General features: G+C 48.9%; 1 protein-coding gene and 3 long non-coding RNA genes across 4 annotated transcripts; 3 read left to right on the top strand and 1 right to left on the bottom strand.

Annotated features, from left to right (window-relative positions):
* The first annotated feature begins 13,228 nt into the window (after positions 1-13,228).
* On the top strand, positions 13,229-15,722 carry LOC122374490. The gene is made up of 3 exons (XR_006255231.1): positions 13,229-14,620; positions 14,900-15,075; positions 15,474-15,722. It is a non-coding gene; the product is annotated as an uncharacterized LOC122374490 (long non-coding RNA).
* A 12,094-nt stretch (positions 15,723-27,816) lies between these two features.
* On the top strand, positions 27,817-30,310 carry LOC122374489. Its single transcript, XR_006255230.1, has 3 exons — positions 27,817-29,208; positions 29,488-29,663; positions 30,062-30,310. It is a non-coding gene; the product is annotated as an uncharacterized LOC122374489 (long non-coding RNA).
* Positions 30,311-38,616: 8,306 nt separating this feature from the next.
* Positions 38,617-39,691, bottom strand: LOC122374492. The gene is made up of 2 exons (XR_006255232.1): positions 39,533-39,691; positions 38,617-38,920 (listed from the first exon to the last, which is right to left on the bottom strand). It is a non-coding gene; the product is annotated as an uncharacterized LOC122374492 (long non-coding RNA).
* Positions 39,692-52,288: 12,597 nt separating this feature from the next.
* Positions 52,289-63,220, top strand: LOC122374491. Its single transcript, XM_043353289.1, has 2 exons — positions 52,289-52,549; positions 61,104-63,220. The coding sequence occupies exons 1-2, from the start codon at positions 52,379-52,381 to the stop codon at positions 63,039-63,041; spliced, it is 2,109 nt and encodes a 702-aa protein (XP_043209224.1). The 5' UTR covers positions 52,289-52,378; the 3' UTR covers positions 63,042-63,220.
* The last annotated feature ends 8,869 nt before the right edge of the window (positions 63,221-72,089 follow it).

Genomic DNA, 72,089 nt, shown 5'->3' with positions numbered 1-72,089 from the left:
TACCGAAAGCTCTGTATTTTGTATTGTGTTTTTGAATATAGTAATTGTCTTTTTTCACATATGTATATATCTGTCATGGATAACACACAGAGAGGTTGGAGAACATAAACTCATCGGAACAGTGTAATTCGCGGAAAGTTGTCGGTAACAATGCAGCATAGTGCTATAGTTCAGTGTAGCAAATACCCGCTGCCTTTGGTGTTGATCGTTTGCATAGCTGGCTAATCTGCGTGATGGATCTTACTTCAGAACGTCGTGTGCTGGATCACAGACTTCTCTGTATATAGAGAAGTCTGCGGCAGCGGGCTGGTTCTTTCATGTGTATCATTGACCTGATCCGGTTTACTTGACCGGTGGCTTTGAATGAACATGGACATTGGACAATAGTTAGGTGTTATTCAATGCTCCTGTCATTATCGGTTACCGGTTAGGAGCTTCTCCGATAGCAAAAGTTTGTTATGTAAAGCCAAAATGTATTTCGAAATCAACTCATTCGATGCACAACTTGTAGACATCGGAACATTGGTGCGCGGTGAGTATGGCAGAGGCCGGCACCGTCATCACTCATCAGCAGGCGTCATCGGCTGTCGTCATCAGGCGTCATCGTCAGGCGTCATCATCGGCAGACGTCCTCTCAGGTCCCGGGCGATGGGCTGTCATCAGCGGCGGTGGGGAGGAGTGTACTTGGGGATCGGTCGGCACTCGTTGTTGCACTTGCCGCGGCAGCACTCCTGGTACGGAGGACACTGCTTGTAGGGCACTCCGCACTCGTCCTGCGAGCTGTACGGGCAGTACGGGTCAGGCGTGGTGTAGGGACACTGCGGAATGCCTCCGGAGCCCTCTGCGCAGGCCAGCAGCGCGGCCAGCAGACCAACCAGCACGAGCAGCTTCATTGTCCGAGTGTGACGGGTGGGAGACCGGGGTCCAGAGTGCCGCTGCCGAGACGGGCCCGCTCTTATATACCCACCCTTTGGCGTGCAGAAATAATAAAAGAAAACAACTCTGAAAAGACCGCAAGCGGGGCTCAGACAAAGCCGAATTTCATTACTGGAAAAGAAGGTCACGTTGTTGTAAGCACGTTGACTATGGTAGTTACCTAGATTAGGTAACGGGATTTGTTTATCTTCGTATGCCTTGTTGGAGCCAGACACGGCCGGAAAGAGGCGTGAGTTGGCTCTCGTTCTTTGCTAAACCATGTGAAAATATGAACTATTTATAGATTGTTTTTGTTTCCTGCACAGATTTGATCACGTTTTTTAGTGTGTCAGATTGATAGCCAGACATGGTACTTTCTGATGTAATTCATTGGAAATGGGTCAAACTTGCATAATGAGTAACCACAGCATCTTCGCTGGTCCTACATACTCGTACAACCTTGGATGAGAGATAAAAAGATCATCGATGTTCCAGCGAGAATTTTTATTTTTTGGCGATGATTGAGGCAACATAAATGTGGACCCTGCACGTGCGCACGTGCAAAGTAAGGTCCTAAATGAGTTATGGGGCTGTCTATTTAATTTGTCATTATAATTTGCCAGCCTTAAGTGGAATCGGCAGAGCAGTTCTTGAGACACTTTAACCTTTGGTTGAATAATTTGTTACCTATGTTGTTTGAACAGTGACTCGTACCGTATCGCCATCTTCGGCATATACCCATATTCGTCAAGAGTATAGTTTAATTCACGATTGTAAGGATGGATTTATCTGATGCAGAAGACCGCTTGTCGATCGGTCGAGCGGTTGTCGAGATAATGAAAAGCGTCACGGACCGGGGTGAAATCCTTTTATGTAGGTCGATTTGTGTCGTAACTTAGAGAAAATGGCATTCATTGAAGTTGTGTAACGCAATTTTCGTTAACACTCGCCCTGGCAGGGGGGAGGGGGTTGATGCAACCCCCCTAAGGTTTTTCAAAGATAGCATAAAGCGCCGCCAAATTTGGCACAGCCTATGGGACAACCTTTTTACATATGACCTGAAAATTTCAGGTCGAGTGACGTTGGGTCAGGTCACCAGGTCATAAAAGCCGGTACAAGGTCATGGTCAAATTTCAATTTTATTTATGTACCTGTCCAACTCACCGTTCTGGACTGATTTCCTTCAAACTTGCAGGATGTGCTACGTTCGCCGAGTTGTATAACTTATAGTTCGTTTTTTTATGTCACTGACCTGAGGTCAGTTAGAGGTCATTGCGTCGTAATGTAAAGCCTAAGGGAAAATATTCAATTTCGAAAATACTGGAGATATCCGCTTCGTTCTATCACTTTTGTGCTTTGAAACCACAGTACTTAACAGCACGTCACTTGGTGCTTCTTTGTTTTGTGTACTTAACCATGGGTCAGGTCAAATGAGGTCAACTGAGGTCAAATAACGTTTTTGCCAATAACTTGGCACGTAATGACGCTAGAGCTTAATAAATGGTGACATTGTGTTGCTGGTGATCAGCCAAATCAAATGATATGCGATATGATGCAATTTGGTTAACTGGAACTTAATTAATCAATTAAAGTTTACTTAATAATCAAGAAAAAATTAAGTACATTTAAGCAAGCCAAAAAGTATATCATTCGACGTGCCTTGACGTGCTGAGTTCACTGGTGCTTTTCTTTTTGCTCTATCTTAATTAGATCAAAAGTTATAAGGGAAAAACGTTTGACCTGTTTTAGCGAAATTTTACATTCATACCCCAAAAAACCTAAATATTGACCTAGAGCAACCAAATTTGCAGAGGGGCGAGAACTCCAGGGGGCCCACCTACCTACCAAATTTGGTGTTTCTAGATGCCATAGGAGCCAATCGCGAGGGGGTCGCATTGAATCCCCCCCCCTGCCAGGCCGTGTTATGAAAAATGCTCTGCCAGGGCGAGGGTTAAAAATCGGGAAGCCCTACACCTTGTCCATTATGAGAAATAGCTTCATTCGATTCGTCGTGAACAACTGCATCATATTTACCTATAGGTATTAAGAACTAACCTTAAAATTTGACCCCACTTTACCTGACCTTGACCTGACCTCGACGTGAACTTCATTTCCATTTGGTCCACATCACCAAGAGCATGCCCTGATTGGTGCAAAAGTCTCCAGGGAGCAACATGTATGCCGCTCAGAGTTAGCCCTCGCCGGCCGAGGGGGGGGGGGCGGGTGCCGCCCCCCCATAGGGTTTTTTCGCGATAGCTCCGAACACGCTGGCGATAGAGAGCTGAAACTTGGCATACCTGACCTTTGATCCAAGCCGCATCTTTTGACACCAACCGCATTTTTGGGTCAGGTCAGGTCACTGACCTACGACGTCATAAGTGAACCTCTGCACGGTCTTCAGATGTTGCAACTTCGCAACGCCCTCACTGCCAGAGGAGATGTCACAGGGAAATGAAACTTGCAGGATCTAGTATCCATTATGAGTCCCACAATTTGTATATCTCGGATTTTTCCTAAAGGTCATATGAGGTCAGGTCATTTTCGTGACCTCACCATTATAAGTCAATGGGGAAAAATGAAAACTGCTATTCTGGCGCCGGGAACGATCTCCAACTATCTCAAGCACACAGAATCGTGATTTGATGCACTTCTTGCAAGGTTAGATGCGTCACTTTTGCAATGTTGACCTTGCGTGACGTCATTTATGACGTCATCAAGGTCATATTAGTTTTTCGTCAATAACTCTTGATCAAATTGAGCTAGCGAGTCGGGAAAGCCACCAATGGACTCAGGAAGACCTGCCGAATCGAATGATATGCGACATGACCTCTTTCGACCAACTTCGTGACCTGGGGGTGCTGACCTGACCTTGACCTGAGGTCAACACCCCAAGTTGACCTGACCCGGACAAAAAGTATATCATTCGACGTGCCTGAGCGAGACAAACACGATGCTGCCAAAATCGGCGCTCTGCGGCCGTTTTTTGCGAAGTTATTCACCAAAAACTGAACCGTACCTTGGGGCACTTGACCTGACCTCAGAGGTCACCGGTTGACCTAGGACCTTAAAATCGGGTACCAATCTCTGCGTCTCGTAACGGCGCACACGCTCGTTTTTTCCGCGACGCGCTAGCTCCACCAGGGGCGAAACGGCGAGGGGGGGGGGGTCGTACCCGCCCCCCCCCTCGGCCGGCGCGTATGTAGAAAACCAATAGGTCCGGCGAGGGTTAGTATTGCGTCGTGAAAACGGCTGCTTTATCTAGAGACATGTCGACCACTTGGTTACAATCCATCACAGTTCAATCGGCACGTTCAACAATGTATTGATAAGCCCATGTATATCTTGTAACTTCAAAAAACTCTATTTGTTGGCAAGAAAGCCACCATGTCCGCCATTTTCCTTCAAGCATTGTAACCGATTGTAGTGCTATTTCTTTGTTGCTGTTCGTATGGTGTTCCAGGACTGGTTTTGCTCTAATCCACCTCCGCTTGGTATATAAGAGCGGGCCCGTCTCGGCAGCGGCACTCTGGACCCCGGTCTCCCACCCGTCACACTCGGACAATGAAGCTGCTCGTGCTGGTTGGTCTGCTGGCCGCGCTGCTGGCCTGCGCAGAGGGCTCCGGAGGCATTCCGCAGTGTCCCTACACCACGCCCGACCCGTACTGCCCGTACAGCTCGCAGGACGAGTGCGGAGTGCCCTACAAGCAGTGTCCTCCGTACCAGGAGTGCTGCCGCGGCAAGTGCAACAACGAGTGCCGACCGATCCCCAAGTACACTCCTCCCCACGGCCGCTGATGACAGCCCATCGCCCGGGACCCGAGAGGACGCCTGCCGATGATGACGCCTGCCGATGACGCCTGATGACGACAGCCGATGACGCCTGCTGATGAGTGATGACGGTGCCGGCCTCTGCCATACTCACCGCGCACCAATATTGTAATTCAACGGCCACTCGTACCTTACATGAGTTGATTTCGAAATACATTTTTCCCTGCGTAATCAACGTGTTGCGTTGGTGGGAGCTGACGGTTAACTCTGCAAGTGATGTCTACATGCACTACATCACGAAAATTTTAGTATGTTCGTTAGTCGTTACTGCTTGCTATTCAAAAACGCTGGTGGACTCAAAAAGGTTGAATAGCCCTTACGAAAAAATCGTGGAAACTCGCCACATCTGCGGTACCTAATCCTTGCAGAACGTGCCGGTCGCTACTTTGGTATTTTATGTAATGGCTATGAAGGCAACTAGTGTACTCAGATAAGTAAAAGAAATTGACCTTTTCATCGACATGAAAAATGCAAAAAGCCGAATAAAGTATTTAAAAAAAAACGGTGAGCTTTCGGCCACTGGCCTTTATCAAACCAACGTTACAGCAAACATTAGCCGCGTTTACATAGGGCTAGTTGCCAGATAGTGGAATCCGATACCGAGACATTAATTTCACTAACGAGACATTTCAGGCAAATTCCGCTAGTTCTGAAGAACTATCCAGCCTGCTGGCCGGGTAGGTCGTCAGAACCAGCGGAATGTGCCTGAAATGTCTCGTTAGTGGAATAAATGTCTCGGTATTGGAATTCCACTATCTGGCAACTAGCCCTATGTAAACCCGGCTATTGCCTGTTTGCTACGCGTGTTACAGCAAACCAACCAGCAAGCCTTTATCAAGCCAACGTTACGCGGGTTGCTGTAACGTTGGTTTGATGACGCCGCGCCTGCTGCGCTCCGAGCCGTGCCCTGAGGCTGTGTCGGGTCGGACCGGCCGGCAGTGGCCGCTGCGGCCGCTGGAGAGGCGAGGGGAGCGGGTGTATGGTGGCCGGGCCGGGCGGTGGGTGGCTGGGACAGTGGAGTCGGAGCGTGTGCTGGTCGGTGACGCTGGTGGATCACGGAAGACGGTGATGGACGCTGGTGGATAACGGGAGACGGTGAGGGACGCTGGTGGATGACGGGAGATAGAATGCAGCATAGGATTGATGGTTCATACGCTTTATGCACTTTAGAGGTGTCTTATGAGCAATTTTATTCGCGTACGTGCGGTATGCATGTATAACTTGGAAATGTTACCGGTATATCGCTTACGTCCATCTGTGTCCTGTCTTGCTCCCAGTGGCGTAGCCAGAAATCAGCGAAAGGGGGGGCCATGGTGCTCGAGGGGGCGACTTTTCCGTTGAGAGGGGCGCCATTGTGAGCTAGTGACAGGGGGTCAGTCTAAAATGTAACGTCATATATTCATGCATGATTTACTAGGTGTTGCAAAATACGAGTATAAGAACCAGGTTTCGCTGATTTTTTATAAAATCCAATTATTGCAATTTGCAGCCCGGTGTTTTTTTATCAAAAGCCTTGATCTTTATGCATATTTAGCACGATATAGGAAACGAGCTCAGGCTACTGACATGCTATCTCAAAACACACACCCATGCGAATTCGAAACGGTAAAATATACGTTGGTCGATAGGCACAATCTTTATTCTTTGGAAAAAACATACAAGTTCACTCACTGATCCAAAGTGACCTGTGAACTGCAGCCTCTGGTCGACCGGGGTGGCCGTGCTTAGGATCTCAGACACTCATGACTGCATGAGTGCCAGATGAGTGAGGCGTGAGACTGTCCCATATAGTGGCACGAAGGTGCGAAGGTCTTCGGCCGGCGTAGTATAGAAGACGACTTTTGATGATGTGAGTGTGCATGGTCGACTAAGCGCCGTAGAAACCTGCTGATCTCACCGAACATTCGCCTTGCGTAATCCTCATACCAAATATCTACATTGAGATGGCCAGGTTAATTTTGCGACCTCTCTATTATCTATTAGTTAACGCGCGCCGTGCTGGTGGCCTGTGCTTTCCGTGTCGTGCTGGGGGGGGGGGGGGGGGCGTTTTCAAGTCCCTCCTCTAACTCGGCTCCTGGGCCACGTAGCGACACGCAGCAAGGGGAAATCGAAAGAGCGTCAAAAATAATGACGGAAAGACTTCGTTTCAATTTTTAGGTCAGGTCAAAGGCCAGGTCACCAAAGGTCATCAAGGTAAAATTTAGTCCATTTCAACAATTTTGGAAACTGCCAACGGCTAACTCGGGAAACAATAGAGCTACAGCGCCGCGGAACGTGTTCCTCTCGTCGAGACGCGTCGAATGAACTATACGTTGACCTTGAAAGGTCATTTTGAAAATTTGACCGCACGTCAAGGTCATGACCTGACCGGAATGGGTCATGCTGAATATCAGTCGATCCGTATCGTCGAGCTGACCACATCTGACGTGTTTTCACCGCTCTAGCACGTCTCTATCAAAAGTTGTAGCCACAAAAACTGCTGGTGACCGTTTATGACCTGAGATGACCTCAAGGGCACACAAAAGGTTAACAGGTGCATTTTTACGATTCAGTGTGTTATGTTTACCTATGAACCGATGTTTGGAGGGTTTTAAGCGACATTCATCCAAAAGAGGCGCATTTCAATTTCTCCCACTGTCTTGAGGTCCCAAAATTGACCTGACCTTAGGTCACAGAAATAAAAAGTCCGAGATGAGCATTTTATACTATTGTTAGTCTTATCAGTCTCTGAAAGTTTCAAAAGTGATCGCTCAGTCGTTGTAGCTATAGCGGGCCTTTAAACTTTTTTTTAGGTAAGGCCACTTGACGTGTCCTGGTGACCTGACCTTGAACGACCCTGATCTGAAATTTTCACAAGCTGTGTAGAAAAGATGTATGAACAGGTGTACCAAGAATAGGGGCGCTGCGCGACGCCGCTTTTGAGATATTCGCGAAAAAAACCTAAGGGGGCGGACCCCCCCCCCTCCAGCACGGCGCAGATTAATGGGAGACAATTGAAATGCCCTTCTTCTGAACGAAAACAACCTCAAACATCGGGATTCAGGTAAATATGACACATTTAATTGGTAAATGTCACTCGTGATGTGACCACTTTTAATGTTACTGAGGTCATCTCCGGTCATGAAAGGTCTCCATTAGATTTCGGACAATAACTTTTGATAGAGATATGATAGACCAATGAAACACCCTATATAATTATTTTCCTTCTCGAAAATATGGATCGACTAATATGCAGTATGACCTTTCCCGGTTAGGTGATGACCTTTACCTTAGGTCAAATTCTCAAATGCCCTTTTAATGTCAAATTCTAGTTCATTTGACTCGTCTGTCTCGAAAAATGGAACACGATGCTGGATAAACTAATCTCGTGCAGGTCTGAGCCAAGAGGTATTACAGATAAACGTCTTCCGCGAAAAGTATATTTTGAGGCTAAAACGTTTACCTTAGGTCAAATCTGATATAATCAATAAGAGAGAGCATAAAGAGAGCTATCGAATATGCGCTTTGCTGCGGCGCTGTAGCTCAATCTCTTTCTGAATCCTGACATGCGCCGCTTTGTCGAAAAATGTCAACATCGGCGAAATTTGATTTTCGGTTGTCGCTGGTGACCTGACCTTCGACCAGTTCGACCTAACCTTAAAAATGATCTAAGTAATGATCTAAGCCTGGCTGCTGCATCTTGAAAAGGGCCCTTGGTGTCGATGAGAAAGCCCCATTGTCCAATAATTGCCTAGCGTCAGTGGTTTCGGGGGGCGGGGCGACCGAAGTCTCCATTCAGTTTCACGTCAGTGACTACTGGAGGGCGTCAACGACCTCGGATAGGGCGAATGTGATCTTCAGAAGGGCACCGGGTGCTCTAGAGGGGTGCAATGCTTGGATGGGGTCACTGCTACCTTCAGTAGGGCTTCGGACGCTCTGGAGGGGCGCCATTGATCTCGGATGGTCCGACTGGGATTTTCAGAGGAGCATCAGTGGTTTCAGAGAGGCGCCATTGATCAAGGATGGGCCGACTGAAGTCCCGGTTCAGGTAGGCGCCAGTGGCTCTTGAGGGGCGCCAGCGACCTCGGATTGATGGGGCGACTGTGATCTTTAGAACGGCGTTGAGGAGCGCCATTGGGCATGGATGGGGCCACTGTGGCCTTCAGCAGGGCGCCGGAGGGAGGCTCTGGAGGGGCTTGAGCTTGGGTGGGCCGACTGTAGTCTCCAGGGGCGTTGTCTCGGATGGGGCGAATGTGATTTTCAGAGGGGTGCCGGGTAGTCTAGAAGGGCGCCATTGGTTTCAGAGGGTTGCCATCGATCTTAAGATGGGGCAGCTGTAACCTTCGTTTAGATGGGCGCGATCTTCAGAAGCGCGCCGGACGCTCTGGAGGGGCGCCATTGGGCTTGAATGGGGCGACTTAAGTCTCAAGCGGGACGACTTCAGTCTCAAGGGGGGTTGGGCGCTAGTGGCTCTTGAGGGCGCTATTGATCTCGGATAGGGCGACTGTGATCTTGAGAAGAATGCGGGTGCTTTAGAGGAGCGCCAGTGGTTTCAGGGCGCGCCATTGATCTTGGATGGGTCGATTGGGGCAGCTGTGAACTTCAGAGGGGCGCCGGGTGCTCTAGAGGGGCGTCATCAAGCTTTAATGGGGCGACTGTTCCGTTCAGGTGGGTGCCAGCGGCTCTTCAGGGGCGCCATCGACCCCGGGGGCTCGGAATATTCTGGTATCCGGAGGGGCGACCTTCAACATTTGGGGGCTCAGGTCGTATTTGGGGGTGCCCTGGAGAACATTTAGGTGTCCAGGCACCCCCAAAGAGATATAGAGTTCGATCCCTGCCTGCACATCACTTTTTAATTCATGTTCTCTCTGTAAAACGGCATCAGCCTAGTCGGCGCTAATTGGGGCGCCATTTGGGCGGCTGGGCGGAAAGGGGGGGCCATGGCCCCCCCCCCCTGTATACGCCACTGCTTGCTCCTGTGATGTTCGTTGCGGCGTTCTCGTTGCTCGTGTCAACTATCATGTTCAGTTACTGACAGTCGTGCCTTCTTCTTCCAGGACTTAACTGGCGTCGGTCCAGCGGTGGTGGACGGGGGACCGCCATCGTCACCGCCGTCCTGACTGCAACAAAACAACAGCGGCGGACCGAGACAGCAGAGCGACACCGGGCGGCCACTTCGGAACGGAACGGTGAGAGGGAAAGCAAAACAAAATTTTGCATGTGTAGCATTTTCTTTACTTTAACTATTGTTCCATGATAAAAACAGAGGAGTCCGCAGGTCATGAATTTCAACAGAAACGGCAACGTAAACCGTTTGAATTTTGATCATAATGTGATTAGAATAAGTCTGGTTGTCTGTAATGTGATATTAGTGTCGTTTTAAACGCGTCTTAACTGTCATTATCAGCGATGCTCCTTGAACCATTTCATAAATCATCCAATGGCACGTTCATTGGATTTGACATCGGGTATAATTACGGAGCGAGCGAAGCGAGCGGAGTCTTACGTAGAATAACGGAAATTTCTAAGTATGAGCGGCCGGCCGGCCGGCCGGCCGTGGTCACGATTCTGCGACACTTATATCTCAGCAACCACTTGACCGATTTACATGCGGTAATTTTTGTAGGGTAGCTTCATTCCTTCTACTAAGTATTGTACGATTCCCGATGCATGTTGGTGACCCCTTATGCACGTGCCACGCTCAAAACGAAGAGGTGTCACTTTTGTAATTGTTGCAATATCTCGGTAACTACTTGGCCGATTGCGCTGAAAGTTGGCATGTAGGTAGGCACCCACTAGGCAATGCATATCCATGTGCCAGAGTTGGGGTGCTGCTGCACGTGCGCACGTGCAGGGGTCGATTCCAGATCTCGAGAACGGCTGGACCGATGGCGCTCAAATTTGGCACATGGTTAGGGACCGGTTAGTAGGGTGCCGTGCAAAAGTCAGTTGGGACCCATTTTGCACGTGCGCACGTGCAGGGTGCGGCTTCCAGATCTCGAGAACGACGGGGCCGATTCTGCTCAAATTTGGCACATCGCTAGAGACCGGTTAGTAGGGTGCCGTGCCCAAGTCGGCTGGAGGTACCTAGTCGAAATTTCGCACGTGCAAGGCTCATCATCTCGCTCGCTCCGTTAGTCGCCCCAAAAGGCGTTATAATGGTGTAAATCATTTCCATTTTATATCCGCTCGCCGCCATCTTTTCCTCTCTTCTCCAACAGAATCCGTGTGATTCAGACTCTGTGGACCACCGTCCGCTGTCTGCCCGGTCTGCGACACACCGGGCCATCGGACTACAGTATACTACCGGTCGTCAAACTACAATGCTACAAGTCCTCGGCCTACAGTACTACCGGCCCTCGGACTGTAGAATTACCAGGTCCTCGGACTACAGGACTACCGGCCCTCGGACTACAGTACTACCGGTCCTCGGACTACAGCACTATATATCAGTCCTTGGCTGTAGCTGACGGACACGGAATGGGAAATCAGCGAGCTCCTTGAAACGCAACGATATCTAAACGTAAGTTCGTATTTTCCAAAACGTTTCGTCCGTTGTTAACCCGCGCCCGGCTGGGGGTCCTGGATTTCCACGCCCTGCTGGGGGGGGGGGGGGTGTTTGAACACCCCCCCTTGTAACTCGGCTCCTGGGCCACGTAGCGATACGCGGAAGGCGGCGTTCGAAAGAGCGTAAAAAATAATGACGAAATCACTTCGGTCAATTTTTTGGTCAGGTCAAAGGTCAGGTCACCAGAGGTCATTGAAGGCAAAATTTCGCCGATTTCCAGGTCGAATGTCGATAATTTCCAAGAAACCAACGCATAACTCGGGAACCAATAGAGCTACAGCGCCGCGGAAAAGCGCATTCGATAGCCCTATTAACGCCCTTTCTGAATAATCCTCTCAGATTTGACCTAACGTCAACGGTTTTGCCTGCAGGGGGCAAACACTGCAAAAATAGCCGATTTTTTCGGAAACAGTTTTTCTGCAATAACTTTTGACCCAAGCCCTGTACGAGCTTACTTTTACCGGCATCGTGTTCCTCTCGTCAAGACGCATCGAATGAACTATAACTTGACCTTGAAAGGTCAACTTGAAAATTTGACCTCAGGTCAAGGTCATGACCTGACCGGAAAGGGTCATGTTGCATATCAGTCGATCCGTATCGTCGAGCTGAACACATATAAGGCGTTTTCATCGCTCTAGCATGCCTCTATCAAAAGTTATTTGCGAAAAACTGTTAGATACCATTCGTGACCTAAGATGACCTCAGGGCATAAACAAGGGTCACGGACACCATTTTCATGTTCAGTGTGTCTAAACCACTTGTAATTCGGTGTTTGGGAGTGTTTATAATGTCTTTCGTCCAAAAGAGGCGCATTTCAATTTTCTCCCATTGACTTAAAATGGGGAGGTTGTAGCACGGGTTCGTGTCTGGGTTTAGCCTTATGTAACACAGCATACGTGGAAGACAGCACGTAGAGTGAGTAGGGCGTGGTATTATCACTTGCATTGTTGAAGCAGATCATCCGGGGCCAGTAGCAGTTATAAATTACTTCGTCGAGACAGGCTACTTCTCCAAGGTAAAGTACAGTATAGTTCCGTAGACAGTCATTCACCCGGCATACAAATACATCTGATGGAAGATGCTTTTAAGTTGGAGGCTTGATTATTCGACCCATAGTATAGATTGGTTCACGAGTGTCACTTCACTGCTCGGATTAAGGATGGAGGGGTCCGATCAGCTGGGGTTGCGGCACAGTCGGAAGGTGATAGGACAGGGTATTCGGAGTCCCAACGACCACTGCCAAACATATGGGTGGTAATTAAATTAATCAATTGAATGTGGTCATTCGTCCAGTCACCGATTCCTATATTACTGGCCTCCCATTAACTAAAATGCCCACTTAAATCGTATTAGCGTTGCTATGTTTGATACCCTCGAGATTAATTAGCTCGACTGCCCTAACTGAGCTGTGCTCCGCTCCTATCGGCCTTAACCTATGCAGTCGCTCCTCACACACACACACACACACACACATCTACTCTGACCACATGCATTCATCACTCAGCCCCCGAATTTATTTGAGCACCCCTAAAAATCCCTCCGATAGTGTCAGGTGTCTGACTAATAACGATCTCCCCGGCGAGATAAATGTCTCTTATCCGAAATCCATGTGCATGCTACGCTAACCGGCGACAAGGATATTTATCGCAGGGCCGCCCAGAGTAAAGGTACAAATATCCACCCTATAAATTTGCGGGGTTCACTACACGTCCGATAGACTTATGGTACACACATGCGCGATTTACATCCGACTTATCTCTCTATCCGGGAGAGATTACCTATGCCCTCTTCCGGTCCGCGTGTAACACCTCCGTTCACGACCCAGGGACCCTAGTTCATATCCTGGAACTCTCCTTAAACCGTGGGATTTACTTTCAAGGCCTTACGTGTCCTGGAGTACATTATTCCCTCCCCTGAGGCTGTCCAGTACCGATTAGGGCACCTTTACAAAATAAGTATGAGGACTTATTCGGGACACTACGGCTTGCCTTGTTCGCCCTTTGGGTGACTTACCCCTGACCTTCGGCTTCTTGCCTTTGGCATAACTCCAACTTACTCTCCAACTGCACTGCGCCAATCTTCCCCTTCCCCCTGCCATAGAAACCTCTCACTGCCTCGTTACCCAGTGTTACCTAAGCGGGAAATCTAACAGTAGCCGGATACTACTGGCGGAAAACGTGCATATGCCCTGCATACGCGACGGTGTGTCCCTAATATCATTGCGGTCTGGACGTGATTCTATAGAAGTGCACCTCGTCTCACACAATCATGCTAGTAAACATTACACCATGGGAGGCGGCGAAGCAAGCCGTCTGCCTCAACATGCCCGGTATCGATATTCGGTGGCGTAGTAATTGGCTTGAACTCGTAATCGCATCACTCTCGACTCCGCTAGTTAGCGGTTCGTAATTCTGAGACCACTGTACCTCGTGTCCCATCTGTACATCTCACCTCGAACCTTAATTATGCAAGACTGCTCCCACCTAACCCTTGCGCGCTGATTCGTCGTTTGGCCGCGACCCGCTGCCCTACTAACAGCTGCCCGACCTGCCATCTGGTGGCTAGCGGCCTGAACCGTGGGCCGTCGATCTGTCGTCGGCCGGACCGCCGCGTTATGACTTCCGCTCGGCACTGACCGGCGAGGCGTCGCCGTCCATGAACTCAACGATACGACGGCTAATGAGGTGGCATTAATAAATTCTACCACGCGCTGAACGGTTGCGGGTTGTCCTGACAAGCTATCAAGTGTATTGGATTAGAGTTAGACTGTTGGCGTTGCATAATGTTGCCTTAGAATTGCGGACCCGAATTAGTACCCGGGAATTCGGTCGACAGCTCCCGTCAGCCCCTTAGCTCTCCGTATAAGGGAATAACCGGCGAAAGGGGTAGCCCCGTTGTTCCCAGAGTCGAGCAGCACCCCTCCATTAGAGGTGCAAATCGTCGGCGGCCGTTCTGTTAGATTAAGCACAATTCTGCGCGGGCTATGATCCTTTCCTGATGGTTAACCCAATTTGGTCACGCGTGTAGGTCCGATCAGTACCCTAGAAACCTATGTAACCTGCCGTCCTCACCCAGTTATCCACACCCGGGGTATGGTTCTGACGGAGTTGCATCTCAAGTCATTAGGCTCCGCGAATCACCGTGCGGCGCCCCAGGCGGTATTTAAAGGCTCCGGCACGCCCGCGGCATATTGTCATCATGTCTACCACGTCTGTGGAGGTTGTTTCGGAGGCAAGTCGGCCCGAGAGCCCGCCGGGGTCCGCGGCCGAGGTACCCCGAGAATTGTACAACGAGATCGTCCGCTTAAAGGACGACCTCCACGCGGCTGAGGTAAGAATTTCCTTTGCTCTACCCTGAGCAATTTGTATTACTGTGCTTATCGGACCGCTCGTTGTGATTACCTGATTCTTGAAAATACTACCCTGATGGGATGGTCAACGTATTTGATGAACGAGCATCCGTCCTTAATTGTTATCACATGGGGTGGCGAGATCAATTTATATTTGATTTGGTTTAATTTTAAAGGTGATAGATTTAACTTTTACTTATAAAAGCTAAATTTGGTGTCTATGCTAGCCTGTTATTAACGGTGGTGGTGGTTCCTTGCAGGGAAAGTTGGAGGTCGCCCGCCGGGACCTGGAGCGGGCCCACCGAAAAAACAAAGCCGTAGTCGCGAGGCTGCGGAAAATAATCTATGCCACCCAGACCGCACCGAGCTACGCCCGGCCGGGGTGGCTCGACCAAGAAATAGAGTGGGCCTTATTGGAGCTCTCTTGAGCCCTCAGGTAAGAATCTTTGTACGTCGGCTGTTTCCACTGGTTACTAGTGCTACCCAAGGTAATCTGACTATGATCACTTGAGCATCGTTAAAGTAATGTGAATTTTTATGACTACTTTATGCTTATCTTAATAGTTATATCCAGAAGGAAGACGTCACTGAACAAAGCTAGACCTGTGCCTTGACATCAGCATGGAAGTACAGTTTGACTACCTGCGAAAGAACTGAGGCGGTTCACCGAATACATAAGGGCCGTCACAACAAATTTCAAATAAGCTCCCAGTACTAGGTCAGTTATCTTAATTTTATCAAGTTTCACTCCCCACGAGGTCCTTGGTTCATAAGAGGAGAACACGGGGTTGAGATATCCGATCAACCTCTAACGACGATCTTTTCTTGTTCCAGATGCAACGACGCAGGACACCTCCGAATTCATCTCGCCGTCGCGATGAATGGTGGTTCTGTAGTGTGTGAACAAATTCTGGCTCGCTGTCTGTAAATACATGTGCCATTTTGTACCAATTCGTCTGTTAAGTACGCTATCACCAATGTAAAGGGTTTCTTTCAACGGAGACACGATCCGGCGGGTTCCGAATCCTGCAGAAGGCATGGCGATCAGACGACTGAGTGAGAGAACTAGTGACGTGTGTCCTATGTTGAGATCGGATGGAATTGTAGTAAACGCCGGAAAGTGCCATTACAACGCCTCACGCAGATCATCACTACGCTTTCATCCCCGTGTCTGTGTACGCACTTCCCATTCACGTTCCCTCCATATCATATCCTAACAGGAGTAATAAGTTTTCGCTGTGTATTCTACATCAAGCTCGCATGGCATTATCAGTGTTAGTCGCAAACTAAAGCACCACACTCACGAACATCGACCCACAAGCTTGGTGAGACGCATCGTGTACTTAACCTAGGAGCCAAAGAATCTATATACAATGCAGAGTACTGTTGTCATTGAGCAACAGACGTACATGTCACTCCAAGCTGCCGCGTCGGTTCTCTTGTGACCACTAAGCTGACAAGTTGACCTTAAGTACGGAAACACGACGCAACGAGCCATGAACCTTCCAATACATCGCTGCCCTTACTCGCTAGGATGTTACGCGCAACTATTGACCAATAATACGGAAAACACAACGCAACGAACCGTGAAATTTACACTACATCGCTGCCCTTACTTGTTAGGATGTTACGCGCAACTATTGACCTATAATACGGAAAACACAACGCAACGAACCGTGAAATTTACACTACATCGCTGCCCTTACTCGCTAGGATGTTACGCGCAACTATTGACCTATATTAGTGTTAATCATGAGCCTACGCACCCTACGGAGAAGCGCCATTCATTGTGTATCGGCCTATATCGCTCGCTGGAACATGCTCAAATTAGTTCGACTCATGACACCGCCAGTGAAAAATTGGTCGCACCGATACATGACCATTACGTCGCCAAACTGCCTCGAATCATTTAGTCAGAGTTCATTTTGCTGGCTGCGCAGTTTCAAATCTAAACCTGGCACACCGGACCTATTCGCAATCGTATACCGTACACAAACCGAGAGCGTAATTGCTGGCGCATGATTAACCTCTCATTATCAAACTGGACGTGTTCGCAATCATATACCAACTGAGAGCGTAATTGCTGGCCGCGCTAACATGATATCGAAGTTCAAATCCTAATAGGCCACTAGGGTGTTTGGACGAATATGTTCGAAATAATTCAAGTTGTCTCTTTCTAATTGAGAGTGCATGATTGATAACTGAAAAATGTTGGGCAGTCGTCACGGGTAATGCAAGCTGGGCAGTGCGGAGGGGAAGGACCGGGAATTGAGCAGACTCTATATAACACTCACATTCTGGAGCGGCTGACGGCTGAGTCCTCAGTTCTGGTTGCTCGAACTGAAGAGGCTTCTCGCGCTGGCCCCGGGCTGACGGCTGCCTCTAGATGACGTCTCCGGCTCCGGCTGCAGACTGCCCTCCGGGGTGAATCGTGCACCTTTTATAGCTCGAGGGGCTGCCACGCCCTGAGCCGACCTCGGAGTCATTGCACCCAGGGTGTCTTTGTTACTCCCGTGCGTTTTCACTTGGCCGCTCACCATCTTCATATTGGGGGTTTTACCAGTCGGTTCATCGATGTGTAGGATATAAGAACATTGATAAAAGTGTGAATTAGCTCTGTCGTGCCGTTTCTTTATCCTCAACCACTTTCATTCTTTTATCGACTGCGTATCTGCCCGCAGCAGCCTGTCAGCCTTCTTTTCCTCTGGTTATCCAAATACCTCGGTAGCTAAACATCTTATCACATTCCATATAGGTAGCTCGTCGTTGTTTGCTTGAATTGGGTTGAATTCCATAACAGCTTTAGTTAGCCTCAACAGCGTTTCTTTGTTCCAGCCACTTACAATGTACTTAGGAGACGACACTTCGTATTTTAGCCTTCATCTTAGATTTTGGCGAATCGGTGTATTCCGTATTGCTGTTTCCGATACGACCATTGCGCTGAGCTGGTATAACTGTTTTCCCGACGTCCTCTTGCTTAGTCTCCAGGCTTGGGATTTGCAGACATTGTTCATGGCCGGCTGCTCCATTTTCTTGGTTGTATTTTGCTATTAACCTGACGGTGACTCTAGCCCTTGGAATTCAAGCCTGCATTTGTCACAAGCCCCATATTTGTCAGTCATTTCTCCCGCGGCTACTGTATGGGCTGATTACTTTAGGAGCCGTCCGATCTTCCGTCAAAATGGTTTTATCTCCCAGAATCATACATCCTTTGTTGTCAACCTTTCACGCGTCTGGATAGTGCTGCCCCCTTCGGTTGGCGGTAGCTCTGGCAACTAGTACCTTGGGCGTGTCCCCATCGTCAGCTGGCTAACACCCCTGCTTCGCTGCTGACCTTTGCCCGCCAGGCCTTGTGGTTGCGGGGTGTGGCCGTAGCGTGCTGCCTCTTCTATTCAGTGGCGAAATCTGGAACTACAGGTCATTGCTTGCTGCTGCTGTGCAGGTCACCTTCAAGGCGTTCTGCCGGGTCACTCACCCTGGGTTGTTGTACCCCGACAAAGGAGGCTGTGTGCTCCAGCCGGCATCCATCCTTTACACTGCTCCATGATCTGTTGACATATCTTGCTGATCCAGCGTTCCCAGCCGGTATCTGTTCTCGGCATGGGTCCACGAGCTGTTGACAATCTTACTGATCCAGCGTTCCCAGCCGGTATCTGTTCTCGGCATGGGTCCATGAGCTGTTGACAATCTTACTGATCCAGCTGTTACTTGTTTGAGTTCGAATCGTTCATCCTGCGGTAGCTGTCTCCAAAAGCGCGCGTCTTAATGGGAGTTTTACGGCTGCCCATTCTGTGCGGACAGTGATAGATTGGGGAAACGGGGGGGGGGATTGGGTGTGGGAAGGCGAGGCTAAGCGTGCGGCCGGTCGGTGAGGGGAACTGCCGAGCCGAGTCGACCCGTGACGGTCTGGCCCGGTGTGTTGAGTCTGAGGTGGAATTTTTAAAAGATGTAGCCTGCTACATCTTCAGTCCAAACAACCCTAGTTGCGTCCTCGCAACTCATACAAAAAAAAGTCACACCGTTACTCATCTAAATCTACATAATCACGCGAAGTTCCGCAACGCCTACAACATGACATCGTATACCTAGTACAATACGCACACGCACGTGTTGTTCCACGTCCCCACCTCAGTTTGTCGTTCACCAAATCCGGGTCACCGGCACCAACCACTTTGGTTAGTTTGGTGTCGTCGGTGGTCGTCCGGTAAGCGGCTTCTCAGGAGGGTGGAGAGCTCCATGGCAGCCCAGGTGGGCGGCCTCCATAGCAGTTCCGTTGGCAGCCTACATGGCAGCCCAGGTGGGCAGCCTCCATGAGAGCCAGCGTGGGCGGCCTCCATGGCAGCCAGCGTGGGCGGCCTCCATGGCAGCCAGCGTGGGCGGCCTCCGTGGCAGCCCGGGTGGGCGGCCTCCGTGGCGGCCCGGGTGGGCAGCCTCCATGAGAGCCCGGGTGGGCCGCTTCCACATCAGCCCGGGCGGCGGCCTCCATAGCAGCCGGGATGGACAGCTTGCACGGCGACCCGTCTTGTCACGAGGTCCTCCACCTAGCATCATCTGGAAAAAGTCTGGGTATACTGCAGAAGGGGGAGGGAAATGCCTGGGTGTTGTTTGGATCAACATCGTTCGTGTAGGATCCAGATCCGGGGAGGAAAGTATCTCAGTGATTAGTCGTTAGGAATTCATGTTTCGTTCAGGTTGTGACCGTTTCAGCCGGTTACGAAGGCTCTCCTCGTAACTTGACTCGCCAGACTTTCCTTTAGACCATTCGCTGCAGCTCTGCATGCTTGTCGTTCAGTTCTTTCATCGATTTCTCTAGGAGCTCGACTCTCTTCTGCAACGCGTCTTGGTTCCCTTGGCATCCACTATGTCCTAGCCCGGGCGCATAGGTGACCAGGCCTTGGGCTGTCTGTCTTTCACGTCGGCATTTGCAACAGAGGAAGGCAATCAAGCAGGCCACCGTAACGGTACCAATCGTGCTGAAAGTCAAGTTAGTGTTCCGGATGATCGTTTGTCCCCAGGTGTCTTCTGGTACTTGTTCCAGCTCCCAGTCTTCCACCTGCTTCTTCAATTCATGTAGGGTTATGTCAGCAGTGCGATCATCTGGTAGTTTCTCGATTAGTTCCACTATCGTGGTCTGATTCATCCCTGCTTCTATTGGGATCCGGGTCAGCAAGGTTTCGATGTCGAGGTGAATCTCAAAATGGCTCAAGTCTTCCACCGAGACGTTCAGCGTTGTGCTGCTCTTTCGGAGCAGGTGCGATGGGATTATGTACTTGTCGCCGATCGCTGAGCACCCGAGAGGTAGCGAAAAGATTCCAGTGCCCTGCAGCCTAAACACCTTGTTTGGGGTTGGCTGGTCCACACATTGCATAGCAAATGATTCAGCCGTAAGTAGTATGTAAATCCATTTGTTTTCTGACAGCGTATACAACTGTGCCGGAGGTCGTGTGATGCGACGTCTGCAAGTCTTGTCAGTCTGTTCTGTATTTCCTCTGAAGGCATCGTAGAGGCATCCTTTTCGTTGCTCCTCGACTAGCGGCGTGAAATTTGTGCAATAATTCTTGTCGCCATGCCTTTTGCATCTATCGACATCTTCCTTCCTCAATTTCATGTGCAGGCGATGATCGTGTGTGAGGGCGAAATAGTCGGCATCAACTTCTGTTTCCAGCGCTGCAGTAGAGTTCAAGAAGTGGGTCGGGATTGGCGTCACTTGATATAGTTCAAATTGCGCGTAGGGTTGGTACATTAGTGGCACCCGTACGTGCGCCTCCCATCCGTCTGATAGCGGTACTGCTAGGATTGATAGTGTGGCGTATAAGTCCATGACGTTGTTGGATGGCGATGCTGCAAGAGTCCATCCTTCCGGGAGTTTCTGCTGGATTTCGGCCAGAGTTGTTTTAAACTGGTTCAGTGGTAACATTGCAGGGGTTACCTCTCCTTTCTGTGTGTGAGCCATGGCTTCACACAACTGCTTCACCTCCTGCCGAAACGTGATAACAGCTGCTCCAATAGTGCGAATGGCTGCGGCTACGTTTTGGTAGATGTCCATCTCTTGACGGATGGTCTCATGAGTAGTGAGTCTCATCAAATCCTTCTCGTTCTGACTCCGAAGAACCTTGCTCAGAATTTCTTGGGTTGAGTTGGCCAATGTCTGTATATTCCTCGCGTTGATCTGTTGTCCTTCTCTCAATTTCCCAATAATAGTTGTTTGTAGCTCAACCATGTGATGCAGCTTGCCTACTCCCGCTTCCACGCCCTTTATTTCCTGATGTAGACGTTTAGTGTCTTCTTCGGTAGCCGTTCCAAATGCCCACTTCAACCCGTCTCCTATAAACGGGATAAGTCCTCTAGTTTTTCGACTTAGCCTGAGGTCCGTCTGCAGCTGTTTCATTTCTCCTTCCGCGACCTCTAGCTCGTACACCATCCATTTCTTTTCTTGGTTCCACATACCTGCGAGAGTTCTCCGCCAGCTCCTCCTTCGTTTGGCCTCCTTCCGGACGTAATTTGTCCTCTCCTTGGACGTACGTTGACTTCTGTCTGCCAACGGCCTTGTCTTTCCCCTTTCAAACTCCGGCAATACCCTAATTGCCTTACTGATTTGGTCGAAGTGTCCTCGAATGACTGTGGCTTGTTCCTGTACTTGCTGGCTTTGTATGCGGGTCACCAAGGTCCAAGTTCCGGTCACTAATACCAACGGTCCTCTTGGCACGAACAGCACGCCACTGCTCAATCCAGGTGTGTTTCGTTCTTGTAACAGGTTCGGTTGGACGATTTCTCCCAGCTGGCCGTGGACGACCAACACGCCCATCATGATGATTGCGTACCACCTGGAAAAAGGAAGACCATTGTAGTCCTTTTGCCAGATTGTATCAACACATACATTTTATGGGGGTTGTTTGTCTTTCTAGTGCCTATTCCGTCGTGCGCGAATCCTTGCGGATCTCCTAGGGTTCTCTCGCCAGTCTCTTTGTGTAGGGGTGTTCCCGTTTAATCCTTCACTCCCTCCATCGTGCCTAGGGGTGGCGCTTTGCGGTTCTTCCTCTCGATCCTGTCGGGGTTGTCTTGGGTCCATTTCCCTCTCCGTGGTCTGCTCTTTCCGGCTCTGGACCCTCTCTCTGCACTTCGCACTCGCCAATACGGTCGTCTTCCCAATCCCAGTCTGGTCGGAACGGTTTGAACCGTTGCTTTTCGCTGGCTAGCCAGATGTCCAGTTCCGTCTGGCCGGTTAGTTGGTGTGTTTCGCTCCCGCTTTTGGTTGCTTCCTGGACATCCTCGGGCCACACCATCTCCGGAATAGCTGGTTTCAGCCGCTCCACGTGTGCTCGAACTGTCCTTCCCCGTCGATCAGGACGCTCAACACCGTAGCTAAGCGGTCCCAGCTTCTTGACGATCCGATACCCTGGTTTCCATGGGCGGTGTAGTTTTCGCGTATTGCCTTCCGTGATCCTTTCATTTAGCAGGTACACTTCATCGCCCACCTGGAACTCTCTTGGTCGGCTTCTCTTGTCATGGGCCATCTTCTGATCCTCCCTTGCCCGCCTCAGTCGTTGTTGGACCACACGGAATGCCTCGTGGAGTCTCCTGACTGCCTGGTTTTTTGTCTGCTGAAGATCTTGGAGGTTCAGCGGTCGTCGCTCCGTTTCAGCCAGCATGATGTCCAACGGTGCTCGGCATGGTCGGAAGAACATCAGGAAGAATGGCGATTCTTTTGTTGACTCTTGTGGTGCTGCACGGTACGCATGCATCACATAGGGGAGGTACAGATCCCAGTCTCTTTGGTTTTCGCTGACGAATGCCCTGAGCATGGATGCCAGGGTCCTGTTGTACCGCTCGCATAGTCCGTCAAACTGCGGATGGTAAGGTGTTGTAAACAGATGGGAGATTTCGAGTAGCCTGCAAAGCTCATCCACGAGCCGCGACCTGAAGTTGCTGCCGTTGTCCGTTATCAGTCGTTCGGGTAGTCCATATTCTAGAAACTTGTCCATGAGAACCGCCGCCGTTGTTTCCGCCGTCTGGTCTCGCGTGGGCACCGCTAGTACGTACTTCGTCAGATAGTCGGTGATGACCACCACATACTTCTTCCCCGATCTTGTTTGTGGCAGTGGTCCCAGCACGTCCACCGCCACTGTGTGCCATGCCCCGAGTGGTTCAGGCATGGTACCCATTGGTGCCTTGTGCTTCGGGCCTCGGTCCTTTTCCTGACACATGTTGCAGCCTTGCACGTAGCGATGGCAGGTGGCATACATGTGCTTGAAGAAGTAACGCGTCCTCAGTTTATCGAGAGTTTTCTTTGTCTTGAGATGGCCAGCGTGGGCATCTTGGACAGCCTTCTTGATCAGCGCCTGAGGAAGTACGATCTTGTAAGATGTTTCTCCGGATACGTCCTGCGTGACTTCTTCCAACACTCCATCGGGTGCTATTCGGAAGACGTGGTCTCGATGCCAGGCCTTGTTTGGTCCGTCGGGCTCGAGACTTTGCATCAGATGCCGACAGTCTTCATCGTGCTTTTGGGCCTCCTGTAGAGCCCTTCGCCCTCGTACCTCCTGTTTTTCTTTACTTCCGAATCCCGGTGACGGTGTGGTGCACGCTGCTCCTGTGTTTCCTGGTTGGGCTCGGGGGTCCTGTCTGCCTTGACAGTTTTGGTCCTCTCTTTCTGCCTCGGGAGTGAGTTGTCGCACCACGCAGACACCTGAGCGACTCGCCTCCAGCTCGCGTCCCGGTGGTCTGGCTATGTCGTCGTCCAGATCCAAATCCTTGGCCTCGAGCCCGTCCTTGGAACCGAAGTGGTCGTAGATGCGTGAGAGGAAGTCGGCGTTGCGGTGTTGTCTCCCTGGTTTGTGTACGATTTCGAGATCGTACTCCTGCAGGGCCATCCGCCAGCGTTGCAGTCTGGGATTGGCATTGGGTAGTTCCAGGAGCCACTGAAGCGCCCAGTGATCAGTGATGACCGTTGTAGTCCTTCCTATGATGTAATCCCGAAAGTACCGCGTTGCCCATACCAGCGCCAGACACTCCGACTCGCAGGCGGAGTACTTCCTTTCCAGAGGTCCCGTCTTCTTCGAGGCGTAGGCGATGACCCGCTCCTTGCCGTCCTCTTGGCGTTGTGCTAGCACTGCGCCTAATCCTGAGGCGCTTCCGTCGGTGAGCAGCATGAAGGATTTCGTGAAGTCCGGTAGAGCCAGTACTGGCTCGCTGGTGAGCACAGTCTTCAGGTCTTCAAAGGCAGCTTGCTGCTCTGGTCCCCATTCGAATTTCACCTTCTTCTTGGTCAGCTCGGTGAGGGGACTCGCCCTCTTGCTGAAGTCCTGGACAAAGCTTCGATAGTACGAAGCTAAGCCCACCAAAGCTCTGACCCCGGCCACGTCTGTTGGTGGTTCCAGGTTTCGCACCTTCTCCACATTGCTTGGGTCTGGCCGAATCTCTCCTGGTGAGAGAAGGTGACCCAAGTACTTCACCTCTTGCTTTGCGAAAGAGCATTTTGCTGGTTTCAGTTTCAACCCCGCTTCTTCAAGCCTCTGGAAGATGAGCTTCAGATGTTCCAGGTGCTCTTCGAATGTCTTGGAGAAGCAGATGATGTCATCGATGAATACATGACAGAACTTGCCGATGTAGCCCGACAGCACATGTGACATGAGTCGCTGGTACGTTGCAGGGCTGTTGCGCAATCCGAAGGCCATGACCTTCCATTGCCATAGGCCGAGGTGGCAGCGGAATGCCGTCTTATGCCGATCCTCTTCTGCCATTCTCACTTGCCAGTATCCTTGCTGACAGTCCAAGCAACTGAAGATTTCTGCTCCTCCCATGGTATCGAAAATTTCGCTCTTCGTAAGCGGCAAGGGATAGTTGTCCGGCTTGGTGATCTTGTTCAGGCCCCGGTAGTCGACACAGAAGCGTGTTTCACCATTTTTCTTTGGTACTAGTACCACTCCTGCTGCATATGCTGACACTGATGGCTCGATGAGGTCCTTGTCCAACATCTCTCTGATTTCCTTTTCGATGATTTCCCTGTCTTGATGGCTGGCCTTGTATCCTGCTCTGCGGACCGGATCCTTTGTTGTGAGCTCGATGTGGTGTTCCAAGAGTGTACATGTGCCGAGGCTACCGTCCCACGAGAAACAGCTGTCATGAGTTCCAATCAGCGAGAGTAAAGCCGTGCGCTGCTCCTCCGCCAGACAGCCCGTGTCGATGTCTTCAATGTTCCAGACCGTTTTATTGCCCTGTTGTGATGGCTGGTGCTCCTGGTTTTGTCGTTCTCGCTGTCCGCTGCTGGTCACGTCATGATCTGCAGGGGACCTTTCCTGTGGCTCCTCTTTTCTTCTTGTAGGCTTGGGGTCAGACTGAGTCCTGACCTCCATCGTCCGTTTGGCTCCGTTCAGTGGCACCTGGCTTGAGTACGGGCTGTAGATTGTCTGTCGTTTGCCGTCAATCATGATGTCGTTTCCGGTGATGAAATCGTACCCAATGAATGCCTGATGAGTCAGTTGTGGGCTCACATAGGCCCAGTGTCCAATCAGCTGACCTCCTACATTGAAGTTGACCAGTGCTTCGTGAGTTACCAAGATGTCATGTCCCGTTGCTGACTTCAAACGAGATGAGGGTGGCCGTGTGTGCCTGATATCCGCATCCTTGACTGCGTTTTCATGCACCAGGGTGACGCTGGAGCCCGTGTCGATCAGTACTTCTGCCATCTGACCTGCGATCCCGATGTAGCATGTGCATACTACCGCGTCAGCTGCGGGTGTCCCTTGCTCGGGTTCGTGATTCTCCTTTGGTGGTGGGATTTGATTGATGTACTTGCTTGAGCAGTCTGCAGAGGGACTCTTGGGACGATCCGTCGGCTGGCCCCCTAGTGCAACCGACGAGGGCCGTTTCCCGAGGGTCTGGGCGCGACCGGGCAGTAGCGTCTAAGGTGACCTGTCTGATGGCAGGCGAAGCACAGTCCATTTTCGTAGAGTCGGCGTGTCTCTTCGTCCGTGAAGTATAACATCGATCGTCCTTGCGAAGGTTCATTGATCTTCATGCTGCGACCCATGTCTGACCGCGGTCGTAGCCCGCCGTTCGGGAGTGGTAGTTGTTGGCTGTACGTACTTCCATTGCGGCCGTTGTACGCATAGCTAGGCGGTGCCGGTGACCTGAAACGGACTGTTCGCTGGGAGGGAGCTCCCTGTCCTTGGCGAGGGGTTTCGGTTGCCGTGGCGCCCTGCTCACTTCGTTTGGCTGCTTCACGTTCTTCCAGAGCGTTGACGATGCTGTTCACCAGTGGCGTTGATGCCTGACTTCCATAGCCGCCTCGGAAACAGCTCAGAACTTCCTCTTCCTTATGGGCCAGTTCAATTGCTTCCTCCTCTGTTGCGGCTGCTACGGCTTCCTCGAATGTCTGGCAGTTCTTTCTCCATACGACTTGGCGGAGATCACTTCTGAGCCCTCGAATGAAGTTTGTTTTCCGCATAAAACTCAATATGGCTTTAGTAGACTCACTGTTGATGGTCTGTTCCTCTCCCTCGGCATCGTCTTGTCCAGCCCCGGCAGTATTTGCTCGTTCCATCTTCACCCCACTTGCCCCAACGGCTTGTAGAGATAGTTTCCGAACAATTTGCGCCCATTCTTGGACTGTTTTGTTGCCTTGCGTTCCAGTGTTTAATAAATGCTGATATAGCTGCTCCTTTCCATTTGTTTCAAACCTCCTTTTCAGTGCTTTCTTCGTGTCCGTCCAGTTGTTGATATGTCCTTCTGCTTTTAACTGTTCAATATGCTCACTTGCCTCTCCCCTCAGTCGGAAGAGAGCCGCCTTATACGTGTTTTCCTCGGTCCATCCGGTGAAGGCTGCAGTTCGCTCCACCATGCGAATCCATTCTTCTAGATTCTGTTCGCCGTCGTAGGTGTCGATGTTTCCCACCATCCGAAGCTTGTCCATCCTGTCGACCGTGGCAGTCTGGAACAACCAGTTCAGTGTCAGCGGTCGTCGTCTCCTTTCTTTTCTTCACAGAGTCGTCTTCAGTATCTTCCTACAATGGGTTCGGCGGCTTGTGCCTGTTTACTAGCTTCACAGTGGATCGGAATAATCATTGTCCCACGTTGCCGGCGCCAATTTGTAGCACGGGTTCGTGTCTGGGTTTAGCCTTATGTAACACAGCATACGTGGAAGACAGCACGTAGAGTGAGTAGGGCGTGGTATTATCACTTGCATTGTTGAAGCAGATCATCCGGGGCCAGTAGCAGTTATAAATTACTTCGTCGAGACAGGCTACTTCTCCAAGGTAAAGTACAGTATAGTTCCGTAGACAGTCATTCACCCGGCATACAAATACATCTGATGGAAGATGCTTTTAAGTTGGAGGCTTGATTATTCGACCCATAGTATAGATTGGTTCACGAGTGTCACTTCACTGCTCGGATTAAGGATGGAGGGGTCCGATCAGCTGGGGTTGCGGCACAGTCGGAAGGTGATAGGACAGGGTATTCGGAGTCCCAACGACCACTGCCAAACATATGGGTGGTAATTAAATTAATCAATTGAATGTGGTCATTCGTCCAGTCACCGATTCCTATATTACTGGCCTCCCATTAACTAAAATGCCCACTTAAATCGTATTAGCGTTGCTATGTTTGATACCCTCGAGATTAATTAGCTCGACTGCCCTAACTGAGCTGTGCTCCGCTCCTATCGGCCTTAACCTATGCAGTCGCTCCTCACACACACACACACACACACACATCTACTCTGACCACATGCATTCATCACTCAGCCCCCGAATTTATTTGAGCACCCCTAAAAATCCCTCCGATAGTGTCAGGTGTCTGACTAATAACGATCTCCCCGGCGAGATAAATGTCTCTTATCCGAAATCCATGTGCATGCTACGCTAACCGGCGACAAGGATATTTATCGCAGGGCCGCCCAGAGTAAAGGTACAAATATCCACCCTATAAATTTGCGGGGTTCACTACACGTCCGATAGACTTATGGTACACACATGCGCGATTTACATCCGACTTATCTCTCTATCCGGGAGAGATTACCTATGCCCTCTTCCGGTCCGCGTGTAACACCTCCGTTCACGACCCAGGGACCCTAGTTCATATCCTGGAACTCTCCTTAAACCGTGGGATTTACTTTCAAGGCCTTACGTGTCCTGGAGTACATTATTCCCTCCCCTGAGGCTGTCCAGTACCGATTAGGGCACCTTTACAAAATAAGTATGAGGACTTATTCGGGACACTACGGCTTGCCTTGTTCGCCCTTTGGGTGACTTACCCCTGACCTTCGGCTTCTTGCCTTTGGCATAACTCCAACTTACTCTCCAACTGCACTGCGCCAATCTTCCCCTTCCCCCTGCCATAGAAACCTCTCACTGCCTCGTTACCCAGTGTTACCTAAGCGGGAAATCTAACAGTAGCCGGATACTACTGGCGGAAAACGTGCATATGCCCTGCATACGCGACGGTGTGTCCCTAATATCATTGCGGTCTGGACGTGATTCTATAGAAGTGCACCTCGTCTCACACAATCATGCTAGTAAACATTACACCATGGGAGGCGGCGAAGCAAGCCGTCTGCCTCAACATGCCCGGTATCGATATTCGGTGGCGTAGTAATTGGCTTGAACTCGTAATCGCATCACTCTCGACTCCGCTAGTTAGCGGTTCGTAATTCTGAGACCACTGTACCTCGTGTCCCATCTGTACATCTCACCTCGAACCTTAATTATGCAAGACTGCTCCCACCTAACCCTTGCGCGCTGATTCGTCGTTTGGCCGCGACCCGCTGCCCTACTAACAGCTGCCCGACCTGCCATCTGGTGGCTAGCGGCCTGAACCGTGGGCCGTCGATCTGTCGTCGGCCGGACCGCCGCGTTATGACTTCCGCTCGGCACTGACCGGCGAGGCGTCGCCGTCCATGAACTCAACGATACGACGGCTAATGAGGTGGCATTAATAAATTCTACCACGCGCTGAACGGTTGCGGGTTGTCCTGACAAGCTATCAAGTGTATTGGATTAGAGTTAGACTGTTGGCGTTGCATAATGTTGCCTTAGAATTGCGGACCCGAATTAGTACCCGGGAATTCGGTCGACAGCTCCCGTCAGCCCCTTAGCTCTCCGTATAAGGGAATAACCGGCGAAAGGGGTAGCCCCGTTGTTCCCAGAGTCGAGCAGCACCCCTCCATTAGAGGTGCAAATCGTCGGCGGCCGTTCTGTTAGATTAAGCACAATTCTGCGCGGGCTATGATCCTTTCCTGATGGTTAACCCAATTTGGTCACGCGTGTAGGTCCGATCAGTACCCTAGAAACCTATGTAACCTGCCGTCCTCACCCAGTTATCCACACCCGGGGTATGGTTCTGACGGAGTTGCATCTCAAGTCATTAGGCTCCGCGAATCACCGTGCGGCGCCCCAGGCGGTATTTAAAGGCTCCGGCACGCCCGCGGCATATTGTCATCATGTCTACCACGTCTGTGGAGGTTGTTTCGGAGGCAAGTCGGCCCGAGAGCCCGCCGGGGTCCGCGGCCGAGGTACCCCGAGAATTGTACAACGAGATCGTCCGCTTAAAGGACGACCTCCACGCGGCTGAGGTAAGAATTTCCTTTGCTCTACCCTGAGCAATTTGTATTACTGTGCTTATCGGACCGCTCGTTGTGATTACCTGATTCTTGAAAATACTACCCTGATGGGATGGTCAACGTATTTGATGAACGAGCATCCGTCCTTAATTGTTATCACATGGGGTGGCGAGATCAATTTATATTTGATTTGGTTTAATTTTAAAGGTGATAGATTTAACTTTTACTTATAAAAGCTAAATTTGGTGTCTATGCTAGCCTGTTATTAACGGTGGTGGTGGTTCCTTGCAGGGAAAGTTGGAGGTCGCCCGCCGGGACCTGGAGCGGGCCCACCGAAAAAACAAAGCCGTAGTCGCGAGGCTGCGGAAAATAATCTATGCCACCCAGACCGCACCGAGCTACGCCCGGCCGGGGTGGCTCGACCAAGAAATAGAGTGGGCCTTATTGGAGCTCTCTTGAGCCCTCAGGTAAGAATCTTTGTACGTCGGCTGTTTCCACTGGTTACTAGTGCTACCCAAGGTAATCTGACTATGATCACTTGAGCATCGTTAAAGTAATGTGAATTTTTATGACTACTTTATGCTTATCTTAATAGTTATATCCAGAAGGAAGACGTCACTGAACAAAGCTAGACCTGTGCCTTGACATCAGCATGGAAGTACAGTTTGACTACCTGCGAAAGAACTGAGGCGGTTCACCGAATACATAAGGGCCGTCACAACAAATTTCAAATAAGCTCCCAGTACTAGGTCAGTTATCTTAATTTTATCAAGTTTCACTCCCCACGAGGTCCTTGGTTCATAAGAGGAGAACACGGGGTTGAGATATCCGATCAACCTCTAACGACGATCTTTTCTTGTTCCAGATGCAACGACGCAGGACACCTCCGAATTCATCTCGCCGTCGCGATGAATGGTGGTTCTGTAGTGTGTGAACAAATTCTGGCTCGCTGTCTGTAAATACATGTGCCATTTTGTACCAATTCGTCTGTTAAGTACGCTATCACCAATGTAAAGGGTTTCTTTCAACGGAGACACGATCCGGCGGGTTCCGAATCCTGCAGAAGGCATGGCGATCAGACGACTGAGTGAGAGAACTAGTGACGTGTGTCCTATGTTGAGATCGGATGGAATTGTAGTAAACGCCGGAAAGTGCCATTACAACGCCTCACGCAGATCATCACTACGCTTTCATCCCCGTGTCTGTGTACGCACTTCCCATTCACGTTCCCTCCATATCATATCCTAACAGGAGTAATAAGTTTTCGCTGTGTATTCTACATCAAGCTCGCATGGCATTATCAGTGTTAGTCGCAAACTAAAGCACCACACTCACGAACATCGACCCACAAGCTTGGTGAGACGCATCGTGTACTTAACCTAGGAGCCAAAGAATCTATATACAATGCAGAGTACTGTTGTCATTGAGCAACAGACGTACATGTCACTCCAAGCTGCCGCGTCGGTTCTCTTGTGACCACTAAGCTGACAAGTTGACCTTAAGTACGGAAACACGACGCAACGAGCCATGAACCTTCCAATACATCGCTGCCCTTACTCGCTAGGATGTTACGCGCAACTATTGACCAATAATACGGAAAACACAACGCAACGAACCGTGAAATTTACACTACATCGCTGCCCTTACTTGTTAGGATGTTACGCGCAACTATTGACCTATAATACGGAAAACACAACGCAACGAACCGTGAAATTTACACTACATCGCTGCCCTTACTCGCTAGGATGTTACGCGCAACTATTGACCTATATTAGTGTTAATCATGAGCCTACGCACCCTACGGAGAAGCGCCATTCATTGTGTATCGGCCTATATCGCTCGCTGGAACATGCTCAAATTAGTTCGACTCATGACACCGCCAGTGAAAAATTGGTCGCACCGATACATGACCATTACGTCGCCAAACTGCCTCGAATCATTTAGTCAGAGTTCATTTTGCTGGCTGCGCAGTTTCAAATCTAAACCTGGCACACCGGACCTATTCGCAATCGTATACCGTACACAAACCGAGAGCGTAATTGCTGGCGCATGATTAACCTCTCATTATCAAACTGGACGTGTTCGCAATCATATACCAACTGAGAGCGTAATTGCTGGCCGCGCTTCGAAGTTCAAATCCTAATAGGCCACTAGGGTGTTTGGACGAATATGTTCGAAATAATTCAAGTTGTCTCTTTCTAATTGAGAGTGCATGATTGATAACTGAAAAATGTTGGGCAGTCGTCACGGGTAATGCAAGCTGGGCAGTGCGGAGGGGAAGGACCGGGAATTGAGCAGACTCTATATAACACTCACATTCTGGAGCGGCTGACGGCTGAGTCCTCAGTTCTGGTTGCTCGAACTGAAGAGGCTTCTCGCGCTGGCCCCGGGCTGACGGCTGCCTCTAGATGACGTCTCCGGCTCCGGCTGCAGACTGCCCTCCGGGGTGAATCGTGCACCTTTTATAGCTCGAGGGGCTGCCACGCCCTGAGCCGACCTCGGAGTCATTGCACCCAGGGTGTCTTTGTTACTCCCGTGCGTTTTCACTTGGCCGCTCACCATCTTCATATTGGGGGTTTTACCAGTCGGTTCATCGATGTGTAGGATATAAGAACATTGATAAAAGTGTGAATTAGCTCTGTCGTGCCGTTTCTTTATCCTCAACCACTTTCATTCTTTTATCGACTGCGTATCTGCCCGCAGCAGCCTGTCAGCCTTCTTTTCCTCTGGTTATCCAAATACCTCGGTAGCTAAACATCTTATCACATTCCATATAGGTAGCTCGTCGTTGTTTGCTTGAATTGGGTTGAATTCCATAACAGCTTTAGTTAGCCTCAACAGCGTTTCTTTGTTCCAGCCACTTACAATGTACTTAGGAGACGACACTTCGTATTTTAGCCTTCATCTTAGATTTTGGCGAATCGGTGTATTCCGTATTGCTGTTTCCGATACGACCATTGCGCTGAGCTGGTATAACTGTTTTCCCGACGTCCTCTTGCTTAGTCTCCAGGCTTGGGATTTGCAGACATTGTTCATGGCCGGCTGCTCCATTTTCTTGGTTGTATTTTGCTATTAACCTGACGGTGACTCTAGCCCTTGGAATTCAAGCCTGCATTTGTCACAAGCCCCATATTTGTCAGTCATTTCTCCCGCGGCTACTGTATGGGCTGATTACTTTAGGAGCCGTCCGATCTTCCGTCAAAATGGTTTTATCTCCCAGAATCATACATCCTTTGTTGTCAACCTTTCACGCGTCTGGATAGTGCTGCCCCCTTCGGTTGGCGGTAGCTCTGGCAACTAGTACCTTGGGCGTGTCCCCATCGTCAGCTGGCTAACACCCCCGCTTCGCTGCTGACCTTTGCCCGCCAGGCCTTGTGGTTGCGGGGTGTGGCCGTAGCGTGCTGCCTCTTCTATTCAGTGGCGAAATCTGGAACTACAGGTCATTGCTTGCTGCTGCTGTGCAGGTCACCTTCAAGGCGTTCTGCCGGGTCACTCACCCTGGGTTGTTGTACCCCGACAAAGGAGGCTGTGTGCTCCAGCCGGCATCCATCCTTTACACTGCTCCATGATCTGTTGACATATCTTGCTGATCCAGCGTTCCCAGCCGGTATCTGTTCTCGGCATGGGTCCACGAGCTGTTGACAATCTTACTGATCCAGCGTTCCCAGCCGGTATCTGTTCTCGGCATGGGTCCATGAGCTGTTGACAATCTTACTGATCCAGCTGTTACTTGTTTGAGTTCGAATCGTTCATCCTGCGGTAGCTGTCTCCAAAAGCGCGCGTCTTAATGGGAGTTTTACGGCTGCCCATTCTGTGCGGACAGTGATAGATTGGGGAAACGGGGGGGGGGATTGGGTGTGGGAAGGCGAGGCTAAGCGTGCGGCCGGTCGGTGAGGGGAACTGCCGAGCCGAGTCGACCCGTGACGGTCTGGCCCGGTGTGTTGAGTCTGAGGTGGAATTTTTAAAAGATGTAGCCTGCTACAAGGTCGCAAAATTGACCTGACCTTAGGTCATCGACATCAAAATTCTGAGATATACATTTTGTACATGTTATTGCACTTAGCAATCGCTGAAAGTTTCAAAGCGATCGGTCACTCGGTGTAGCTATGACAGACATTGGAACTTTTTATGAGGTGAGGTCACTTCAAGTGACCTGGTGACCTGACCTTGAATGACCTTGGTCTGAAATTTTCACAACATGTGTAGAATTGATGTATGATAAGGTGTACCAAAAACGGCGGCGCTCCGCGCCGCCGTTTTTGAGATATTTGCGAAAAACCACAAGGGGGGGTGTTCAAACACCCCCCCCAGCAGGGCGCGGGTTAAAGGGACACTCCCACCTTAACATTAGTTTTGAGTTGAGATAGCCAAATTGGTGGCCATGGCCTGCAAATACCGGTTTGGGCACTCACAACATCGAAAAATGCTTTAATTCGAAGATATGGAATTTCAAACTTGCAGTTTTCGGATTCTAAGGGGCTAATGCATTGGGATGCCCCCTTAGAATTTGTGACGTCAGCGGAGATCTAACGATTTTTAAATCTTAGACTAGAACCATCGTTAACACGTGGTGGTATACGCTGCTTTGCGCGCAACGTCTGCCGCACTTTAAGGCTGTCAAATTATTGCTTCCAAATAAAGTCGCTAGTAACAGGGGAGATCCCAAAAAGTAAACAAAAGTAAAAGCCTAATATCTTGGAAAGCAGTGAATATTTTTCGGTGAAATTTGGTAGATATTCGTTTTCGCTCTTTCTGAACCAAAGGACATCACTTTCATGCCAATTCATTAACTTTTTTGAAGGTGGGAGGGTCCCTTTAAGTGTCTCTTACCACAGGATCAGGGCCACCCATAAAACGTTGGTATATTATGGTTCGTGGCCATCCCTATGGCAGTACTTCATGCATATTGCAGTTTTGTGACCGTCTATCGTATTTATCACTGCCTATTTGTCGTGGCATACAGGGTGATTTTTTTTTTACTTGTTAAAAAGTAATGAGATCTAGTGGCATTAAAATATAAATATAAATTGCAAAATTATATACCAGGATGACAAGCATTCTGGGACATTTTGATTTCATACAGACACGATGTGAAGGAACGTCCATCGTGTATTTTACTTGTGCTTGAAGTTGCCCCCTCTCTCACCGACACGAATCAGCCTGCCTGAGCACGTGTTGAACAGCACCGTGGACTCCTAGACCCTTTAGGCGGACTGAAAAGGCTCCTATCACCCATTTTTAGCTCTGCCAGATATTTCCAATGTTTTCTTGTTATATCTGCCATAGCTGGGTCCAAAAACTAGAAGTCTATGGAGGGCAGGTCGAGGATTTCGATACTGGCGGCCCTGGTGGTGTCTGATTCGCTGTTTTTCTTTCTCCCTGAAGACTGATTCTTCAGAGGCTGCACATACGCCAGATGGACCGGTTGAAGGTTATTTATGACTACAAGCTTGTTCGTGCATTATTTAACGTCTTTCTGGGATATCTCCTCGATGATCGCATGCTTCGAACTGCCTCAATGCTTCAAAATCATCGTTTGGTGTCGTTCCTTACTGAACGGCGGTGGACCATGCGTGCCCGATTGGTGGGACATTTCCAGGCACCATTGGGGCCGAGGCCTTCGGTTAAAAGGGACAAATCATGACACCATACAAAAAGTCCCAGATTTATCTATCACGTGCATTGCTTTTTTGCACGCGATTTTTCGATTTAGGGACCACTATCGACATTTACTTTTTAACCCGCGAGTTGCTGGGGGGGGGGGCCTTAAACGCCCCCACTTTTTTCGCCGGGCCATAGCATAAAAACGGCGCGCCGCAGGCGCGCCAAATTTTGGGTACCTGTAGGGAATTGATTGAAGTTTATTGTGACAAAGTTTCAAAAAATCGGTCTGAAAATTTTTGAGATATCGAGGTTTTAGTGACGTCATGATTTCTGAGTTTTCGACCAAAAACGGCATATGTTCAAAAAATCATATAAAATCACAGAATAGACATACAGACATGCCGTAAACGCCATTAGACTGCCAATACCATGGAAAATCAAATGGCTATCTTCGATTATTGATTATCGTTCCGCATTTTCCAAAATCTTGAACTGAATCTTGGCAATTTCTCGTGACTACTTCACGACCATGATACATGAATTTCTTAAATTGAACTTTTTTAGCCAAACACGTACACATATGATAAAATGAATGTCACCATCGTGTTCTACGCCCCAAATTACCCATAAAACATGCGTCACAGGCTGCGAATATCAGTTTTTATTTTCGGGGATATGTGCCTGCCCGGTTGACCTGACCTTGACCCTGACCTATGCTTGACTGACCCCTGCATGGAGCTGACACTCTTGTAGGCCTTATATGATGGATTGTGCACCGTTTTGACAGAGTTTATGACGAGAGGCGCCCATTGCGAAGTCCTGAAGTCCATGCTACTGAAAGCCCGATTTCAGGTGTTTGACCTGACCTTGACCTGACCTGTGACCTCAAAATTCAACTTAAAAGTATTCATCTGAAGCGTCTCGTCGCGTTCTTTCGTTTGCCGCCTCGTGCGTTTCGCTGCGCCTATTGGTTCTCGAGTTATCGGCTGGGGGCGTTTAACGCCCCCCCCCCCCCAGCAAACGGTGGGTGGCGAAATACCCCAGCAACTGCCGGGTTAACAGTTAAAAAAATCACCCTGTATATTCTGACCGTCTATTTGACGTGTTATATTATGTAACCGTCTACATCACGTGGTGTGTGTGGCCGTCTATTTGGCGTGTTGTATGTAACCGTTTATTCATCGTGCTATGTACTACCGTCCTACGTGGTATACATTATCGTCCTATTTGCCGCAATATGTGAGACCGTCTTTTTGTTGTGGTGTACTGTGACTGTCTATTTGACGTGATAAAGGTGACCGTGTTTTTGCAGTTCTGTGTGGGACAGTCTATTTATTGTGGAATGTGTGACCGTCTATTTGTCATAATAAATGTAGCATTTTATTTATCGTGCTACGTGTGACCGTCAATGTTTCGTATTATAGGTGACCGTCTATTTGACATGGTATGTACATATGACCGTCTATTTATCATGATTTACATGTGACTGTCTATTTATGTTCAACCCTCCCCCCCCTCTGGCTAATATCAAGGAAGAAGGTGTTTTTGTGTCGGTAATTCTCTCTCTCTCTCTCTCTCTCTCTCTCTCTTCCCTCTCCCTCCAAGCCGCCCTCCCTCTTCCCATTCACATCACTCTTAATTTGACTTTATTTCTCATCTCATCAGGTTCATCTGACTGGAGACCCCCTCTCCGGCCCCCTTCAGAGATCGACTCCCAGAAATTAACACCAACCTGACCACTGGAGGAGCTCCTGTCCTGCTGGCACCGCCGGCGGTCGCCGTGCTTCCAGCGCTGATCGTTACGTGAGTTTATCTTGTCGGCTTTGCGGGGGATCGGCAGTCTTCAGTTGCCTCCTATTTTCGGTCCTTTTCAGTACGTTTCTTTGCTTTTCATGATGATCACTAGAGTCGTGCCGAAAAAATCATCGTACCAATCATGCAGACATTGAACATTTTTATGTCCCTACTTCGTGCAATTCATTCTAACTGTTCTCTACCCTCTCCCTCCAGTCGATCTGCTATGTAGTGTTTACCGCCCAAAAGACTTTTCTGACGGCTCCCGCTCCCTCTGTTTGCCGTCAGGTGCTGGTGGCGCGCCGTCTGGTACAGTCCGGCGCGCGGATCGACCTACAGAACGAGGCGGAACGCTCGCCGCTGCAGATGGCGCCACCGGGGCTGGCGAGCGACCTCCAGTGGTGGCGCCGCCCTCGGTGCTGTTCACCACTGGCGCAGATGGCAGCACCGTCGCCCACAAGGCTCGACTGTCAGTGCGCGTATTTCGAACTGACGGACCTCTGTTCCTTGCTTCTGATCCAGAACAGTGTCGTTCTGGGCCAGTCAGCGTTTATAACTACGACTTGACTTGCGTAGAATTTGATGCTGTGATGCTACCAAAAGACTTACCGTCGCGGATTCGTCGGCAACAGGTTCTCAATAACGACCGACTAGCGATCTTAGTGGCGTAGCTCGCCTCTTCTCAATCAGTGAACGTGTTTTCTGTATCGCTCACTCATTGATTGTATGGGGTCGTATATCTCTTCCGTTGCACGTTCGCTGCATAGCTGCACCTCGCCGACTGTTTGTGACGTGTCTTTCATTGGCTGCTGGTCGTGGCGATGACTTACGTCGCCCTGTGGCTCATCTCAAGCTGGTGTGGCGTTTGAACGGCTACCTGTCAATGTCGTATGTGGACATCGCCGGATGTGGACATCGCCGGTGCCATGTCGTTGCTGTCACCACCATATCGTCCTTTGCGCGAAGGTTGAGACATTCGCTTCATGTTGATGTGACGCGTGTCGTTGTTCGTTGTTTGGCATTCGATCACTGGTAGAGTTACGATGTAAAGTGAGTTTTTTTTTGCGACTCGGACTTGCGTGCACCTGATGTTTCCCGTGTGCGTGTGCCACCAGTCATTGTAAGCGCTGAAAAAACTGATAGTAAGACAATGTCGTAAGATTTGTCGCCTTTATCTACATTGATGACGTGATGTTGGTACCTCGGCCGTTCCCTTGGACCTGCGAAGCGTGAGCTAGCAGCTGACACAAAGATTGTTGAATGTTGGCGAATAAAGATCGAAAATCCATGGAATGTGTGGTATGATGTGGTCCGAACACGATGCGAAGGGAAGAAGTCGTGTGACGCTCAATGGCGACGCAAGAACGGATCTCGTGTGGCTGAACAAGTGTCTCGACTTGCAAAACGGGAGAAAAATGGGGTTGCTCGAAGGAATCACACTAAATATGCCATTACCTGCGGCTGGAGTAAGTCTCCGTTCTCGAAATCGAGCCCGGTCGGTCGGTCGGTAAGGCATTCGCCACGAAAGAAAGTGGGTGGAGCCTAAATGGCCGTAAAACTGAGATCGGCATAATCCACTTTCAGGTGCCCCAACGGGTTTACCCTGGTGGCCGAGTGGATAGCGTGACGTCAGCGTGCATTTTAGACTTTCGAAGGTTTTGGGTTCGAGACCCGGAATCGCCTGATTACGATAATTTTTTCCGCTCTTAATGGGCCTCGAACCCAAAACCTTCGAAAGTCTAAAATGCACGCTGACGTCACGCTATCCACTCGGCCACCAGGGTAAACCCGGTGGGGCACCTGGAAGTGCCTTATGCCGATCTCAGTTTAGGCCCATTTAGGCCCCGCCCACTTCTCTCTATCGTCAGCCCAGCCTGTGTGACGTCACATCCAATGCTGCTGTCGACTGTTTGGCTCTGTACGCGGGTCTCTCAGTCTCCCTGAACCGTCCGACTATCAGTGAAAGGAGTTCCCACGCGACTTCCAGGACACGGCTACTGTCTAGCACTCAAAGACACGTCGTTGGAGCCGTACTTCGGATTTTATTGAGACCTTTACAAAATTATGAATATACAATAAACACAGTAATTGTTCTTCATAAGAGGGCGGGGCATCTTCAGATGAAAGTCGACCAGCTATGAAGCTTGGGGGGGGGGATGATCTGCCTCGGGCCGGGTCCGATTGATGAGTGCTGCCCCGCCGGGTGGCGGACGGGGCGGCGCCGGCGGCAGTCGGCCCCTGGCAGCTAGACCGGCCCGCCAAGCCGATTAACCCCGGTGATGATCTCTGATGGCCGCGGGCGGTGACAGCCGCCAATCTTGACCGTCTGGGAGCGAATGGAGATCGGTAAGGGGTGGGCACGCTAGGGGGCGGGGGCGGGGGAAGGACAAGAGAGGGAGCTGGAGGGTGCCACGGACTGACGAAATCATAACAACAGAATAGGGGCAGGGGAGGGGCTGTGGCGCTGTTACAAAGGGGATGGGGCATACCTGGCGCTACGAGAACTTTGAAACAACCGGATGCAGAAGCGACATGACATCACATGACAACTTACAGTTTACACGTTGACAAATATAACGCTGCGAGCAGCATGAAAACACGCACAAACCGTTCGCAGCGCCAGATTGAGATACTGATACAAGCATGACAAAGGTGACAGACACATAACCGAACCACTCTCCGGGGGTCCTCCCTTCTCTCTCTCTCTCTCTCTCTCTCTCTCTCTCTCTCTCTCTCTCTCTCTCTCTCTCTCTCTCTCTCTCTCTCTCTCTCTCTCTCTCTCTCTCTCTCTCTCTCTCTCTCTCTCTCTCTCTCTCTCTCTTCGCCTAATTCATGACACTCGAGTCACTGGATAAATCGCCGATGCTGGAACGTCACTGAAGCCAGCCTCTTCACTCCAAAATGCAGCATCACAGCTCATAATTCACCGATAACTCACCGATAATTGCTCCCAGCTCCTTGCACATTGCACAATGCATAACCTTCATCTCACTGTTCCTGCCGCTCTCACAGTCACAAATAATCAACTGTAAGTCCTTCAATATCCTACAAATCGCCTGGAAATGCTTTATTGTTTGCAAATACCCGGTGACAACCAGCTGATTAGATATGCAGAGACACCCATCGGCGGCATTTAGAACCTTAAGCTCATGCAAGCAGCGCCACCTATGCCCCTAACTGCCGAGCCCGATTTCCATTAGCTGCCCATAACACAGGCCACGGCCGGCGCGCTATACAACTAGTGACATCTAGCGGTGGCATCTGTCGCTACTGCCTGGTGCCTGTGTTATGTGCAGCTCGTGGATTCGAGGTTGGGCGGTTTGGGTCATAGGTGGCAGCACTTGCGGATAACTAAGGGTTCAACGTATGGACACCAGGTGGCACAGGCAGTGTAAGCTCGTTTAGGGCCTACGTTACACTACAGGGCCGTGCTGCTGTTGTGCAGAACAATTTTTTTTTTGTTCAACTAAATGGCCAAACGGGTAACGCCACGGCTAGGGAGCGATAACAATCCTAGCAAGCGTACGTTCTACGTTGCATTCGACATCGGTATCAACGGTAAATATTTGGTACCTTTGGCAGGGAGCATTGATGCAATTAGTCACACTTTTAGATTGCTTTTTTTCTTCTTCACGAATGACTGTTTTACTCGTTGTCATGTCTGTTGTGCACGGTATCAGCCTCAAACACCGAATGATCCCGCTGGTCTCGAAAGATATCCCCGATTATCCGCCAATGTCGAACGCACGCATATGGCCGCGAACTATCTTATCAGTGCCGCGGGAGATATTGCATGAGGTATTTCGCATCGCCTGGCGTATATCCTTCTTTCTATTGCTAGTTTACCGTCTCTCTCAGGCATAAGACCCTCTACAGTTTATATCATCAAGTCTCTCGAGCTTTTTTAACCCGCGCACCGACGGGGGTCTGCGCCAACTTCGCACCGACGGGGGGGCGGATGACCGCCCCCCTGAGATGTCGAGAACGAAGCAAGATAGCGACAAGCGGCATCGGATACGCACGGTCAAGATCTATAATTTTTACTAAGGTCATTTTCAGGTCAGGTCAAAGATGACGTCACAGGGGTCGAGAAAATCAAACTGTTCTACCGCAGTCAAATGAACACAGCCTACAAAACGGAAGAGAGGGTCATCCGAGATCTCATCTTGACTAACGTCAAGCCGACAGACCAGGCGAAGAAAGTGACACTCATCATATATTACAACACGAGGAAAACCGCAGATCTCGTCATGGTCAACAACATGTTCAAGAAGAAGACACGAGACAAGGACAACATACACTTACAGCAAGCCAATGTAATTTATCAATTCAGTTGCCCCGAAGAAGGTTGTAGACTTCTCAACAAAGATAAATACATTGGCGCGACTACCATTTCCCTGTCCAGACGACTTACAATGCATAAACAACAAGGCGCACTGAAGAATCACATGCACAAAGAACATGACAAGGACATCACACGACAAATTTTGGTGGACAATACCGAAATACTGTGCTCTACCCATGACCAGCGAAGACTGTGGGTGTTGGAGGCGCTGTACATCCGTGAGTACTCGCCTCACATCAACAAGCAGCTCTACAAGTCGGGGTGCACGACACTCACGCTTTGGAGCTGAACAATGCGATGGACATTAGTGATATCGGATTTAGGAGGGCTATATGACGTTTAGGGTATCTATGTATCTGTGCATAGAAGGGTGTCATATTACCAAAATGTGTCATGTGTCATGCATCCAAGTGTGGAACGATGTAGGTATATTAGTTAGTGTGTTTACTGAATGTGACGACTGCAAGAGGCCTTAGCAATTTATCACGCACAATATGTATTTAGTTTTTTTTTCTCCCTTCCATTCTAATAGCAAACTTAGGCTCTGTGCTTTTACAATTTAACCTTGTGATCATGTAGATGTAGATGTCTTCGAAAGCTTAAGGAATTTAATTTTGTATACATGTTATGTCTGAAACCTTTGCCAATATAATCGGACAATTATCAACATCTCTCAAGAAAACGATCCGAAAATACGAACACACAAATCGGAAGCTCATAAAAGCAGAATTCGCACTACGGTTCAATGAACAATGTCTAAACGAAGATACATATATATATATATATATATATATATATATATATATATATATATATATATATATATATATATATATATATATATATATATATATATATATATATATATATATATATATATAAAGTTAGAGCTCAGCACAATGACCTCAATAAGCCTTCTATAGGTCAATGGCTCAGCACTACAACAAGGTCAGCTCCGGAGCTACGCAAAGTTGTGAATGCTATTGTTATCTCTACTTGTTGCTTGCTAGCCACTTTCACAAGTCTTCAACATATTCTTTAAAAAAAAGAAATACTTTGCAGTGTTTTGACTGGTGCTAGGCACAGCAGTCACAGCATAATGAAAGGCTGAATAGGTAAATCATATCTCTGCTTGTTGCTTGTTAGCAACTTTCACAAGCCTTCGACATATTCTTAAAAAAAGAGAAATACTTTGAGGTGTTTTGACTGGTGCTAGACACAGCAGTCAGTAGTCACAACTCACAACATAATGAAAGGCTGAATAAATAAGGCAGCGAACGTTCAACGACGCACGCTGTAACTGGTAGGCAGTCAGTCTCAGTCTCTATACCGTCCTACCGTCGAATTTCATACGTACCGTCTCTACCGTCTCTACCGCCGGCACGTGCCGTCTCTACTAGCGACACGTACCGTCTCTGCCGTCTCCGGTAGCCAGTGAAGAGGGGTCGGCCAGCTCCGGTCTGCGGCCGGTGAACCACGACACCAGCTTCTGCAGTTGAGACGTCGACTCGGGAACAATGACAGGAAATCTACCACTTTCCCCAAATGAGTTTTTTTATACCTTCAGTTTGACTATTTTTATGCTGAAAATGATCGGAAGAGAAAACAATAGAAATGAATATTTTTTTAACCTTTTCTCATAGAATAACTATATGTAATGTACTGAAGCGGCTAAATAGAGGTGGCACTGAAGCTGTATATTGCGTAATTAAAAAAGACTGCATGCTGATTGGATGAGTTGAGCCTCAGCGAGACAGCGACAGTTGCCTGCTTTGTCAGCATTTTTCTATACAAGGCACCACATTCTTCTACAAGGCACTCTTTTCGGAATGAGAAATATAATATCTTTGCCTATAGGGTGATGGTTGTGTGGCGTAAAAGCTCCTGAATTGTGCTGGCCTCAGCTCAAGCTACGAATCTGCTATTCCAGTTCAAAACTCTGTGAACTGATGAAAGTAGCATATAACCCTTAACACAGCATCAGCTGGGGAGGGAGGGGGACGGTCACAAACACAAACATAAACACAAACACAAACACAAACATAAACACAAACACAGACACAAATGGCATGTGTCTGAAATTTTAACAACATTTTCAGAAAAGATGCATGAACAGGTGCGCAAAACTTGGGTTTGTAAGAGATTTTGAGATAGCTGAGAATCACTGAGGGGGGGGGGGAGTACAACCCTCCGGGCCCGGCGCAGGCAAAGATGAAATCCCTGACCATAGACATAGATGCAGTTTCGACTGACCACACGTGACAGCTGTTCCCATATCTCGACATTTACGATCCAAATGCCGCAAGGAACAAACTACGGGAGGACAATGGATGCTAAATCACCCCCCACTACCAGCTTTAGGCGTTAGTAGCATCGACTTATTATCCCGCGCCCGGCTGGGGGTCCTGGATTTCCACGCCCTGCTGGGGGGGGGGGGGGGGTGTTTGAACACCCCCCTTCTAACTCGGCTCCTGGGCCACGTAGCGATACGCGGAAGGCGGCATTCGAAAGAGCGTCAAAAATAATGAGGAAATCACTCGTCAATTTTTTGGTCAGGTCAAAGGTCAGGTCACCAGAGGTCATTGAAGGCAAAATTTCGCCGATTTCCAGGTCGAATGTCGACAATTTCCAAGAAGCCAACGCATAACTCGGGAACCAATAGAGCGCCGCGGAAAAGCGCATTCGATAGCCCTATTAGCGCCCTTTCTGTGTAATTTTCTCAGATTTGACCTAACGTCAACGGGTTTGCCTGCAGGGGGCAAAAACTGCAAAAATAGACGATTTTTTCGGAAACAGTTTTTCTGCAATAACTTTTGACCAAAGCCTTATACGAGCTTACTTTTACCGGCATCGTGTTCCTCTCGTCAAGACGCATCGAATGAACTATAACTTGACCTTGAAAGGTCAACTTGAAAATTTGACCTCAGGTCAAGGTCATGACCTGACCGGAAAGGGTCATGTTGCATATCAGTCGATCCGTATCGTCGAGCTGAACACACCTAATGCGTTTTCATCGCTCTAGCATGTGTCTATCAAAAGTTATTTGCGAAAAACTGTTAGATACCATTCGTGACCTAAGATGACCTCAGGGCATAAACAGGGGTCACGGACACCATTTTCCTGTTCAGTGTGTCTAAACCACTTGTAATTCAGTGTTTGGGAGTGTTTATAATGTCTTTCGTCCAAAAGAGGCGCATTTCAATTTTCTCCCATTGACCCTCGCCCTGGCAGGGCATTTTTCATAACACGGCCTGGCAGGGGGGGGGGGTCGATGCGACCCCCCCCCCTCGCGATTGGCTCCTATGGCACCTAGAAACACCAAATTTGGTAGATAGGTGGGCCCCCTGGAGTTCTCCAACCTGTGCAAATTTGGTTGCTCTAGGTCAATATTTAGGGGGGTTTTGGGGGGTATAAATGTAAAAATTTCGCGAAAAACAGGTCAAAAGTTTTTCGCTTATAACTTTTGATCTAATTAAGATAGAGCAAAAATAAAAGAACCAGTGAACTCAGCACGTCAAGGCGCGTCGAATGATATACTTTTTAGCTTGCTTAAGTGTACTTAAAGTTTTTCTTAAATTTTTAAGTAAACTTAAATTTATAAATTATGTTCAAGTTAATCAAATTGCATCATATCGCATATCATTCGATTTGGCTGATCACCAGGAACACAATGATACCATTTTGTAAGCTCTAGCGTCATTATGTGCCAAGTTATTGGCAAAAACGTCATTTGACCTCAGTTGACCTCATTTGACCTGATCCATGGATAAGTACACCAAACAAAGAAGCACCAAGTGACCTGCTGTTAAGTACTGTGGTTTCAAAGCACAAAAGTGATAGAACGAAGCGGATATCTCCAGTATTTTCCGAATTTAGTATTTTCCCATAGGCTTAACATTACGACGTAATGACCTCTAACTGACCTCAGGTCAGTGACCTAAAAAAGCCCGAACTATATGTTATACACCTCGGTGAACTTAGCACATCCTGAAAGTTTGAAGGAAATCAGTGCAAAACTGTGAGTTGGACAGGTGGAAAAAGAAAATTGAAATTTGACCATGACCTTGTACCGGTTTTTCTGACCTGGTGACCTGACCCAAGGTCACCCGGATCTGAAATTTTCAGGTCATATGTAAAAAGGTTGCCCCATAGGCTGTGTCAAATTTGGCGGCGCTGCGCGCCGCCGTTTTTACGCTATCTTCGAAAAACCTTAGGGGGGTCGCATCGACCCCCCCCTGCCAGGGCGAGGGTTGACTTATAATGGAGAGGTCGCAAAATTGACCTGACCTTAGGTCATCGATATCAAAATTCTGAGATATACATTTTGTACCTGCTATAGCTCTTAGCAATCGCTGAAAGTTTCAAAGCGATCGGTCACTCGATGTAGCTATGACAGACATTGAAACCTTTTATGAGGTGAGGTCACTTCAAGTGACCTGGTGACCTGACCTTGAATGACCTTGGTCTGAAATTTTCACAACATGTGTAGAATTGATGTATGATAAGGTGTACCAAAAACGGTGGCGCGGAGCGCCGTCGTTTTTGAGATATTCGCGAAAAACCACAAGGAGGGTGTTCAAACACCACCCCCCCCCCCCCCCCCCCAGCAGGGCGCGGGTTATACATCTTATGGACCAACGCGGCTCCGCATGATGCAATGCAACAGCGACGCAGTTCCGCAGTGGGCAGCCACGAGTGCTGTGTGGCCTTGGCCCCCCACATCGGATTGGTCGCGCACAAAGTCTGCACTTGCCGGGGGCATTTAGCATGGCACGATATGACTGGGTGGTCGAGTTATCATAGTCCCAAGTCAATCCCAATGCCTATCATAATCCCTCTGGCCTCTCGACAAATGCTCAACAGCCAGTGCACAAACAGATTGCCGGGGCCGCAGTAATAACACCAATCTGAAATGCACTCATGATGAATCAAGCGAGTTGTTCTATGACAAAGAAACTGACGAAACGAGGTCAACTTTTAGCTGGGTATAACATCCTCTGCGATCCTTTGATGACAGCGAATGTTAGACATGGAGCTTGTCGTACCAATAGATCATCGAGGCAGTCAGTGAACTGTGCGGACCACCGACAGTGCGCCTCAGCGGCAGAGATCGTCCCGGTGGGACAAGCCCGCTTCAGGAATGCAATGCTTCAGGAAACAGCTCTGAGCTCGCTCACAGTGTCACTCACCAAGAGCATCGAAAATCGCAAATGCATTACCACTGATGCACGGCATTGGTTTTGAAATTAATACTATTGACTTCGACGCTCAAACGAGTGTTGAAATGTGACGCGCCACAATAGTCGCTTTTCGGCTCGGCTGCGTGCTTGTGCAGGCCTTGTGCAGGGGTAGAGATGTGCAAGGCAATTGTAATCGTAAATGTAACAGCTGTGGGGCTGCGTTCTGTGAGTTAGGAGGGTACTTGACGGGCTTGGGACATTTGAATCATTGTTTGGATGACGTCACGTCTTGGCCGGCAGAATATTTCGCTGGAACGCTCAGCAGAATATTCTGCAGTCCGCGAATCTGGCGCATTGTGGTGAAGTTTGCAGACCGTTCTTAGCACATTTTATTGGTAAAAATAAGCCTGGATAAATAAATCTTTCCCGATGCAAATAAAATATTTGTCCAAACTATTCCTTAATATTTAAAACACTATAGGCGGATTCATGTCAATTGTCTAAGATAAGCCTTTTTACTTTCTGTATTGAGTCCGCCGTCAGTTCTTCATTTTAATCTGATATACACCGACATTTCAGTCGCTTTGCGTCAGGTCGCCTGTGGCGCAGTTGGTAGCGCATCGGTTTACAATATCAAAGATATCGGGTTCGAATCCCGGCGGGTTGGCGGCGTTTTCCTCCTTGAACGCCGCCACTGGAGGGTACTTTACCCTCCAGCTGATTTGGACACCCTACCAGCGGATATTTGTACTCGCAGAAAGCGAGTTCCCAACCCACGCAGCGCAGGTAATACGCCATGTGCGGATTGTGTACCCGCTGCGAACGGGTAGGTTGCCTTCTGTGTGTGGGTTGAGTCCCCATCCTATGCGGGTTAGGTACACAATATACTCGTGTTGACAGCCTGCGATATGCGGGTAAACGCACCCGCTGGTAGAGTGTCAAATTAGGTGGTGGGTATAGGTGTACCCGCCAGCAGTGGGTTTTACTCGCTGTACGCGGGTTGAATTGTTTTCAGTGTATACTGCTGGAGCTGTGCCTTGATTTTATGAACGTATAATTTAGTTGTTAAAACTACCTTTACAGGCAGGCCATTGGCAGGCATGGTCCCTAGCTATACCTATGTCAGTTTCATTTAGGCCAACAGACATGATGGTAAAAGCTGTTGAAGAGTTATATTTAAAGTTATAGCCGATGTAGCAAAAACCGAAAACGCTCCCTATCCCATGCTTTCAACGTTTGCCAGCCGAATGTAGCTTTAATCGGCGGAAAAGCGGTTTAAGAACGTCTATCTAAGGAACGTTTTTACAAATCTCTATCTGAGTAAGTCCGTGTAAGGAACATTTATCCAGAAGCATATATTTAACCCGCGCACCGACGGGGTCTGCGCCAGCTTAGAACCGACGGGGGGAGGGTGGTTGACCTCCCCCCCCCCCCTGAGATCTCGAGAACGAAGCCAGATAGCGACAAGCGGTAAACGGCATAGTATACGCACGGACAAGGTCTACAATTTCTACTGAAAAGTAATATTCAGTTCAGGTCAAAGATGACGTCACAAGGCTCAAAAAAGTCAAAATGGCGGCGCTAAAATAAAGAGTGTTTGTCCCGAATAACTTTCGAAGTAGCTAAGCTAGAAACAAACTAATTTAATTGTTATTTAATTTAACTAAATTTTAATTGACCTCACCCAAACAAAAAGTATATGATCATTCAACTTGCCTGAGCGATGCGAACACGACGATGTCAAAAACGCGGTACTGCTGCCGTTTTTTATGAAGTTATTCACCAAAAACTGAGCCCATACCTTGAAACACTTGACGTGACCTCAAATATCACTGCAGTTGACCTATAAAGACCTTAAAATCGGGTTTCCGTCGCTGCGTCTCGTAACGGTGCAAACTTTTTTTTGCTCCATCAGGGGCGAAACGGCGAGGGGGTCATACCCCTCCCCCGGCCGGCGCGTATGTAGAAAACCAATAGTTCCGGCGAGGGTTAAGCCATGTGGGCCGTGGGGCTAAGCAGTTGGTGGCTTAACCCTCGCCGGCCGAGGGGGGGGGGGGGGGGCGGGTGCCGCCCCCCCCCATAGGGTTTTTTTCGCGATAGCTCCGAACACGCTGGCGATAGAGAGCTGAAATTTGGCATACCTGACCTTTGATTCAAGCCGCATCGTTTGACACCAACCGCATTTTTGGGTCAGGTCAGGTCACTGACCTATGACGTCATAAGTGAACCTCTGCACGCCGCACGGTCTTCAGATGTCGCAACTTCGCAACGCCCTCACTGCCAGAGGAGGTGTCACAGGGAAATGAAACTTGCAGGATCTAGTATCCATTATGAGTCTCACAACTTGTATATCTCGGATTTTTCCTAAAGGTCATATGAGGTCAGGTCGTTTTCGTGACCTCACCATTATAAGTCAATGGGGAAAAATGAAAACTGCTATTCTGGCGCCGGGAACGATCTCCAACTATCTCAAGCACACAGAATCGTGATTTGATGCACTCCTTGCAAGGTTAGATGCGTCACTTTTGCAATGTTGACCTTGCGTGACGTCATTTATGACGTCATCAAGGTCAGATTAGTTTTTCGTCAATAACTCCCGATCAAATTGAGCTAGGGAGTCGAGAAAGCCACCAATGGACTCAGGAAAACCTGCCGAATCGAATGATATGCAACATGACCTCTTTCGACCAACTTCGTGACCTGGGGGTGCTGACCTGACCTTGACCTGAGGTCAACACCCTAAGTTGACCTGACCCGAACAAAAAGTATACCATTCGACGCGCAGCTGAGCGAGGCGAACACGATGGTGCCAAAATCGCGTCTCTGCGGCCGTTTTTTGCGAAGTTAAGTTATTCACCAAAAACTGAACCGTACCTTGGGGCACTTGACCTGACCTCAGAGGTCACCGGTTGACCGAGGACCTTAAAATCGGGTACCAATCTCTGCACGTCTCGTAACGGCGCACACGCTCGTTTTTTTCCGCGACGCGCTAGCTCCACCAGGGGCAAAACGGCGAGGGGGGGTCGTACCCTCCCCCCCCTCGGCCGGCGCGTATGTAGAAAACCAATAGGTCCGGCGAGGGTTAACCCGCGCACCGACGGGGGGAGGATATCCGCCCCCCCTGAGGTTTTTTGTAGATAGCGGGAAAACCGCGGCGCGTAGCGCCGCGAAATTTGGCACGACTATTCTCTCATCAATGTTACACATGGTGTGCAAGTTTGAACCTCCTAACCTTTTAGTTCAGGTCACCAGGTCACTTTGAATGACCCAACTTCAAGTCACTTTTTTGCAACTTTGTCACCGTGCCAGAGCTACAGTAGATGTCGGAGGCCTTTAAAAGTCGCAGGATGTTATAAGATCATTAGTAGCTACAATATGTTCATCTCGGAATTTTGATATCGATGACCTAAGGTCAGGTCAATTTCTCGACCTCCCTTTATAAGTCAATGGGGGAAAAATCAACCCCCTGTTTTTACCACTAAAACGGGTCGGAATGGCCCCATAAACCATATATGACTTCATATATGATCAACCTTCACTACCTTGGGGTCTGTTTTGCTGCTGGGCAGCTGTAAGGTCATGTGACGTCATCAAAGGTCACCAAAGGGTTTTTGCCAATAACTCCGTACCGGAACAAGATACAACCGCGCGGATGGTCTCATTGTGTTCAGCTCGTCAAGGCGCATCAAATGATTTACATGATGACCTCTCGGTCACGTGACCTGAGGTCAACATATATATATATCATTCGATGCGGATTGGCAAGAGGATCACGATGATGCACTTCGTTTGTTCCTACCTTGACTAGTTCGAAAGTTATTCGAGAAAAACTCTCTCCATGTCTAGCGCCGCCATTTCGACTTTTTTGACGTCATATTTGACCTGATCTGAAAATGACCTTTGTAAAAATTGTAGACCTTGTCCGTACGTATCCCATGCCGTTTACTGCTTGTCGCTATCTTGCTTCGTTCTCTAGATCTCAGGCGGGGGCAGTCATCCGCCCCCCCCCCCCCCGTCGGTTCTATAAGTTGGCGCAGACCCCCGTCGGTGCGCGGGTTATGCCAAATCTGACGGCTCATTTCAGAAAGAACGTTAAAAGAGCTATTGAATGCGCTCTTCCGCGACGATGTAGTTCTATTGGTCCCCGAGGCAGGAGCCGGGGCAGTGTTTTTGGCTGCTACACCCAATGTCGCAAAAAGTCGCAGGAAATGACCGCTAGATCTTGTAGTGCAATGTCTCTTTAACATGTAGCGAGATTTTCGAAGCGGAACTTTGGGGTACTTTTTTAAAAGTCTAGGTATTTGTGTGTGACACCGCAATAGTGTGAAATTTTATTTTCGCCTTTAAATCTTTGCGGTGCAAATTACATCCGTAATAAGTTAGCTTTCGCCATTGTTATGTGTTTTACTGTGCTCTTCAGGCCCGGAGCTATCGTTTGGCATATACGAAGGTGGAATTCCTCCTCTATTTGTGATGGTTTTAGTGGATCAAAGATACGCTGTCGATGAGTCCGGGAGACGGGTCCGGTCAAAACGATTCAGAAGCTCGTGTTTAGGCCGAGTTTTCGCCATGAAAAAGCAATTCAGTGCTAGAAAACAAAGACCATAACAATGTAGTATGATCATTTCTTAACACAGAGTTATAGGTTATATTGCACTTCTACACACTTCGATTTTATTGCCCATATCATGCTAGAAGTGACGATCCGCCCAGTGTGCGCCACTTCGATGCTAGGGGCGCTGAGACGCGATCCGGCGACTCTTCTCTTACCCTGTTCTCCAATGAGTACGTCGGCTGCTGTGAGATGATCCATGAGCAGCGAGAGAATCTTGGTCTGGAAGGACAGCTGCTGAGCCAGCGTGGTGCTCTCCAGGGTCACCTGACCAGAAGCGGGAGGGGGGGGGGATCATTGATAGGCATGGTAGCATCGACAGCAGGATCTCGGGCACCGCTGACAGGATCACTGATACAACTATGATTACCTATCATGCACTGCTTTTAATACGGACATTGCGCATCCCCCATCCCTTGTTCTTACACGATAGCTAATCCCTCGCCACCCCACCACTTTAAAACACTGCAGGTATGCGCACCTACAGGGTGTTTCACTAAAAGTGTCAAAAAGTAAATGCTTATTAAAGATATATAAAATACGCAAAGCACGTGGTTGCGCACGTGGCTTTGTTGCAAATTTTTGGACATTTATGCTTTGGCCACTTAAGATATATTTTACACTCATACAGAGCGAGGGCAGGAGGCCAAAGTTACTAGTCGTTTTTTTTCCTTATACAGAACAAGAACAGGTTATTTACACCGCAACAGGAGCGGTGGATTACACTTACATTTGGTGCTATCAGAAACATTGAAACCGTACGCCGACTTTTCAGGAAACGTTTCACTCTCTCAGCTCGCTACGACCCAGATTATAAAAGTTTCAAAGGGCTTCTTGAGAGGTTTAAAAGGGTTCCTTTGATGCCGGTTCCAGTCCAAAAAAGGCGGGTCGCCCCCACCTCTCGGCGGAAATCGTTGAAAAGGTCAGGGTCTTTCTGAGGGCCTTTTAAGATAACAAGAAGCTTATTTCAACATCAGAAATAGCCAAGCCCCCAATTTATCAGAAACAACCGCTGTAACGGCTGTAGCCACCAAGAACTGGCTGGACCAGAAGTTCCGTTCCCGGGCCGAATAATCAGCTGCCTCACCGCCCGCCCCTGGCCAGCGCGAGGCCCTGATCTGTCACCGCTAGCCTTCTGGTTTTGGTCAGTAGCTCTCGCAGAGCTGAGGAAGACTTAAGTCGCATCACTTTTGGAGCTGAAGAGCACAATGCAAGGCTTTGCCGACAGTCTGGACGCTGAAGATGAAAACGGGCTGTGAGGCACCTCCGGACACGTGCCGAAACGGTGCATCGAAAGAAGCGGCGGATATGTGGAATAGGTTTGAGTGACGGTGATATCATTTTTATATATTTAAATGTCCAACAATCGCGGATGGAATGATGTGCAAATGTCCATAGAAAACATTGTTATTATGTGCATTAGGGCCTTTTACTTTTTGACACTTTTAGCGAAACACCCTGTATCTGCCTTCGCTAAGCTGATAGCCGCCTGTGCAGCGTGTCACTGATTGATACGTCACTGACGCATCACCCTACTGTACCGACGCTACCGGTCACTCCCTGTCGAGCAGCCCGCCGCTCTGGTCACATCCGTTCCTCACGGACCTGAGATCGCTCCTCTCCAGAGGCCAGTCTGGTCCCTCCAGGATGGGCGGGACCTTCCCGCTGATCGCGCTGTTGGTTGTGGCAGTCATCGTCCAGTATGTGGTCTCTGCCACCGACTGTCTCACTACAAACTGCGAGCTGGATGCTCGGAAAGAATGCCAGACCTTGGCCAAGAGTGTATTCTGCAACATGAAATTCCGGCAAATTAAACAGGTGAGAAAAATAAATAAAACGGAGGTACGCGAAACGCGTACCTCCGTTTCGTCTTTTCGTAGTAGGTAGGTGTTTACCACCACTATAGGCTTCGCAACATGTGGCATGGGCTTTACCCTCGCCGGAACTATCGGTTTTCTACATATGGGGTGTGACGAACATACCCGAACATCCATTTTTTCATCCATGCCATATCGCAGTTTTCATGTAAGATAGGGGAGCATGAACTTTTGATAATGATAATAATAATAATAATGATAATAATAATAATAATAATAATAACAATAATAATAATAATAATAATAATAATAATAATAATAATAATAATAATAATAATAATAATAATAATAATAATAATAATGATAATAATAATAATAATAATAATAAAAATGATAATAATAATAATAATAATAATAATAATAATAATAATAATAATAATAATAATAATAATAATAATAATAATAATAATAATAATAATAACAATAATAATAATAATCATAACATAATCTTATTATTTACATTAGTATTATAATGATAATATTAAACCGCGCCCCGCTGGGGGGGGGGGAGGACAGATTCTGCCCCTCCTGGATTTTCATGATAACCGCGAAACCGTTGCAGATATCGCCACGAAATTTAGGGTACCTTATTCTATATCAATTTGACATCGACTGTGCAGGTTTTATCGAAATCCCCTTTGTAAAGATTTGAGAAAATTGTGTTTTATGACGTCACTACAAGCGATTTTCGGTCAAAATCGTCTAAATGTTTATAAATTCACCCAAATTACATTTTTGAAGCAAATAGCCCGAAAAGCCACCAAGGATGTAAAATGAAGCGCGCTACAAAACGGCTATCTCGTATTTTAGCAATTTTGAGTTTTTTACTCTTAACCCGCGCCCGGCTGGGGGTCCTGGATTTCCACGCCCTGCTGGGGGTGTCTGAACACCCCCCCCCTTCTAACTCGGCTCCTAGGCCACGTAGCGATACGCGGAAGGCGGCGTTCGAAAGAACGTCAAAAATAATGAAGAAATCATTTCAGTCAATTTTTTGGTCAGGTCAAAGGTCAGGTCACCAGAGGTCATTTAAGGCAAAATTTTGCCGATTTCCAGGTCGAATGTCGACAATGTCCAAGAAGCCAATGCATAACTCGGGAACCAATAGAGCTACAGCGCCGCAGAAAAGCGCATTCGATAGCCCTATTAACGCCCTTTCTGAGTAATTCTCTCAGATTGACCTAACGTCAACGGTTTTGCCTGCAGGGGGCAAAAACTGCAAAAATAGCCGATCTTTTTTCGGAAACAGTTTTTCTGCAATTACTTTGACCCAAGCCTTGTACGAGCTTACTTTTACCGGCATCGTGTTCCTCTGGTCAAGACGCATCGAATGAACTATAACTTGACCTTGAAAGGTCAACTTGAAAATTTGACCTCAGGTCAAGTTCATGACCTGACCGGAAAGGGTCATGTTGCATATCAGTCGATCCGTATCGTCGAGCTGAACACATCTAAGGCGTTTTCATCGCTATAGCATGCCTCAATCAAAAGTTATTTGCGAAAAACTCTTAGATACCATTCGTGACCTAAGCTGACCTCAGGGGCATAAACAGGGGGTCACGGACACCATTTTCATGTTCAGTGTGTCTAAGCCACTTGTAATTCAGTATTTGGGAGTGTTTATAATGTCATTTATCCAAAAGAGGCGCATTTCAATTGTCTCCCATTGACTTATAATGGGGAGGTCGCAAAATTGACCTGACCTTAGGTCATCGATATCAAAATTCTGAGATATACCTTTTGTACATGCTATTGCTCTTAGCAATCACTGAAAGTTTCAAAGCGATCGGTCACTCGGTGTAGCTATGGCAGACATTGAAACTTTTTATGAGGTGAGGTCACTTCAAGTGACCTGGTGACCTGACCTTGAATGATCTTGGTCTGAAATTTTCACAACATGTGTAGAATTGATGTATGATAAAATGTACCAAAAACGGCGGCGCTTCGCGCCGCCGTTTTTAATATATTCGCGGAAAACCACAAGGGGTGTTCAAACACCCCCCAGCAGGGCGCGGGTTAAGTTATAAAAAATTAACTATAAAAAACAAAAAGTTTTTTTTTTAAATTTAAAAACCGGAATATATGTTATGAAAACAAGTATTTGCTATGCTCATACCAAATTTTTAGGCAATCCATCAATTATTGGTCACAGAATGGCCAAAAAGCCGCAAAACTACACATGAAAAAATATTTCTTATTGCAAATTTTGGAAGTTCTAGATCACCTACAACTATGAAAATACCACTGCTGGATTCGCCATGAAAAACTGAATCAGATATACACCAATTGTGTTTGAAAAGACTAATTTTAAAATTTGACCTATTTTGACCTCACCTGACCTGACCTATGAACTGAACTTCATCCAAATGTTGTCCAAACCATTAAGTAAGTATCACCATTGCATTATATGGGCAAAATGACCCATAAAACATGTGTCGCACTTAGCCCGTTTAGTGACTACTTTCTTGACGTGACCTGACCTTGACCTTGAACTTTGCATGGCGTTTTGAGTAAATCACATTGTCTCCGCACCCTAAGAATGCGTTCTGGGTGAACACCGTCAATTGCCTCTTCGCCAACTGGGTCCAGACGCCAATGCTGTGAATTTTGACCTTTGACCTGAGTTTGACCTGACTTTTGACCTACTTTTTTGTCCCATACCTATTGAATTGTCCACCATGTGAAACATAGTGGAACAGGTCTGCAGGAATGCCCTTCCATGCCCATGTGACCTGGCTACGTTAAGTACCATAGACCTTCATTTAACCCTCGCCCGTATAGGGGGGGGGGGGTCGAACGGACCCCCCTCTGTTTTTCGCGAATACCTCGCGCAAAAAGCGGCTGATCGCGACGAAACTTTCAGTACCCTCGCGTTAATCAATTTTACACCTACCCTGAAAATTTTATGACCCTAACCCTAATGACCTTTGACTTGTGACCTACTTTTCAAGACCATGTTTGGCCGGAATCGCGATTCGGCGTATGTCGGCTCGCATTAGCCGCGCGTATGCAGTCTTTTCGTGGTTTCAAGCGTTCAAGCATGGGATATGATGTTGCTCTCATGCATTAGGGTGTGTTTCAAGGTCACCAGAAGGTCAGGACAGGTCGGGTGCGTATTATTTAGGCCAGGGTTCATAATGTCCAGGGAACAATGTGTCCAGTGTTCGAAATGGCCAGTGCCTTGAATTGGCGCCAGGGTTCATAATGTCCAGGGCACAATGTGTCCAGTGTTCGAAATGGCCAGGGTTCATAATGTCCAGGGCACGATGAGTCCAGTGTTCGAAATGGCCAGGGTTCATAATGTCCAGGGCACGATGTGCCCAGTGTTCAAAATGCCCAATGCCTTCAATGGGCCTGAGTTCATAGTGTCCAGGGATTACATAGTCCACCCAACCTAACCAATCCTAACCTAACCTAACCTAACCTAACCTAACCCAACCTAACCTAACCTAACCTAACTTAACCTAACCCAACCTAACCTAACCTAACTTTAAATCTCCTTAATCCCCGGACATTATGGACTCTGGCCCATTCACGGCACTGGCCATTTGGAGCACCGGACACATCGTGCCCTGGACATTATGAGCCCTGGCCATTTCGAGCACTGGACACATCGTGCCCTGGACATTATGAACTTTGGCCATTTCGAACACTGGACACATCGTGCCCTGGACATTATGAAATACCCTGGCCTCTTTGAATTTACTCTATCTGCAGGCAGTTGGCCACATTTGGACTATGCAATCCCTGGACATATTAACTCTGGCCCATTCAAGGCACTGGTCGTTTCGACACTGGGCATATCGTATCCTGGACATTATGAACCCTGGGCAGAGTGAATGTTCCCCGGTCAGGTCATTGACCTTGGATGAACTCGGTTCACTTTGTCAAGTTTTAGATGTTTCTAGGCTAGTTTTTAGAGCTGAATTCGAATTTAGCAACCATTTGAACATTTACGAAGTAGCTTTGGTGCATTCGTAACATGCCACGAGGCGGTTGACACGTACTAAAAATAACCGGCAGTACCCCTACTGTTAGACCTGACCTGACTGACCCGACCCGGCCTAAATGCATAAAGACACCATCTGTGATCAAAACTAACATGATGTTCGTGATCAGCACCCCGAGAAATCACACAGCAGCCACACTTTACGACGTTCCAACAGGTCCCGATTTTTCCGACTTTTGGGTCATTGACCTGACCTGGAAGTTCTACCGATGACCTAGGACATTAAAATATTGGGTATTTTCGGCTTTCTCTGGTCAGGGGTAACACGCTCGTTTTTTTTCCGCGAAGCTCTAGCTTGATTAGGGGCCAATCGAGAGGGGGGTCGCACCCCCCCACCCCCCCCCCCCCTTGTGCCGTCGAAGGACGCAAAATGGCCTGTGCCGGCAAGGGTTAACCCTCGCCCTGGCAGGGCATTTTCGTAACACGGCCTGACAGGGGGGGGGGGCGATGCGACCCCCCTCGCGATTGGCTCCTATGGCACCTAGAAACACCAAATTTGGCAGGTAGGTGGGCCCCCTGGGCCCAATCTTATAAAGGTTGTGCTACCAAATGGCGTACTATCATTCCACCCCACTCTATTTACGGCACCCTATTCACGCAATCTTATAAAGAGAATAGTATGGTAATTCTATTCACGCCATTTTGCCCACAGTACAAATCAACGCCAGCAGGAAACACGCAACGTCATTGGTCAATGTCTTGTCGCCGTCGCTATTGGAAATTATGCGTACTGTTTGCGAACAGCAAAAGTTATGTGTTTTAATTTTCATGGGGCATTTATTTCTTTTAGAGACACACATATGTGTAATGAATAAGTTATTTATGGAAAACGTGATAGCAAACTATGGAAAACACAAACATGCTTGAAGAATTCTCCTGAAAAGTGGATTGCTGACCAAATAAATTTCAGCGAGGGCATTCTCGCGCTCAGAAATTCGAGTGAATAAAGTGTTTCTTCTACTTATCATTTGCATTTATTTGCTGTTAAGGCATCGCAATAAATTTGTTAAAGAATTGTTTAAATATTCATTAATTATAGCTCGGCTACTGTTTCAGTAATTTAAGTAATGCCGTTGACAATGAAGCTCCTACAATTTGAGCATCAGGATACGTACATTAACTGGATCAATTCAAGATATAGGTAGCTTATTTTCCTTCTTGTCATAAGCTCTTAACATTTTCCTTCTTGAAGATAAACTACTAAAATTCGAAGACTACGTACATGAACTGAATTAGGTCAAGTTACAGCTTATTTTCCTTCTTATTCAAGCATAGGTACCTGTTACCTAACCTCAAGCTAAAAAGCAATTCCTCAAAAGATTGAAGAACCCAGTCTACATATCAAAGCATATCAAGAAAAATACTCGGCTCAGAAGTCAGTTCGAGATGCAGGAAGAGAAACAACACATTGATCCTTAACTGCGCCAGACAGAAAGTGAGGAGATACGAATAGTGAGTAGGAATTTACAATTTTTTGACAAACTAAGGTATATCATCATTAATTTAAATATCTAATCAGAAGCCATGAAGTGTCCGTTATTTGTGTCATACGTGAGACGTGAGAATAGGCTAAAGACCCATACCGATTCTATAATGCAGTGGCTGCCGAAAATCTATGATGGTTACAGGTGCTAAAATCCTCTTAAAAATCCCCTTTTTATTTGAAAAATAAATCCATATAACGATGAACACTCGTTTTTATGTGTTTTAGTGTGTATTTAGTTCCTGAAAATACATATTTTGAAATTGATCGTTGTCTGTATAATAAGCATCATTATAATAAACTATGAGTTAACATGTGGAGGATGTTTTAACCTTAAAAATATCATATACGTAAAATATTGCATACTTATATCATAAAAACATTGAATTTATCTTAAATTAATTAAACTGTCTGAGAAGCTCGTCAAAGTACGCCACAAATTCTGGCGTGAAATGGACGCCGCTGAAACCGCAAACAGCTGATGATTGTCAGTGTTTTGAGATGTGCACAGCTGCTCACGGTTAAAGGGACCCTCCCACCTTCAAAAAAGTTAATGAATTGGCATGAAAGTGATGTCCCTTGGTTCAGAAAGAGCGAAAACGAAATACGAATGTCTACCAAATTTCACCGAAAAATATTCACTGGTTTTCAAGATATTAGGCTTTTACTTTTGTTTACTTTTTGGGATCTCCCCTGTTACTAGCGACTTTATTTGGAAGCAATAATTTGGCAGCCTTAAAGTGCGACAGACGTTGCGCGCAAAGCAGCGTATACCACCACGTGTTAACGATGGTTTTAGTCTAAGATTTAAAAATCGTTAGATCTCCGCTGACGTCACAAATTCTAAGGGGGCATTCCAATGCATTAGCCCCTTAGAATCCGAAAACTGCAAGTTTGAAATTCCATATCTTCGAATTAAAGCATTTTTCGATGTTGTGAGTGCCCAAACCGGTATTTGCAGGCCATGGCCACCAATTTGGCTATCTCAACTCAAAACTAATGTTAAGGTGGGAGTGTCCCTTTAAAAGCATGCTAGGGCATCCTCAAAACCGGCGGCTACCAATGCTGTAGGGAGCGTGCCGTGTTTTCGATTTTACAGAGTTTTATAAGATTGCGTACTATATATCCAGCCTTAGAGTGCTGCCATATCCATTTCACGGCGTTTACAAGATTGGGCCCTGGAGTTCTCGCCCCTGTGCAAATTTGGTTGCTCTAGGTCAATATTTAGGGGGTTTTGGGGGGTATAAATGTAAAAATTTCGCTAAAAACAAGTCAAAAGCTCTAGCGTCATTATGTGCCAAGTTATTGGCAAAAAGGTCATTTGACCTCAGTTGACCTCATTTGACCTGACCCATGGATAAGTACACCAAACAAAGAAGCACTAAGTGACCTGAGCTGTTAAGTACTGTGGTTTCAAAGCACAAAAGTGATGGAACGAAGCGGATATCTCCAGTATTTTCCGAATTTAGTATTTTCCCATAGGCTTAACATTACGACGTAATGACCTCTAACTGACCTCAGGTCAGTGACCTAAAAAAAAAACCCGAACTTTATGTTATACAACTCAGTGAACTTAGCACATCCTGAAAGTTTGAGGGAAATCAGTCCCAAACTGTGAGTTGGACAGGTGTAAAAAGAAAATTGAAATTTGGCCATGACCTTGTACCGGTTTTTCTGACCTGGTGACCTGATCCAAGGACACCCGGACTTGAAATTTTCAGGTCATATGTAAAAAGGTTGCCCCATAAGCCGAACAAGCCGTTTTTACGCTATCTTCGAAAAACCTTCGGGGGGGGTCGCATCGACCCCCCCCCCTGCCAGGGCGAGGGTTAACCCTATTAGTGGCAGGCTCCTGGCTACCCCCTATTAGTGGCAGGGGGGGCTGTTTACGACCCCCCCTTGATATCTCAAGATCTAACGGGCCGATTTTCAAAATTCAAACGGCATTCGATTTCGCTCAACGAGATCTACATTTCTAAAAAAATAAAATTAAAAAATGTCAATAGGGGGGTAGAGGGGGGTAAAAACGGGCAAATTGCAGATACATTTTAGACTGTTTATCACGGCCAGGTTTCTGAACCAATCTTAACGCAACTTTTGCCGATCGATAGAGAATGAACCAGCAATTCACATGGATCCTAAAAATATGCATTTTCAAAAATCATAGGCGGATACAGATCATTGAGATTGGGGGTACATAAAAAGTATAGTAAATAAGGTTTTTGTTGGTACTGTTTCTAAAAAGGGTGGCAATGGTCTTGTTATGTTACAATTTTCTTATGAGAGAACGACTAAAATTGTATTGGTCATGCATAGGCGGTGTCAGGGCACCTATGTTGGGAGGTAAAAAATAACCCCCTTTTTGGACGCCTGGATCCGCCTATTATAGCAAAAACGTGTCAAAAGAGGATGCACAATAACTTTGTATATGTTATCACATGATACCTTTCATTCACTGTTCGTAAAACTGGTGCAGCATCGTGATCTTCGCCCAAATGACTCGCTTCACGAATAGGACCCCCAATTCCCAGTGCTCTGGAGCCGCCCCTGGTAAAGTTATGAACTTGAAATTTTCAGGGAATGTGCCCAATTTAGTTTTAGGAAAAGTCAGAAAATTTCAGCATCGTAACTTCAGCGGTTTCGGAGATATTCCCGAAAAACCTGAGGGGTGGATAAAAACAACGCCCCTGCCACTAATAGGGTTAAGGTTTTGCCATTTCCCACATGTGGGCCCCTTTGGAGATAAAACGCAGTTGAGATAAAAAACAATTTATTAGGGATCACATTTGTAGGTATTGAAAGAATTTTTCCAAGTATAAAAATGAAGCGTCGAGATTGTAAGAAGCGTTAGGATGGCAGCTTTGTCCCACTCTTCCCTTCATAAATTTGTTCTGACAATTCGGTGTCGACATTTCTTTAGGAAACATCACAGGAAGAAGCTATGGAGGTGCGTCGCCCACTCCCCTCACGGGACGCGGGCTAATGGTGGTCATGTGTCCGTTCCAGATCCACATCACGGAGGCATCGTTCCCGAGAGGTGTGCAAAAAATCAGAATATCCGGTGCCGAGACCATAACGATCGGTGAGGACGCCATCGCCAAGCTGACATCTCTAAAGTTTTTCGAGATCACCAACGTCAGCACCTTGATCCTGCAAACCCGCTCTCTGGCGCGCGGCAACAACTCCGAACAGATCACCGTGAGAATACGCGCAGTGAAGAGTCTTCAAATTTATTCTGAGACTGTGGCTGACTGGAGAGGAGACTCAAGAATCATCGTAAAAGACGTGGATGACTGTCAGATGTTTCAGCATTCCATTGCCAAAGCACAGTTTGACAGTTTCATTTTAAGTAGGATACAATCGATGGTCATTCATAAAAACGTTTTCGGTAATAACACCCAGATACATATTATTAGCATTATGAACATAGCCTCACTTTCCGTCTCTAAGAGAGCCTTCATATTCAATGTGACAGTGGACAACTTATTGTTCATGGACATCGGAAACCTCACTATGCACTCAGGAGCAATAGCGAAAAATACAAGGATTCAGGAGGCAAGGTTAATCAACGTGAAGAATCTTGCCATTGAATCCACAGGTATTCAGGCAGAAATTGAGAAGCTGAGGCTTGACAACGTTACCATGGAAACGTGCGATCAGAAGGCGTTAGGTGGCAGCATTGGATCTATGTCGCTCAGCTCGTCGCATATCCATCGCACTAGGAAAAAATGCGTAACAGCTGGTAATGGAATGAACAAACTAATCATTGAAAGCAGCCGCTTGAATCACATCGAAACATCGGCCATCTACGGGGCGGTCAGGGAAGTTGAAATCAAGAACAGTACATTCGGAGCGATAGAAAAGGAAGGGCTGCAGCTGAATGTCGCGAAGTTTTCCATTGAGAACAGTACTATCGAGGAAGCTTCAAAGAAAGCATTTGCGGTGCTTGCTGACAGCGATATCACAATCAGGAACTGCACAATCGATACTCTCCAAAAGGACGCATTCGGGTCGCTTAAAGTTACACAAGGCAGTGACTTAGCACACCACCGGATTCAGCTAGACAACCTCCATATAAAACATCCACAGCACGGATCACTGTTATTCGATAAAAACCAAAGAGTAATAGTGCATGAGCTCAAAACAGACACACCCTGTGAGTGTAACATAACATTAACACTGGGTCTGGACATGTCTTCCGAGCATACGTTCTGGATACAACAGCCTCTATGCGTGATCAAGGGCATGCTGCCGACACTGGGCCACTACCTGCAGGTGTTCTGCACGGAGCCAATTATCACTCCGCCGCCTGCTAACCCGATCACTAACCCGACCAACTTTCTCAGAGAAGGCACAAAGCCACAGCCGCCTCAGATAGCGGGTGAATCAACTATCCAGGACCAACAAACGATTCCTGAGACCAGTGACCAGACGTCCGACGATGGCTCAGACCAGGTCCGCACCGGCTTCACCTACACTGAGATTCTGATCCCTATCATCTGTGTTGTGGTCCTAATTGCGATAGTTGTCATGCTAGCCTTGCTCGTTTATCGTAAGCGTTGGCAAAGACGGCGTATCTCGCATACTGTAGAACAATATCATAGTTACCAATCTCTTCCTGATAGTCGTCAAATGACAAGAGGATTTTATCAACACGTCTACCACAGGCCCTTACCACCAACTCCGCCAACGGAAGCGCTTGAAATGCATGAGCACAATCAGGACGATGATACTGATGGTATATATGAGACTGTCGAGGCACCTTACCAGGAAATTGCCGAATTTCAACAACAGATGCAGGATGGGGGACCCGCAACACTCAGCCTCGCTTCTCTCGCACCCTCCCTCTGCCACTATCACCGGCTCAACCCAACCCAACATCGCCACCATCCCCAGTGCTTGAAATCCACGACACACTATGACCATCTCATACACCCACCATGACCTGTCGCCATCACCCAGTCAACGCCACTGATAGTACTGATAGGGCGCCTTACCAGGAAATTGAGGAATGCTAACTACAGATCGAGGAGCGGCTATGCAAAAAAAAAACTAAGACGGTGTTAATCATCATATTATCTCGAACCCAATGGCATGAACAAATACACATTTTCAATAGTTTTGTTTATGCTTTTGACCTTCGTACTTTGCCGGCGAATGGGGTCGTGAAGAAGAAGAAAAAGTCGGAACAAGGGGAAAGGGCTGGAACGTTAGGCGGCACGGGCGGACATCGATAGCAGCGCCTCTATCGGTCACTAGGGAAAGCTGGGCTGTAGGCGACGAAATACCGGCTGAGTTGTCACACGTTGAATAGGTTTATAGCCATCCGTTTTGTGAAAAAGTTGAACTTTTGCCTTTAATATTTCTACAGGCAATTTTAGAAGTGTCTTCACATGGATTACAAAACCGTTTAGATTATTGCATTCACTTCAAGCCTTTCCTATTGTTCTTGATGATGCGGGAACTATTTCTAATTAGCGTTTCTAGCTTACTAAAAGAACATACTGCGCAAACGATGAAAAAAACATAAATGGAAGATTTTAAATGCAATTTTCTCTTACAATTAATGGTAAATTCTCTACATATCAAGGAAAAGGTGCATGCTAACTGATAATTTAAAGTTCTTGGGGCCAGTTGTTTTCTTCTTTTCTTACGTCGCCCCAATGGCCGCGAATACACTTGTGATAACGCCTATCGTAGGCTTATAGGGATGTGTACGTATGTACTTACCTATGTACAATACCCATTACTCGGGGACTGATATGAACTGCCAAATTCCTACGGTTTGCAGTGGTGAGCCGATAGGAAACTGCACTTTAAGAGTGATTGCATGCTATTCTGGGAACTTAGTATACTCGCATATTTTGTAATGATTTTGTCTAGCCCATGCACTGCAACAACAACAACAACAACAGCAACAACAACAAAACACATTTATTAAACATAAAATGGGAATAAGCAAATAGCCCAGGTGGTGGTGCAAAAGCTGATGCTTAAATCGAGGCACCACCACCTGGTAACGTAAAAAGAATAGATGAGCGTGGTCCAATCCAGAGCCGCGGATAGTCAGGTTGTTGTTGTTGTTGTTGACTCCCCACGTAGCGGTCGCTACGTAGCCTCCCGGCTCTGGAGGTACCTGGCGGCGGCCCCCAGGGCCGCCACCACGCCGCTGCTCCGGACCTCCTCCTCCCTCGGGTATATGTTGCCTAGGTGTCGTAGGCGTAGTCGCATCAGTGCTGGGCAGCGTAGCAGGATGTGTTCTGGCGTGTCCGCCTCCCCCTCGCCACAGCAGCGGCAGCCGGCCGCCCGGCACGCCAGCGAGTTACACTGTGCGCAGTCCCGGCCGGGGTTCCTGCCGATCCGATGCAGGTACTGCGCAGATCCCGACCAGTGACCAGCGCGCAGTTGGTGCACATCAACCGCCACCTCGCGTGGTGTAGTGCTGGGTAGCGGTGCGGGTAGGTGGCCGTCCATCAGCCGCCTGTACCAGCCGTCCGGCCAGTTGTTGGTCGCCTCCTTTCTGGCGATCCGGGACGCCGCACGGTACACTGTGCGGACGTCGACCGGGACTCCCTGCTGTGGGAGGGCGGCGGCTTCCTTGGCGATGGCGTCCACCCGCTCATTTCCTTCCAGCTCGCAGTGGGACGGCACCCATTGGAGGTGGACTCTTCGGTCCCCATCAGCCACCAGTGCCGCCATGTGCTCCCAGATGGCGGCACCTAGAGGGGACGTCTGGGCCGCTGGTCCTCCCCTCAGCGTCGCAAGTGACGCCTGTGAGTCGGAGCATATGATTATATCCTGCTCGAGGGGTGGGTGCTCCAGGAGATGTTGTACTGCCGTCTTCAGCGCCACCATCTCAGCCCGGTAGCTAGAGCATATTTTCCCCGCCGCCTCTCGCAGAACTTCAGTTGTTCCGTCTGGGTGCTCGATGAGGACCCCGGCGCCGCCATCCGTCACTCCGCCGGTCGCCGACCCGTCGGTCCAAGCCCACGTCGCACACTGGGGGAGCGCTCCCAAGCACGCCTCCGCAGCGCTTCTCCTCATCGACGCGGTCGCTCCGACCGGGAGCGGGCCGACGTCCAGGCGGATCGACACGTTTTCCGTCGCTGTCCACGGGGGCGGTCTCGTGGCTAGGCGAGCTTCGACGGGCAACTCCACGCCCGCGCGGTCCCACACCGCTCTCCCGCGGTCTCTCCATCCGGTCACGGACTTGAGACGCGGCACGGGGGCCGCTACTGCTACGGCGTGCAGCGGATCCTCCGGCGGTAGAGAGTGCGCTTTCGCCAGCAGGCGTGCTGCCAGCGCATCCCTCCTCGCCGCCATCGGCACGACGCCCGCCTCTGCTCTCACAGCGTGTCTCGGGGTGGAGATCGGACAGCCGGTGATGGTGCGTGCCGCCGCCAACATCTCCACTTCCAAGACGCCGAGATGCGTTGTCGCAGCCGCAGGCAGCCACGCCGCCGCCGCGTGTTCTATGGCGCCGCGGACGTATCCGTTAGCTACCGTCCGGAGGAGCCTCTCGCCGAGCCCCCACGACCTTCCGGTGAGCTGTCTGAGTTGGTTGATTCTTGGTCTTGTCTTTCTTCGTAGACGACGGCAGTGCGGCCCGAAGTGCAGGAGTCTGTCCAATGTGACGCCCAGAAGGTGGAGAGTCTCCCGCGCCTCGACCGTGCTACCGGCTACCTTGATGCGGCAGTCCTTGGCGTCCTTGGCTTGCTGCGAGAGAACCAGAAGTTGGGTCTTCTCGCCGGAGACTCTCATCTTGGATTCGCGCGCCCACCTTGTTAGCGCGTCGGCTGCCCTCTGGGCCCTCTCCCTCGCCACTTCAATGGTGTTGCCCGCGCAGAGCACCGCCGTGTCATCCGCATACATGTAGGGTGTGCATCCGGGGATCTTCTTGATGACCTCCACCAGCGGCGCCGCCCATAACACAAACAAGCTGGGCGACAGCACGCTGCCCTGGGGTAGTCCGGCGCGGAAGACCCGCTCACCGGAGAGATCCCCGCGAACCTCCACTCTCGTCCTTCGGTCTCTCAGCCACTGCCACACCCAGCGGACAAGACACAGCGGCAGTCCCTGTTCGGTCAGGCTGAGCCGGAGGAGGCGATGGTCCACTACATCATACGCTCGGGCAAAGTCAAAGGCCACGAGGACGTATTTCTGTGCCACGCTTCCATCAGGCCTCCTCGCCGCCGTTCTTCGATCGACCGCCGGTCGCTGCCATCCGTCCTGCACCTCTTGGACGAGGCGGCCGATGTTGTCCTCCACCGACCGCCCCGCTCGGAAACCCGTCTGTTCTGGAGGGAGCAACCCTCGGCTTTCCGCGAAGTAGGTAAGTCGGGCCAAGATCATGCGCTCCAACAGCTTGCTCAGGTTGCTGGTGAGTGCTATCGGCCTGTAGCTGCCCAAGAGCCTCTTGTCCTTGCCGGCTTTCGGAATCGGTATCACCGTCGCGACGCGCCACTCTTTCGGGACCTCTCCGGAGCTCCACGAACTGTTAAAGGTTCTGAGGAGTTCTTTCTTGGCGATCGGGCCGAGGTGGCGGAGCATCTCGTTGGAGATACCGTCAGGGCCCGGTGTTTTCTTCAGCTTGGTTTCCACGATCTGGGCGTTGAGCTCAGCCAGGGAGAAGGGCGCGCACATCTCTGTTCGCCGGTCTCGGCACTCACATAACCGTGCCGCCGGTTGAGACAACTTGCGCTTTGCGGTGAGGTCGACCTTCTTGTTTCTGACATGACGCGAGACTTGTGCGTATGTCTTAACGAAGGCGTTAGCTTTCTGCTTGTCCGTAACCAGAAGCTTTTTGTCGTCGTCCATCATCGCCTGGCCGTCTCGGTGCTCATCGTCGGTCGCTCCTTCCCACTTTTTCAGAATCTTGGAAACCCTTCCGAGGCTTGCTGGGCGATTCAGTGTCGTTCCCACAAACTCGTGGAACTGCTCTCTGGAGACCCGTCCCTCAACCTCGGCGGCGCGCTGCTTTGCTGCGATCCAGCGCGTCCGACTGTCCGGATCGTCGGGTCGGATCTCACGTCTGGCAGCTTGACGGTCACGGATGGCTTCTTGCAGGTCAGGATGGAGGGCCCACGGTCGGGGGTCCGCTCGCGCTCCTTTCGGAATGTGTCGCTTGGCCGCGTTCTGGATGGTTTCCGTCAGGCGTGTGGCGGCCTCCTGAGCCGTCCGCGTCGGCACCGCCCCGGTCAGGGCAGCCTCGCAGTCGTCCTGGAAGGCTCGCCAGTCCGCCTTGTGGTGAGCCCATCTGGCCTTCCTCTTCCTCTGAGGACGCGCGTCGGATGCCCGGATGGTGATCTTCATCGGTAGGTGATCGCTGCCGAGGTCTTGACCAACTTCCCAGGTCGATCTGCGCGCCATCATCTCGCCGCACACCGCGAGGTCCGGTGCGGAGTGACTACCAGAGCGGTAGCTGGTGAATGTCGGCTCTCCAGAGTTTAGAGGCCGCCATCCGATGTCGTCCAGCCAGTCCGCCACTCGCTGTCCCACCTCGTCCGGCCCATCGCAGGCGGCGTCCCACAGGGGGTGGTGCGCATTAAAGTCCCCCAGGACCAGCGTTTTGTCGTCTGTCGGGATGGACGCTGGGTCGAAGTTGTCGGCACGATCGTCTCCCGTCGCCCGGATCGGCGGTCTGTATATGTTGATGACAGTCAGGTAGGGTCGTCCATCCATTCCTCCGTCCAGCAGCCGGATCCCACAGATCTCCGTCGTATCGTCGGCAGCCGTCGTCATCTGGTCGTCGATGATCTCGAAGTGTCGACCGGCTCTGACGTACAGGGCCACGTCTCCACCCTTGACGACCGTTGCGCCCGTGACTCTTCCGCGTGCCCTACGCACCACCACCGGCGGCTGGTACCCCGGCAGTCTGGGAGCGATCTTCGGGAGCTGAGCCTCTTGAACGGCCAGTACGTCAGCTTTGACCGCGGGAAGCCAGCGTTGGAGCTCTCCGACCTTCTTGCGGAGCCCTTCCGCATTCCACGACACCACGGTCGTGTGGCTTCTTCCTGCTCGGTTGCGACGGTACCTCCTGTTCTTCGCTCTCCGATGACCGCTGCCCAGCGCCGCCGGCGGTGGCGCCCCTCCGTCGGCGCTCACGGAGGGGGGCGCGGGGCGCCGGCTAGTCATCTAGCGGGCCGGGGCCGGCGTACGGCCCGCCGGCTCCCGGTCCCGCTGGTGAACATCCGCTGTTCTGGGCGAAGGTTGTCCCGGTGATGATGGTAGTGAGGTCCGAGAGCAGCAGCAGCGGCGGCGGCCGGGGGGCCACCGCCAGGCGCCCCTCCGGATGGGGCACCAAGGACTCCGTTTGGTTGCCCCCCGGCCGCTGTCGTGGGCCCGAAGGTCCCGGCCGGGGGCGGGCCCGGAGGCCCACACCTCCCACCCCTTGAAGGCGGAGTCCACCAGGAGGCATAGTCCACCAGGATAGTCAGGTCGGCTGCCGCGACAGTTGGCATTGATAAGCGGTGATAGCGGGCCGGCGCCAGTCCACCGAGACGGGGCTATATCAGTCTGGAGGTGTTTTTGAGGAAGGATTGAAAGGTAAGGAGAACCTGAGGTGCGTTTTGCTTTGTCGTGTTGTGTCCGTGTAGAAGTGTGTCTAATTTCATGGTGTCTGATTGGTTGTTGAAATCAATGTTGAGGTGTGTAGATACTTGTGCAAAGAGTGTGGACCTCGTCAGTGCGTAGTGTGGGCAGTGAAGGATGAAGTGTTTGTGTTTTCTTGTGTGTAGCCAGTAGCCACAGGCGCACTCGGGGCTGATAGTACTGATATCAGTACTATCTTATATGTTACTTTTACGATATGTTACTTTTTGTATAGAGTACTGGTGTGCGTTTAACTTAGACATCCCCAGTCTGATTTGTGTGTGCAAAGTGTTCCCAACCTTAGTTCCTATACTTCCTAGTGCGTTGTAGTGTGAGGGCTGTGGTGTGCCGAGTAGTAGTTTAATGCTTTGTTTGAATTTTTTTCATCTCTTGGCAGTTTCGTATGTGCGTAGGCAATTGGTTCCAGTCATGCAGGGATGTTTTGGGAATTAAGGATCTCTGGTAGCAGGATTTTGTTGTTCGTGGGACTGTGTGGTGGTTTTGATTTCTGAGATTTCGTCCTGCCGTGCGCCCTCTCTCCTCTGGGATCATGTTTGTAATGTAGTTTGGTATGCGAGGTGTATTGTCTATGATCTTTTTGTATAGAAAAAGCCTGTGGATTTTTCGTCACGTCTTCAAACTGTCCGTTAGGCGGCACGGGCGGACATCGATAGCAGCGCCTCTATCGGTCACTAGGGAAAGCTGGGCTGTTGGCGACGAAATACCGGCTGAGTTGTCACAAGTTAAATAGGTTTATAGACATCCGTCTTGTGAAAAAGTTTAACTTTTGCCTTCAATATTTCTACAGGCAATTTTAGAAGTGCCTTCACATAGATTACAAAACCGTTTAAATTATTTTATTCACTTCAAGCCTTCCCTATTGTTCTTGATGATGCGGGAACTATTTCTAATTAGTGTTTCTAGCTTAGTAAAAGAACATATTGTGCAAACGATGAAAAAAAGCATAAATGGAAGATTTTAAATGCAATTTTCTCTAGCAATTAATGGTAAATTCTCTACAGATCAAGGAAAAAGTGCATGCTAACTGATAATTTAAAGTTCTTGGAGCCAGTTGGTTTCTTCTTTTCTTACGTCGCCCCAATGGCCGCGAATACACTTGTGATAACGCCTATCGCCCAACCGAGTTCGTCTTTAAGTTTGTCTGTGGATGTCCGTTGTAGTGTGTTCGTTACGAGTCTAGCGGATCTGTTTTGTAGTCTTCCCAGTCTTAATTCGTCGTGTGCAGTGATGTGTCCGTCGTAAATGCAGTCACAATAGTCGAAGTATGGTCGCACTTAATTAGGTCTTGCATACGGTATTTAGTGTCTGTCGTGGAAGGAATTTCGCAATTGGGTAGAGAGGGCTGAGGGCGATGTTTATTTTTCGAATGATTCATCACCATCATCATATTTATTCAGCATCGCTTGTGCGACAACAAATAGAACATTAATCAGTATAACATGTGAGAAGCCTATATAAGTAGGCGGCGAGCTGCCTAGCAGTTGCCCAGTGCCCTGCAGGACAAACTGCAGACTGTCCGCGAGGCCGTTCGGCATGCGTGCGGCACATACGCGATCCGAGTCCACAGGACCACCGGCTGCGAGCTCCATCACTGCCCTGAAGCTACTATTACACATATTATAAATGTGCATTAGTATATGCCATCCGGTGCATTCACTGAGAATTTGTCGTTTACAAATTCGAAGGTTGCCGTGCACAAATTTAAATTTGTGAACGGCTCTATACCCGTATGGTACTGTAGCAAGGGAAATATAGAGAGGGAGAGGGCGTGTAAACACTGCTCTGCTTCGTTGCAGTTGACCCAGCACCGGGGTCCACCGTTGTTCGGCTGTTGTAGCAGAAGAGAGAATAATTCGCCGCTGGAGGAACTCGATAGTAGAGCTTGTAGAACAGGGGAGCTTGAGAGTCGTTGAAGAGATCCCGAGATAGATCTAGAGAGGGATCCAGATAGGGATCTAGGTAGTGATGGGATCCTGAGATAGATGTAGGTATCCTTATAGGGATCTAGATATGACGTCAACCTGGGAGAGATGTAGAAATAGATCCTCCTGATAGAGATGTAGATGAGATATCCAGCTGAGGAAGATGTAAGTCCAGATCCACCTTGCATACAAATACATCTGATGGAAGATGCTTTTTAATTTAGAGGCTTGATGATTCTGTTCATTGTATAGACCATGATGCACGAGATGCTTCTTCACTGCTCGGATTAGGGATAGAGGGGTCCGATCAGCTGGGTTTGCGGCACAGTTGGGTAGGTGAAGGACAGGACATTCGAAGTCCCGATGACCACTGCCAAACATATGGGTGGTAATTACGTTGATAAATTGAATGTGATCATTCGTCCAGTCACCTATTCCTATATCACTGGCCTCCCCATTAAGAAAATTGCCCACTTAATTCGTATTAGCGTTGCTAGTTTAAGTTGCCCTCGAGGTTAATTAGTTTGACTGTCCTAACTGAGCTTCGCTAAACTCCCATCGGCCTTATCCTAAGATTCATCCTTTACCATTCTCACTCTCATCCTCTCTCTACATTCGTTCGTCATATATTCACCCAAATTTATTTAGCGCCCCTCGAATTCCCTCCGATGGTGTTAGGTGCCTGACTAATAGCGATCTCCCCGGCGAGATAAATGTCTCTTTCCGAAATCCATATGCATGCTCCGCTAACCGGCGACAAAGGTACTCATCGCAGGGCCGTCCAGAATAATTATGCACAAATATCCACCCTGCCATTTTATGGGATTCACTACACGTCCGATAGACTTATGGTACACACATACACGATTTATATCCGACTTATCTCTCTACCGGGAGAGATTACCTATGCCCTCTTCCGGTCCGCGTGTAACATTCCCGTTCACGACCCAGGGACCCTAGTTCATATCCTGGAACTCTCCTTAACCATGGGATTTACTCTTCAAGGCCTTACGTGTCCTGGAGTACATGCTTCCCTCCCCTGAGGCTGTCCAGTACCGATTAGAGTACCTTTACGAAATAAGTATGAGGACTTATCCGGGACACTACGGCTCGCCTTATCCGCCCTTTGGGTGACTCACCCCTGACCCTCGGCCTCTTGCCTTTGGCATAACTTACTTTCCACGGTACTGTGCCAATCTTCCCCCTTCCCCCTGCCGTAGAAACCTCTCACTGCCTTCTCACCCAGTGTTACCTAAGCGGGAAAATTAACAGTGGCCGGTACCACTGGCGGAAAACGTGCATATGCCCTGCGTACGCGACGGTGTGTCCCTCAACATTCCGGTCTGGACGTGGGTTTAGAGAAGTGCATCTGTGTCTCATACAGTCATGCTGGTAAACGTTACGCCATAGGAGACGGGCAAACAAGCCGTCTGTGCCTCACAATGCCCTGTGCCAATAT

This window comes from Amphibalanus amphitrite, unplaced genomic scaffold, assembly GCF_019059575.1.
Source record: "Amphibalanus amphitrite isolate SeventyFive unplaced genomic scaffold, NRLGWU_Aamphi_draft 001662F_arrow, whole genome shotgun sequence".
NCBI lineage: Eukaryota > Metazoa > Arthropoda > Thecostraca > Balanomorpha > Balanidae > Amphibalanus > Amphibalanus amphitrite.
Note: the sequence above shows the minus strand (reverse complement) of the source record. Positions and strands in the feature narration are given on the sequence as shown.

Bases quoted from the DNA above. Each gene is read 5' to 3' on its own strand.
- LOC122374491 (XM_043353289.1), top strand. From the start codon at position 52,379: ATGGGCGGGACCTTCCCGCTGATCGCGCTGTTGGTTGTGGCAGTCATC. The intron at 52,550-61,103 runs GTGAGAAAAATA...TGTCCGTTCCAG, and splicing joins AATTCCGGCAAATTAAACAG to ATCCACATCACGGAGGCATC.